General features: G+C 44.3%; 1 protein-coding gene across 1 annotated transcript; it reads right to left on the reverse strand.

Annotated features, from left to right (window-relative positions):
• Positions 1-26,433: 26,433 nt before the first annotated feature.
• On the reverse strand, positions 26,434-52,925 carry ISX (intestine specific homeobox). The gene is made up of 5 exons (XM_072851972.1): positions 52,754-52,925; positions 44,720-44,962; positions 32,032-32,183; positions 27,334-27,450; positions 26,434-26,670 (listed from the first exon to the last, which is right to left on the reverse strand). The coding sequence occupies exons 1-5, from the start codon at positions 52,923-52,925 to the stop codon at positions 26,434-26,436; spliced, it is 921 nt and encodes a 306-aa protein (XP_072708073.1).
• Positions 52,926-72,089: the final 19,164 nt, after the last annotated feature.

Genomic DNA, 72,089 nt, shown 5'->3' on the forward strand with positions numbered 1-72,089 from the left:
GCACCTGGCTGTCTGCCTCTCAGACTGTCCGTCTCTTGTGCTTTCCCTGCACACCCTGCTTGTTTGTCTGCGGCTGCAACACTGCAGTTTGCTCCAGGCGGCCGCCTTCGCTTCTCCTGCCCGGGGCTCCCATCTGTACCCTGCAAGGTTTTGACTCCCTGCCAAGTGACGGAGGGGGGAAAGAAAATTCCCGCTCGGACTTCAGCACTCTGATGACTCCCTAGACAAAGCCTGCTAGAAAACTTCACCTTTTCTTGATATTTCTAATTGGAAACAACCCACAAAAAATGAGCTAGAATAAAGAAACCAAAGGAAGTTTTGTCCCTCCAAAGTTCATCATATGAGAGACAGTGAGTGCATATAGAAGAAACAGGCATTGGGGACCTGATGATACCAATTTATCACAGTTGTTTTACAATGGTTATTTCTTTTTTTTCCCCATAAAGCCCTAGCCCTTTGAGTCTTGCTATTATAGCATAATCTCAGGGTTTGTTAAAAATGAAAAGAGAGCCTAGCCCTTCAGATGATGGAGGAAAGCTTGAGATTTTTAGCCCTACAGCCTCAGAAAAGAGAACAAAACCAGAAGAGGCTCATTTTAAATGATGCATTTAAACATTCCAGAGATTTTTCAGGGTCAGATTCATAATTTTCTTATTGCTTGAGGCTGGCAAAACTGGTATTTCCTTCTGTTACCAGCACAAAGCGTTGCTGGTTTCTGAGGGCCTTTTGGGGAGGTGACTAGGGGTTGGGTGTCTCAGATGTCCCCGCTGCAGCCCTGACATGGGCTCCTAGCGAGGGACGACGCAGTTCCCAGATGCAAACCACCGTTCATCCCTTCTATCTTATCTATCAGTCACTTCATGTGTGAGCACATACACATATTATCAAACATAAATACAAACCCCAGGCACACATTTTTATCCTTAAGTAATAAAATCTAATGGAAAAGTTTACAGTCATGGGTTATAAAGCAATAATAGTTGTAAAATCATTTAGCAGGGTTCAAATACAGGTGAAAGAAGAAGTTCAGAAGTTCAGCATCTAAATACGTTTCCTGGCAGTCTCCTATGACAAACGGCAAATTCCCCTATTGACATGGTACCAGTAACGAAAGCCCAGAACTGTTCTCAGCTGCTCCACTTGTATTTTCGAGTTCATGGCTTGTTCAGTTTTATTACTTTTTAAGCACACTTTCTACAGGTCAGGTTATTCAGAGGGGTAGTAGTGAGGACTGACTGAAAAGGTCACTGCAAATTTCTATATGGTGTCCCTCCAGCCCCGTGAAGAGGGAATCAGCTTTCTACTTGAAAGATAACATTCACAGTACATCACAGATGGAGACCACTGGCATTACCTGGAGGGAAATGGGTGGTGCAAGCAGGCCTGGGCACTATTTTTATTGGCACCTACTGCCCCTCCAAGTAGACTTAGATAACATTATCATTAAAATGCTTAGTGTATATTGCTTACATTGCAGTTTCTACCATTTCTAGCAAGTAGCACTTTCTAGCAACTACTGCTTACTACATGTAGCCATTCTAAGTTGGGCAACAGCTTTGCTAAATGTCTTCACCATGCCAAAGCATAAAATACCTGCTCTGTCCTTAAGAGATTGAGCCTGTCTTCTTGTACCTCTGTTGCTTATTGGTTTAAGAATGAAAGCAACTAAAATCTAGGCCTCAGAAATTGCATAATGCACATCAGGGGGCTGCCTCTAAACTCCAGGTCCCGCTTGCCATGTGGTGCCAGCCCAAAGCACTGAGACAGGAACCACACAGGAAACCCACAGCCGTTGTTAGCTCAGCTTCTGCTGCTGAATTACTTAACATCCCACCTGAACTTTGCCCTAATGATGGAGGCAGATAATAAGTTATGAGGTTGCTCACTGGATAAGAAGATAACTTTGCCCTATGCTTCATTTCGTAATTATTTTTTTAAAAAGAAATTATTAGAAGGTGTGAGACATACTAATAAACACTGTACTTTCTCTCAATAAAAAAGGACTCAATTTCTTCAGGGAGCATTTCTCAGCGGGCTAGCAGAAAGGAGATAGCTACGATATGAGCAACACAAGAACTTTAGCATTTCTTGGTCCTTGACACTTTTTAACTTAACTAACCTTGGCAATCTAAACTACATCCAGAGAATCAAGGCTGTGCTCCCAAACAAACCCCAGTTACTGGCATATCTGAAGAAATACTGCCACTTCCTCAAGACCGATGAAACACTCATGTTTTTCCTGAGGATTTAAGAGGTTCCCTGGCATAATAGTGTGCATAAAACTTATCTAAACGGCCTGTGCTGTTATTGAAACAGGCTGCCATTTTGTTGTTGTGATATTTCCACACCCCGGGACGCCTGCTGTGCCGAAGCAGGCAGCCAAACAGCTAATCCCCCAGCAAACATCCAACTAGTCCTTCTGCGCATACAAATGCATTATCGTTTCCCGTGTCGTCCTCCGCACTAACACGGCAGTGGGGAACGAGCTGGCCAGAGCAGCTTTCTGATGGGCTGTCGGGGGGGTTTAGAGGATACCGTGGCCAGGCAGTGGCTCAGAAAGGTGTTGAAACCTTTCACTGGTGAAAGTGAGGATGGCATCCCTGTTCTGCTTGGGAGAGGCTGGCAGCAGGTGAGGGGCTTCTCATGTGGCCAGGCTCTCCTTTTGGGGTTTGTTTGGAAAAACATCAGAGAAAGCTTTAGTTCTGGAGCCAGTTAACACATTGTTGGTTTTACTTTCTTTTGCCTGCTTTGGTCCCTCTGCCTTTCCTCTTTCTTTCTTATGCTCCGTGCTGTTTCTTTCTTCCTTTAGTCCTAACTCCTGGTGTGAGTTGTTTTTCCTCTGCCCAGCCCTTTCCTCAAGGACAGGTCACAGAAAGTGATCAGAGGGTCACTGGCTGGAGAAAAAGGGCATCTCTGTGGATTTCCCCCACACTGCACCCAACAGAGACCTCTTCTGAGAGTTTATGCAGTCTTGCCTTCAGAGAAAAGGTGCTAGACACAGAGTAAGCTTGCAAGTCCAGTTCTTTGGAAGGCAGGGAAAGTCAGCATTTCGGCTGCCTGGAGGGCCTTGGTCCCTCCCTCTGTGTGCCGTCCTCCTTTACATGCCAGTGCTCCTGGCTGCAGCACCTCCGAGCCTTGTTTGGAGAGGATCATCGGCTGAGGAATACACAGACCAAGAATGGCTGCCTGCCTGGGATGGGAGGTCGATGGGTTGGGCTTCTGGTGCAGCAGGGTAAATCTAGAGAGGATAGTTTCCTGGGAAAAGACCCCGAGCCCAGTTTTCAGGGGCGCAAGGAAACTGAACCATGCAGGTGCTGACAGAACTGTGCCCTTGCAGAGCAACAGAGAACCTGGACCTGCATTCATCAGGGATCTGATAAACTCCATAACTACTTGCTTCCTGGCTTTAATTATCTACCTGTGTTTTTGCCTTCTTTTTCTCATATATGCCTTTACTCTTCTTCAGTAAAACCTTCCAGCTGGCTGTAAGATTTCTCAGTGCAGTCATATGCCCTTAGACTGTACCCTGGGAGAAGAACACAAACAAAGCCATCCACAATTTGCACCTTCCCCCCGCCCCGGGATCTCCAGGTAGCCTCATTTCCCTGGGGGAACAGCTCCACTCTCTAAGCGCTACTGCATGAAGCAACTGGGACAAAACAGCTCCTGCAGCTTCATAAACAGCCAAGAAGCACCACCACATGCACGATGGCTCATGCACTCAGGGCAAATGTTTATAGAACAAATTTAGCACTGACTCAAGCAGATTAACAATTGGTTGCAGCATTTTATCCACATCCTCGTTGTCCCCCAGGACATCATGAGCCAGTGAGTTGAGCTGTTGACTGCACAAGAGATGAGACCTTATGAGGTCAGCAGTAGCTCCTATCACCATGGACGTCAGAACCCGTAGGTGGAGATCAGCAGCGCATGCCAGGGCTACTGACATCGTTGTAAGGGCTTGTGGGGGCTTTAATTCCTAGCCTGGCAGATGTTGGATACAGGGGGACAAGACAGTGGCAAGGAGAAAACAAGAAAATGTTATGGGTGGGAGAGCAGATATCTAATCCCCTCATCTGCAAGGCTCTTTGTGGTGGATTCCCAAGGAAGCAATTTGTGATGGGTCAGTTTAGCCTACAAAAATTAGCTCCCCCTGCAATCAGGAAAGACTCTATATGGGGTGGTTTAGAGCAACTAAAATGGAGCCCATGTCTTTGCAAGACCTGTTGAGAGAGCCTGAAATTCTATCTAAGATGTGAGGTTAAGTGCCAGCCACAGCACCTCCAGGGGTCCTGGAGTCTCGATACTTTAAAAATACGAGGTAGATGAATGCAAATAGCATCACACTTATAGCAAATACTAAGAATACACTATACAGTGCTGCTTCTTAGGCAATTGAAAAAATTACCCCTTTCTTCATTAAGGAAGACAAGAAAACTTTTCTTATTGTATAGACACAGAAGCAGAAGTTGGAAAAGTTGGTCAGCTGCTAACACTGTATTCTTTGGTCTGAAAAGGGGATGATAAGTGTGGTAATGTTTCTCACTCCTGAAATGGTATAGCAGTGGTTCCCATTGAGGCACTTGAGGGTTAAACCTTTTTATGGGCCACCTTATTTTTCCTTATTGAGCTCTATGCTCCATTTCAGCCCCTTCAACACTCTGACTGGTTTACGACCTCCCTCAAATAATGTCTTGGAACTCCAGAGCTGTTAGGAGCTGTCATATAATTGTAAATGAGTTAAGCTGGTTGGGAGCCTAATTACTGCTAAATGACTTGATTGTCTTGTACAGATAGCAGGAAGGTCTCTCTGCTCCCATCCCACGTGTACAGTGCAGGACTGGGGTCATGTAGCAGGTGGCTGACAAAAAGAAAAAATGCAAAGGCTGGTGGCCTGCCTGGTCAGTCAGATACCTGTTTCCAGGCTGTGGAGCTAACTGGCCTTCTTGAGCTTTTAATAGGTTGGTGCTGCTCAGCGGGTTTGGGAGGCGCTTGCCTTCAGGAGCAGGCCATGGATGCCAGGCACTCACTCTGGCTTGGCCACGCTCCCCAGACTCTATGGAAATCCACATTATTTGTATTTTACAACCTTTATTTTCTGATACCCTGGCACTGCCAAGGAGCTTTAAGCGCAGCTCCACACGGAGTGTGTGGCACGTGCAGTTCATTGCTAAATTGCACTTTCTAATTAGCACCTGCTCTGCTGGCTGGGCTGAGAGGGAGCTGGGATCCTCCTGAGCTGGTCCCAGGTAGTAAAGCCTGTGCAATGAGCAATTTGATGAAATGAGCTCCCTGTTCCCCATTTTCTCACCTAATGGGCAGAGCAGGGTAGTGCTGTCAGCTACAGGAGCAGACACCTCCTGGGGAAGCAGTGTGGCAACTAGCTGTCCAGCTCTATGCACTGACCTGTGTATCTATCCATTTCACTCTAGGGAAGTGGTACAAAATTGCAGAAGTGAAGCCAGGCTCTAAGGTAGGGTCACAGCTTGTAAGTGGTGCTGCTCAGGGAATGTAAAAGAAAGGACTTGTGGGGTGTATATCATGCATAATGCGGTTCCTGGCAGTGCTCAGGGTATGTGACTCTGCATCAAACTTCCCCAATGACTGCCAGTTCCCTATAAGTGTTCTGCTTCACCAGTTGTGATATTTAGGAACAGCATCTGTTGAGAGGTAGGATCACTCTGGGCCAGGCTGTGTTTGGCATGTGTTTCTTGGTATGTGAGGAGACACAGATGTATTGCATACAATTTCTGCTTCCACTGAGGGGCAAATACCAGAGCGAATGGCCTTTCAGATGGCAGGAAACTCAAGATGTGGGGCAACACATGCTAAAATATTTATTTTGCAAAGGAAAATTCCAACACTCAGAAGATCATGGTTTTGTTTTATTTCTCCATGGCATTTTTGACTGGCATGTGAGCATTGCCACTGTGGCAGGCAATGCAACCATTGCTTAGAGCAAGTGTTAAAGTTATTGGGTTTTTTAGTTGAATTTTGTCACAAGAGGGAAAAAAAAGTGATGTAAAAAGTAAGATAAAACTGTAGTCTATAATAGGGCAAATGGAGCAACGCTTAGATTAAACCATATTACTTGAAGCAGCATTGATTCTGGGTGGGAGAACTGCATGCAGTTGCAGAGCTCAGCAATAGGAAGGCAGCTGTGATGCCTTCGGTTAATGAACACATTCCTGCTGTCATCAGCCCAGGCACTGCCTTTACACCACCCAACTAATAAGGGAGAACAAGGTTGCTTTGAGTTTTTACTATAGTTCCTACCTAATGTGTTTCTTCCATCTGAGTTTGGCTTTGAGTGTCAGGTATTTTCCTAGCCTCAGAAGAAAACTCGGGTTTTGAAGCCATTCCTGCTTGGGGAAAAGAAGCCATTAGCCGAGTCCTGTGCGGGAGCTAGCATTCACACGGGGTGGTGGCATTCTGCTTATTGTGATGCTGCGAGATGTGGCAAGATAAATCATTTTAATCACAGAGCCAGCAGAGAATGTTGCTTTCTCCCCTCAGATTTCCAGATGACCCAGGTGTAACAATGAAAGAAATAATCCCTTGAAAGGACTTGTAGCTGCTTCAGCAGCAAGATTTAATACACCATTGGATGGAAATATATGGGAAACATCTGTCAATGTGTCGGCATTTTAAAACAAGGAGAGGAAAAAAAATAAAAAACAACCAACAAAGAAACCCCCAAGTGGACAAAATGGAGTCTGGCTGAGAAAGACCATCCAGAAAGAACATTGCTTTGCTTTTGCTCACATGTCTCAAGCCATAACCTTGCTGTGTTGTCCCCTTCTTCTGTGCTAACTCCTCAGTGCTCCCAGGATACTCTGCCTGAAATGTCAGAGGTCAGTTTACAGCAGGGCAATTCCAGGAGGTTTTGTAGGAAACCCTGAAAGCTCCCTGGTGGGTTTCAAGTACTTTGATTATTTTCCTAGGTGAAGCAGCTCTCTGTGGAGAAAAGCTGAGCTGAAGCAGTGCTGTGTAAGAAGGCACAGAGGGATGGGTGGTAGTCCATGGCCGATGTGCTGTGCATCTCTGGGGAGCCCAGGCGCTTGGCAAATGCTGTCCCCCATTTTCAAGGATCCTTGCCCACATAGTGGTGCCAGAGTGAGATCACCGGGAAGGGAATCCAGCATCCAAATTGTGTAAACCGCTTCCAACTTTGTTTAGGTGGTTGACTTTCTCGGTGAATGTAGACTGCCTTTCTGTAGGAAAGAGCTGGTGGGGGGGAACTCTTCCCAACATGCCCATCACTCCCTCTCTCAGCCTGGAGCTTGGCTCTCTGGTGAAAGGCTTCCTTGAACAAGGGGATGATGTGCCATGAAAGTGAATACAAACCTATTAAGAAGAAGTTAATAGACCAGAGCACAGCCAACTACTTCTCTTTGGAGTACATGCAGAGTAACTTGTAACCCTGTAATACCTATATACCAGCTTCTCATCTCTTGAGCACGGTGGTTGCTGGCGTTTCTGGAGAAACTTTCCTTTTCCTAAGCTTATCTAGATGGTTTCTTCTGAATCTTCACCCGTGAGCAGGATGCAGGTGACCAGCCTGGGGGCTGAGAAACAAGATCCTTTGGAGATCAGCCAAGGAAAAGGACTTTGGTTTCTGTTCAGAAGTTAGTGTGGTCTGGACACTACCAGAATGTTTTCTGCTTGTGTTGTATTTAGGCAGTGAAACTCATCATTGTCAACAGAGAAACTCTGTTGGCCTGCCTGGCCTTCCCAGAATTTTTTCAAGTCGATCTTTACTGGCACATAGATCTCAAAATTGACGGCCTGTGCAAGGAGAGATTTTATTCAGTTCAAATACAGGCAAGAGGGGAGTAAGAAAGGATGTATGTGTGACACAGGCATGCACAGGCAGTGTCCAGGGAGCCATCTGTGGGCTACCTCAGCCAAGGGGAGGATACCTTTGCTCAGGTGCAGCTCCTGGGCGAGTGTGCCTGAGTAGCTTGCAGGCTGAACCTGGCTGGTGTCTCGCCAGGTTATTGCTCTGCATTGGCCAAAACTAAGCATACCTTGACTGTCATGCCAGCTTACTGTGAGGTGACATTTAGCATGACCGGTGCCTGTGCTCCATGCTGCATAAAAATGTTGGCATGCAATTTGGCTGTTTTGGAGCTGGAGGAACAGGTCCTGTCCCTGGGAGATGTAAGCTATTTGATTTATTTAGCACCTCTGCTCCTGCTTTTAATTTTTTTACACTGGGAACTTGTAATGAGTTTAGTGAGTTAAAATCAGATTTTCAAGGGTGGCTCTTCACTGCCAGCAAAAGAGAAAAAAATTCATCAAGAGTTTCTTGTCTACTGCTAGAAAATACTTTCCATCACCCCTAGGGAACTGTGCCTCCTGGAGACTGTGAGTGATTCTGGAAGCAGCAGGCAGGCAAATCACTTATTTTATTAGCTATATTTTGCAGCCCAGTATGTTTGTACAGTAAATAATATTTTGCATAAAGTCAATGGCTGGTGCTGTGCTTTTTATCATGGACTGCTATTTTTTACAGCTGCTCTTTTAAGTGTCAGCACTGAGCATTTGTTGGTGTCATCATCTGCACTTTACATTGCTACGTGCGGCGATATAACTGTTCCAAAGCTTTGTACTGTGACAGGGGTGTCACAGTTATTTGGGAGAGATGGAACCACACTTTGAACATTTTTCACTCTTTGCATGGCCACATTTATGGCGTTTGTAAAATTCTGTACGATTTTATGGCGTTTGTAAAATAGCGTCATTTTATGGCAGTTGGGAAGTGCTGTGATTTCAATGAAAAATGGACTACACTGGTTTCAGTGGGAGAGTTTTCCAGTGCCACTGAGGAATAAAAAACACACCCCAACTTTCTGAGCATAGCAGAAAACTCTTTTGAGGACAGCAGCAATTAAAGTGTTTTCTGCCTTTGGCATGTAAGTGATTATTCTTTTTGTGGTAAACAGTATTTGCTGCTTTGCATGATATGTATGAGAAAAGAGTGCAGCAGGAAAACCTCTGTAGTTAAGAATTTTAATAAAGCAGAACTTCAAGGAAATTATATATTTATAGTCACACACATATGTATAGGAGTAATCATGTTCAAAGGCTGCCAGGTCCCTTATGCTGATAATGGTAAAATTTAGCTCTGTGCAAAGGGCCGGAGAAGGGGCTTTGGGGCTTGTCTCTGCTTAGTATCCTTCACATTAATTTGTCCCTGTTTGCAGGATGTTAATGCTCCTGTTTGTCAGAATTAAACAGAAGTGTCATTAAATACTGCAGTCATTTTTATTCTTTGCAGCTATGTAACCTTCAATAACTATGGACAACTCCCCCCACCTCACCTCCCCTTCTTGCAGGCTTCACTCTTAGCCATAATGGGAAAAAAATCCGGAGAGGGGCTGGAGGTGAGTTTTGTTAGAGCTGCTAATTAGCTGGTGCCATCACATCAGAATTACAATCCAATTCCTTGGAGGACTCCGGAGCCTCTTCTCCCCAGCTCTGAGACACATGCCAAATTTACCCTCAGAAAACAGGGGCAGATGATTAGTGCTGACACCCTCCAGCTCCCTCACTGAACAGTCTGGCACAGGGTAGTTGGTTTAAGGGCCTTGGCTGGAATTAAAGAGTTTCCTTTCAAGGTTTTTTTTTTTTTTTAATTATTATTTTATTATTATAAGATTCCCAGACTAATTCAACTGAATGTGAAATTTGATGAGGGAAATTTCCTCTCCAGAGCTTCTCATTTTGGAAGGAAGGGAAAAACAACAGCAGCTCTGCTGACTATAAAATTCAATTAGAGTTGAACTACCATTGATTGTTTTGATTTAATTTATGTTTATCTTTTAATTAAGCTATACTCATCTGATTTTTAACTTTTTAAAAAAGATTTTTTTGTCCTCTTTCTGTACATGTGATTCAGGAGCAGGTGTTCTGTGAGCCTGAATGAAAAGGTATAGTGCTGCATCCCTTATTTACCATGCCGGATGGTAAAGACAGCCTTCTAAGAAGATAAGTATTGTTAAGATATATATGTTACATTGAGGACAGTATCCAGACCATGCCTGATACAGGCATTGCAGAGCCATAGTTTTGTGGCCACATCTGGGCTGCCTGAATTAGGTAGTCTCCCTATAGACTCTACGGAGAGATTTGGGCACACTTGAAGTGCAAAAGCCTCTGCCACTTAAACATGGTACATAATCTGGCTCAGAGGTGGGAGCAGCCAGCGTCGCTGAGGGTATCTACCACCACCAGCACTGAGGGTGTGATCTTTGCCACTGCTGCAACTCCCAGGCAAAAAGCCACGGCTGGACCTCAGACCTATTGATTACAGCTTTCATTTACCAGGATGTGCGCCCTAAGTTTTCTTTGCCTGTAGGAAGATGGGATGCACAGCTCTGGTATGGGAGAAGAGGGTAATCCCTTTTCAGGCTGGGTCATGGTGCAGAAGGCAGGAATGCAGAAGCTGTGGGGCCAGAAGGAGAGCAAACATCGAAGAGCCCAGCCAGGGGCTAGTGGTTAGGGTAGTCTGCGGGGAGAAGCAGGACCAGGGTTTGTCTGCCTGATCAGCATCCTCCCCATGGAAAGTGAAAGCACAAGGTTAATTTAGTTTCTAGTAAATACTTATACTGAGGAAGAACAGTTATTTTGTAACAGTGTGATAAAACATTTCCTGGGCTAGTGCTGTGTGCTGCCACAGAGCCTACAAGAGCTGAGAAGACTTGGCTTCCCAGAAGAGGAGTATGGGAAAATAATGGAAGATTGGTGAGGAGGATTGTAAACACACTCAAGTGACTTGCAGCTGGGGTGTAGAAAAACACATATATCATACTAATCGTTGTTTAGTCTTGTGTGCTTGACAAGTAGAACATCTGTGTTTAGATAACATAGGCCTGTGATAGACTCAGAGGCATGCTATTGAACATGCTTGAGATTCCTGCCCTGCTATGGGAAAGATCAAAGCACAGTGGTAAACTATGCCTGCATGAATCCCTGATACACAGGCAAAAACAGCAGGTTCGGCGATCCTGTAGCAAGGACCAAGCTCCGTGGTGCCTGTGTTCCCACTTGTGTGCCTCTGCCTGGGTGCTGCTTTGGGGATCCCCCAGTTCGCGAGGTAACAAAAATAAATTTACTCTTTGAATTTCATCCATGGTTTTGTGGTTGTTCCTGTGTCCTGCCTGTGTCAGCTCACACATTTGACGTAGTTGGAGGGATCCAGGAACAGCCATGTCATCGTTGGCAAAAAAGTCGGGGACTGAGGAGGCCACGACGGTGACTCCCCATATGCCAGGATGGCCCAGTACTGAGCGCTGGACCCCTGTGGCCACTTTCCTGGTTACATTGGCTCCGCCGGAAGCATGGCCTGAAATAGATGAAGGGGCAGTGGTTACCCCCCAGAGAATTGAAATAGCTATGCACGGATTGTCATGGAAAGTGGCATCGGATTCTTCTCGCAAGTTAACAGGGAGATTGGGATGGTTATTAGTTACTGGCCTTAGAGCTCTTGACCGTGAAGTTGTTGCATTGCGGAGTAAAATGAGAGAAGTGGAAAAGGAATTCAGGACTTCACAAGATACAAAGATGATTGCACAAGAAGTTAATTACTACTCAAGCGGAGCGGTGCCATGGGCTGCACGATACTATAGAATGGTTGATAGTGCGTATTGCTAATAAACGGGGAGGGGGAGCGAGCGAGTGGCTGTGTGGTGCTTAGTTGCTGGCCAGGGTTAAACCACGACAGTCCTTTTTGGTGCCCAGTGTGGAGCATGGAGGGTTCAAGATAACGACAGATTTGACTGGAATGTGCTAGATCAAATTTAAAACTGTTATTGCTGTTTAGCTATTAATTGGAAGGCTTCTGTGCTTGCCATGGGGCTTGCTTGCCTTACCGTATGTTACAGTCTAGTGCTTGTTAGTGGCTGCTTTTTGCTTTCGCTGCTTGCTGTACTGCTGTACTGCTTATTATCTTACTCTGCTGTGCCTGGGAACATTTTGATAACAGCAATGGCTCACGCGTTGCTTACGGGATCCAATCCGTAAGACAGGGTAGCAGCAACAAGAAGTATCAAAATGCAGTTTTTGAGGGGAGCACCTGCCTCACTAAAACCCTTGATTATACCTGCATTGACAAATGCTACTGGTAATGTAGGCACCTTAGCAAATACCTTGAGGAAAATGTGGGCTGTAATTTCGGGACCATCTGGGTGGTGAATAAAGGAAAGCTGGCAAAACTGAAAGGAGTTACAGCATGGGTGACGAGGAAACAAATGTGGAATGATCTTGTACAAGCCGGTTGTCCCACGATCGGAAATAAATGGGATTACTACATCAGAAATGTTTCTCCGGTGGCAAAAGTTAGCGCCTACGCAAAAAAGCCGACCGCCCCGGCCCCAACACCAACTCTGCACCCACCCTCTCCTCCAGCCGAGCAGGCAGATCCTGCGCCTTCCCCTCTGCCCCAGCCTCCCGCTTGGAGAACCGCTGCTCCCGATGCAGCCCCGTCCCGGGCGCGGCGGCGGGGGCAGAGACAGCGGCGCGGCGCAGCACGGTACCGCCCCCTCCCGGGGGCCGGGGGGGCGGAGCCTCGGCGGGAGGAGGCGGGCTCAGGGCCGGTGGGGCGGGATCTCCTGGGCTTCAGCCCTGCCCACCTGCTCCTGCGGGGCAAGGGTGGGCTCCGCGGGCGGGCGCCATTTTGGGCCCTTGCAGGCCTTGGCGGGGCGGGAGCGCTCCAGGCCGCGCTTGACGTTGACGTTGCCAAGGTCGCGGCCAGGGCCCAGGAACCGGCTCAGCTCGATCTTGCTGTTAAACTTCTCCCCCGTGGGGCTCTGGTAGTAGGTGTCGGTGCAGCCACAGGTGGCCCTGAATTTTTGGAAAGCCTCCTGCCGCTTCCATCTGAGCCCCAGGGCGGGGCACTCCACCTAGTCCTCCGCCATGCTGTCCGGGGCAGGCAGCCATGTCGCTCCTGCTCATGGCACAGCAATGGCTGCCGCTGGCACGAGAGCACCGCTGCGAGGGGAGAGGCAGGGCAGGGCCACAACCTATTAGTGTAGACGTGAAGCTTCATATAATAACCGCTGAGAATGCTGTGTGGTTCTGTATCCCAACTTCTCTTGTTTTACATCCTTTGTTGATATATGATTCTCGAGTTCTTATATTTCAGGTATCTTTGACGAATACCTGTACCTTATCTAGAGGAGATAGATAGCATTGGAACAGTGTTATTTGTGTTGTGAACCCAACATCGAAGTGAAGTTCAATCTGAAAAAGCACAAGCCATAGGTCTCCAGTCTGTGTGGGCAGTTACCCCACATCAGGGCGTAATATTAGCTGAAGGAGCTGAAGCAACGGCGTATGTATTACTGGAAGGCAATGACACTCCTGGTTTCCTCCCCTATCACAGGTTGGCTTGTTGTGCTTTGTAGTCTTGTACTAGAAGCACAAGCCCTGGACACATTTCCGCAAGAGCAACATGTAAATACTAGGATTTGCTTGGCCTCTACTGTAACTAACTCATCTGCCTGTTGTGTTAAGAGAAGATTAACAGCTGCAGATCTTTTGATGACATGTTTCATTGGCGTGCCAGCCCCGGTAGCTGTATTACAGAATTATACTATGCTAAGTGATTTTGATATTAATGTTTCTCATTGCTATTTTTTCTGAGTAGGTAATGGCTGTACGCCAATGAACATAACAAAATCGATTGGTGGTGGACTGTTTCCTCCTTCGACACCATAAACGCTGCTTCAATTTTGAAGGCATGTGTTGCTTCAACATAACTGATGAATCAGCCAGCATAGAGGACGACATTCAACATCTCCAGGACTTAATGCATCAAATGAAACAATCTGCTGGTGGTGCCTGGCTGGCTGAATCGTTTAATACCCTGACAGGATGAATGGGATACCTGTAGAGATATGTTTATTACATTTTCTATATGTGTTTATTGTGTGCCTCTGTAAATTACTCTGCGCTACACTCCGCAAGCCCAAATGGACACTTCCAGCTTTGCCAGCCCTAGTGGAAGTGGTCTCTTGAGCAAGAGGGTGGAATGTGGGAAAATAATGGAAGATTGGTGAGGAGGATTGTAAACAAGCTCAAGTGATTTGCAGCTGGGGTGTAGAAAAACACATATCATACTAATTGTTGTTTAGTCTTGTGTGCTTGACAAGTAGAACATCTGTGTTTAGATAACATAGGCCTGTGATAGACTCAGAGGCATGCTATTGAACATGCTTGGGATTCCTGCCCTGCTATGGGAAAGATCAAAGGACAGTGGTAAACTATGCCTGCATGAATCCCTGATACACAGGCAAAAACAGCAGGTTCGGCGATCCTGTAGCAAGGACCAAGCTCCGCGGTGCCTGCGTTCCCACTTGTGTGCCTCTGTCTGGGTGCTGCTTTGGGGATCTCCTGGTTCGCAAGGTAATGAAAATAAATTTACTCTTTGAATTTCATCCACGGTTTTGTGGTTGTTCCTGTGTCCTGCCTGTGTTGGCTCACACAAGGAGGAACTAATTTTCATAGCTCCTTCAGCACTATCGTTCATTGTAACACGAGTACAAATTTAACTTTATTAAAGCAGCATTTCTACGGTAGCTCAGCTAAACACAGAAAATAGGAGATGCCACCATGTGCTGTTGTTTTCATAAGGACAGCAGCTTTAATATTGGAGAGCAATAAATTGCCTGGAATGATATTAAGTCCTGGAATGCTGTGCTAATGCTGGTCTGCACTGGAGTAACTCCCAGTGCAACATCAATGGGCCTCTGGCTGTAGTTTTGTTCAGTGAGTAGGTGCTGGAGGTTTTTTTTCCAGCATACACCAATCTCTGCTTCTGCCAAAGACGATGGATGTTCTCCTGTTTTCCTGTTGATAACAACAGGGACTGATCCAGACTTCCATGGCCAGACTCACCATCCTTCCTGGAGCCATCCCTAGCACCCAGATACAAAGAGCTGAACAGTGGATTTTTACAAGGTATAGATCAGAAGGCAGTGTTTGCCACATAGCACCCTACTTGCTTTGTGACTGGTCATTGGAAATTACTCGTTTTATGCGTAGTTTGTGGGTTTCAAGAGTCAGCAAAGGCTCATGACACCTAGGGACCATTTTGGATATTTGGGGGTTGAAAATGGATCAGCTTTTTGCATAAGACACCTTGCATCCACCTCAGACTTCAGTCAGTCCTCAGAGAGTCTGGGTGAAAATTGGGTGGACTGTGACTACCCAGCGAGGCAGGTGCTTGTGCAGGATGAGGAGATATTCTGATTTTTTGTTCTGAAATACATAGGGAGGAGGCTGTGACTGAGTGTTTTGCACAGAGGAGGAAAAGGATAGTCTCAGTCATGGAGAGTTTCTGGTGGCTGGGAGACACTACAACTGTCTCACTTCACACAGCTCTCACCACTTGACATCATAAGATGATGCCAAGGGCAGAGGCTGCTACGGAGAAATGACAGCATGTTGGGTTGTTGGCTTGAGCTGGATGAATGCATCAGGAATAACCTGATGCACACAACGCAACATGGAATAGCGCATGCTGAAAACATCCAGTGCTGATCATCTGGGCACTTTCTGGTACTGGGCTGGGTGTTCATTTGGGATTTGATCCAGTGTGGCTGTTCTTGTGTTCTTTTGCTCCCAGCTGCTATAAAAGAAGCAGTTTTATCAGTGGAATTTATCTTTTGGCCCAGTAGACTCTAAACAGTTTCATTCAAGAAGTGCACACATATATATACACCCACATTTAAAAACACACATACACTCATCAGATATAGCTATCTATATATTATGCTATTGCTGCCTTTTAGTAACGTATGATACAATTAGATAATAAAATACATCCTAGTCTGGTCAAGTTTTTTCCATCAGTCAACGAGAGTTTATAACTCTGCTCTGCATGGCACAAAGGATTCTTACCTTCCTCACCATTCACTCCTCTCCAGTCATGCTCCACACAACACCACAGGCAAAAGCTGAGTAAAGAAAAAGCTATCAAGGTAGCTAAATCGGGCACTGAAAAGGGTAGAAAACCCCAAGAGGGTGGAGTGAATCCTCAGCTCTACCCCCTTTTGTGCTTGCATTGTGTCAGAGTCCCTAATTAAATGATTGCACAATGCTTTTTTCCCTACGGGATCAGAATTCATTGAATGCACAGGATGGGAGGACTTACTGAAAAACAGGCCTTAGGTAGGACTTGGTTTACTCTCTTTATTATTAATTGTGAGCTTTCAGGCCTTAGCTGCTGCCTGCTCTGGTGTTAGAAGTATTCCCAGCCCACTGGGCTCTCTGCAGTGCTCCACCTTAGGGGTGTCCGAGCCCCCCAGACTCATGTCTTGCAAGAGTATGCAGTCCCTGTATTGCAGACAGGAACTGGGGCACAGGCAGGCCAAGGCTGGGAGCATTCCTGAGCTTGGCACGCCACTGTCAGATTTTGGGGATCTTATTTTTGCAGGCAGGCAGTGCCAAATAGTGCTGTTGCGTGATCCAGCCAAGCCAGGCAAGTGGAAAAGGAGCCTTGCATGAGTGAAACCTGCAGTTCAAGCCACTAGCTGAGCATCCCATAGGAACAAGTAGGGCCAAACCTGCCCCTCACCTCAGATCAGGTCTTTGTCCCTATGCAGTCCACTGCTACCCACCCATCCTGGCTCCATGAACCCACTGGCATCACCTCCAGTCGCACCCCCCTCGCTCTCCAGCAGAGTGTCCTTGCCCAGCCAGCCTCTTCTGCCTATGCCAGTCCTTGTCCTATTTTCCCTCTCTAGCCACAACCCCTCCCTGCCATCCCACCTTCCCTGGGGAATGTGCTCCTGCTATTAGGCTTGAGGAGATTGCTACACCATCCTGATCCTGCGATTGAGGTGGTGAGGCATTCAGAAAGCAGGGGAAAAGGTCTCTGGTGGCTATCACGAGAGTCTGGGCCCTGTGTTGTTCACAGCAAACCAAGAAGTGATCTTGTGGGGGAAGTTGTGCTGAGCCATCAGAATAAGCATTGCTAGGGAGCATTGATTCCACAAGGAATGTAATTGCTATAATCTAAAGGACACAGAATAAATCTGTGCAAACCGATTTCAGGCTCTGGCTCCAAGTGCTATTCTCAAAAGGGTACCAGAATTTTGTCCCCATGAGCAAAAGAGTGCACTTTCCCCAGCCTCAAGGAGTGAATTGCTTAGATTTAAGACATTGGCCTGAGGAAGACAGATAACACAGAAAAATGTTAAATTTTGAAAGTTAAAATTTGGTAAAATTCAAAGTGTTTGAGAGCAGGGGAATTGCACTGAGTAGTGCTGTAAAATGCCATCAGTAAAAGATTGCCCAAACACCTGCAATGCAGGCTGAGATTTAAGACCCCTTGGTGGGGACCTGCTTTTCCTTAACTATAAGAAGGATAACCCTGGGAATTACATGGTAGACCCTGAACACTGGACGCCTATCTACTCCTCCTCCACGAACGAAGGAGAAAGCCTCTCCTGAGTAGCTCCCTACACCAGCAACCATTTCATGGCAGTGAGGAGGTGCTTTGCACTGCCTGGTGCCCCTAAAAGAGTGCGCACCTGTTCCTGCCTGGGAAATCCTGGCAGCATTGTATGGGACAGCCCTAAGTTCAGAGCAGCAAAAAGAGATTAGCCGAGGGAATAAAGCAAAAGTAGCAGTAGCATTTGTTCTGTTAATGTGTGGGGGAGAAAAAAGAAAGTAGAGGAGGAATAGCAAGGCTTCAGAGAGTGGAAAATTAGTGACAGGCAAGGTTGATATTGCTGAGAGCCCTAAACATTTTCCTAGCTCCAGCAGACACAAACAAAGCAAAGGGTACTGTCCCAGAGTCAGGAATGTGCTTCCTACAGAGAAAGAAAGAAAAGTGTTAAATTGGCTTTTCCTATTGTTGAGGAGCAGATGAAATGGCTCTTTTCTGCTATTGGAAGCGTTCAAAACCATTAAAAGCTGACAAGGCCCAGGGTCTATAAGGCTGTAAATAGCAGCATCTATATTTAATTGAAGATGATGAAGGATTCAGGGAATTTCTGTCCTGTAAGCTCAACATCAGCCGTGTGACAAAGACAAGGAACGCAATGGCAAAGAATGTGACTATGAGAGTTTTGAAATGCAGAAAAAGGGGCAGCTGCTATGAATTCCTGGCTCACGGTTGCTGGCTGGTACTCTTTAATTCTTTAACAGGCTGCAGATCGTTCAGGTGGCCAACACGTACCGCTTGATATGCTGGTCCCAGAAAGGGTCACAGCACCAATGCAAGCTATCCCATGAGGGGACATCCTCTCCTTGAAATGCCTATGAAAATGGCTGCCGGAGTAATGAATCATTTGCTACTTGGAGACACAGGGGTTTTTTTCTTTGAGCGGATTAAAAAGAAATCTGATTGGGTTTCCTTTTAAAGCATTTAATCGAAATCCACCTTGTGGCTTTGACACCAGGTTCATTTTTGATCAAACTCTGGAGTCCTTTCAGAAGCTCCAGCTCTGAAGAGCTGTAATGAAAGGCATTTTCCCTTCCTGCCCTCTCCATTCTGCTGGTCTTCAGGAGGTCAGGAGGTGAGTTTTTATTGCTAGCCACTTGAAAATAAAATTAGTCTGTGCAGGTGTCTTTGGATAGACACTGTAAGTGATGGATTTCAGCAAAAGCAAGAACATGTCATGGAACTGGGGTAAAAACTGGCCCAGGAACAGAGCAGGTTTGCATGAAGACACAAGCAAGGAGGAAGTGCCGCAAGAGGCCTTCTTGGAAGAGACAAGCTCTCCTGGTTGGATAAAAGCCCACCTGAATTATTTCACTGACCATTATACTTTGAATTAAGCCCTTATTTCTACCCAGTCTTTTTGGTTCATCTCCCTCAGATGCACAGATGTGGGCTCATTTGGTCCCTGAGCTAGAAGCGATAGCATTTTCTCATAACACAAAAATACACTGAACTACCAAGGGCAAAAAGGGAGCAGAGCAAGAAAATAGGAGTAGGCACTTAGGCGAGACCTGTAGCCCAGGCTAAGGGGAGACATGAGGTAACAGAGGAAGGAGACTTTGCAGTCGCTTAGCAAAGTCAGATCAGAGCACAGAGCGGGCAAAGGACGGAGAGCTTGGTCAACAAGCATGAAGAATCAGATGTTTGGCTGCTTTAAATCACAGCTTTTTTTGACCCAGGGTCTAGTGTATACCTGTTTGGAATTGCAGAGCAGGCAGCACCCTCTCTGCACGCTCTCTTTCTGACTGTGATCAGACCATGTGGTAATCACAGGGAAAAAAAAAAAAGGAAAAAGAAACCTTTAATAGTAAACAACCCCTTCCAAACCCCAGCTGTCTTTTCTAGCCACCCCCACAAAACAACAGCAGCAACAATAACAGAAAAGCTTTCTAGAAGCCCCTGGGCTCTCTTACTGTGTTACAGTTAAAAGCCATCCGATCTGGAAACTCCAGTTAAGAGTAAAAAAATACCCCCAAAATGAGCTTTTGACCAGGAGAGCAATCGTTGCACACGTCTTCTCGCTCTGCCCACTGGTGTACATTTCAGTCTGATATGCAGCAAGTTTTCCATGTTAAATTGTCTAAGTAAGAGTCAAGTAGCCTCATCATCCATTTTTTATGTGGGGTCCTTTTTAAGCCCAGATTTCCTCCTGTACAGTCATGCCCTCTTCCCGTTCAGCAGCATAGGGCCCCTTCTCCCAGGTAGCTGATACATGGGCAAAGCTGGTCCCAACCCTGCCAACTTGCCACGCTCCCCATCCCCTTCTCCCTGATGCATATTTACCACCCCCTTTGGACTTTGTCCCGGTCTCCACCCTTTTGATTGGTGCTAATTTACGTCAGTTCTTGGACCTTGGTCATCATCTAATTGTTTTTAATCCAGTTGAGAATTTTGCCCTCAATATCTATGTCCCAGAGGGATTTCCAAGGAAAGATTAAGGACACCAGATAGCTAGGTGAGCTAAAGAACAAGGGCGGTCTGAGGGCTCAGAGGTGTCTGCAGTGCACAAACATCATTGGCAGGATCGTGTCTTCCTCGTGCCGAAGAGGACTAATTTCCCTGAAATTGCTGGCCTGGCTCACTGAGAAAAGTCAGTGTGAAAATGGAAATCGGGGCCATAAGCCAGGGGGAGAAATTGTTCAGGTTACAAGGGAGTTTATGGGGGATTAAAGGATGAAACTGTCATATGGAAAATGTAAGCAGAGTGTCATGGAGAGCTGTGAGACTGCAGAGGGGTCTTCCTGTAAGCCCTGTTGTTTGAGTCACTTGAAATCAGGTGAGGCAGAAACTCTAAGCATCTACCATAAATAATGGCCTTTCATTTTTGTCAGGGACTAGGACAAGACGGGGCTCTCCCATCACTCATTTCCAAGATGCTATTAGGCTAATGTGACCTGATCCAGTGGACTGCCAGCAACAGCCTTCCAGGATGTCCATCGACAGGGAATGTGTAGCTCCACGCTGTCAACTCTCATTGCCGCTCCCTTGGAGAAGTGATTCAGATCCGCTGGGGGAACAAAATGTTATCATGACCAGACTTGAGCCCGAGCTCTCTACCGGGCCCTTTGGATAGAGATGACAATCACACATTTTTGTTCGAGAATTGGGATGAGTCTGCTGAGAGGTAGTCAGGGTGTTTCTGGCTGGGACGAGTCTAGCACATATGCTGGGAGATGGACCAGTTCACTCCGAGGCAGCACAGCTGGAGCCATACACCAGCAGTGAGAAATCGGATTCCTTTTTTTCCCAGCCACCTGCTCAGGGAATACCACAGACTATTACTCTGAAGTTAGGATGAAACTATGACTGCATTTCTATATGCAGGTCTTGCTAGTGTGTGGACAGCTTCCTTGGATGACTTGTTCCTCTAGCAATCCTTTGGCAGGTTTAAGATACATTTATGCCCAAAGCAATCCTATATATCTGAAGGACTGTGGCGTTTAGGGTGTCCCAAAGCCTGGGTATGCACAAGCTGGCATTTTCTGGAAACATCAGAGTGTAAAACAATGCAAAAATAGCATCCTGGGGACTAGCACTGTCATGAAACAAGTGGACTTTCTTACTTCTTGCTTTGAAGATAGGTAGGGGGTGCAGAGGAAGGGAAGGTGCCACTATTAGATGATATGGGATGAAAACTGGAAGACTAGGAGGTGTTGGGGTTTAACAACCCACCCTGATACCTGTTGGAGGGACAACACAGCAGGGCATAAGCAATCTGGGAGGTTCCTGGAATGCATTGATGATAACTTCCTTCTCCAAGTGATAGAGGAGCCAACGAGGAGAGGTTCTATGCTGGGCCTTGTTCTCACCAACATGGAGGGGCTGGTGGGGAATGTGAAGCTCAAGGGCAGCCTTGGCTGCAGTGACCATGAAATGGTGGTGTTCAAGATTCTTAGGGCACTGAGAAGGGCGCAGAGCAAGCTCACTACACTGGACTTCAGGAGAGCAGACTTTGGCCTCTTCAGGGATCTGCTTGGTAGAGTACCATGGTATAAAGCCTGGAGGGAAGAGGGGCCCACGGAAGCTGGTTAATATTCAAGGATCACCTCCTGCAAGCTCAGGAGCGATGCATCCCAACAAAGACAAAGTCAGGCAAAAATGCCAGGAGGCCTGCATGGATGAACAGGTGCTCCTGGACAAACTCAAACACAAAAAGGAAGCCTACAGAAGGTTGAAGCAAGGACAGGCAGCCTGAGAGGAATACAGAGAAATTGTCCGAGCAGCCAGGGATTAGGTTAGGAAAACTAAAGCCCTGATAGAATTAAATCTGGCCAAGGATGTCAGGGGTGACAAGAAAAGCCTCTATAGGTATCTCAGTGATAAAAGAAAGACTAGGGAAAATGTGGGCCCTCTCCGGAAGGAAACGGGATACCTGGTTACCTGCGATATGGAGAAGGCTGAGGTACTCAATGACTTTTTGCCTCAGTCTTCACCGGGAAGTGCTTAAGCCACCCCCCCCAAGTCGCAGAAGGCAAAAGCAGGGACTGGGAGAAGGAAGAACCGCCACTGTAAGAGAAGATCAGGTTCAAGACCATCTAAGGAACCTGAAGGTGCACAAGTCCATGGGACCTGATGAGATGCATCCACAGGTCCTGAGGGAACTGGCGGATGAAGTTGCTAAGCCACTGTCCATCGTGTTTGAGATGTTGTGGCAGTCCAGTGAAGTTCCCACTGACTGGAAGAGGGGAAACATAACCCCCATTTTTAAAAAGGGAAAAAAGGAAGACCCAGGGAACTACAGGCCAGTCAATCTCACCCATGTGCCCGGCAAGATCATGGAGCATATCCTCCTGGAAAGGATCAGGAGGACCAGGAGAAGTCCAGCGTAGTGAGCTTGCTGTGCGCCCTCCTCGGTGCCCTAAGGATCTTGAACTCCACCATTTCATGGTCACTGCAGCCAAGGCTGCCCTTGAGCTTCACATTCCCCACCAGCCCCTCCTTGTTGGGGAGAACAAGGTCCAGCATAGCACCTCTCCTTATTGGCTTCTCTATCACTTGGAGAAGGATATTATTATCAAGGCATTCCAGGAACCTCCTAGATTGCTTATGCCCTGCTAAGGCACATGGAAAATTAGGAGGCGATTGGTGACAACCAACATGGCTTCAGTAAGAGCAAATCGTGCCTGACAAATTTGGTGGCCTTCTACAGCCTGGTTACAGCACCGGTGGATAAGGGAAGAGCAACTGACATCATCTACCTGGACTTGTGCAAAGTGTTTGACACTGTCCTGCACAACATCCTTGTCTCTAAATTGGAGCGACATGGATTTGATGGGTGGGCCACTTGGTGGATAAGGAATTGGCTGGATGGTCACATGCAAAGAGTTGCGGTCAATGGCTTGATGTCCAAGTGGAGACCAGTGACGAGTGGCGTTCCTCAGGGGTTGGTATTGGGACTGGTGCTGTTTAACATCTTTGTTGGCAACATGGACAGTGGGATTGAGTGCACCCTCAGCAAGTTTGCCGACAACACCAAGCTGTGTGGTGCGGTTGACATGCTAGAGGGAAGGGATGCCATCCAGAGTGACCTTGACAGCCTTGAGAGGTGGGCCCGTGTGAACCTTATGAAGTTCAACAAGACCAAGTGCAAGGTCCTGCACATGGGTCGGGGCAATCCCAAGCACAAATAGAGGCTGGGTGGAGAATGGATTGAGAGCAGCCCTGAGGAGAAGGACTTGCAGGTGTTGGTTGATGAGAAGCTCAACATGATCCGGCAATGTGCGCTTGCAGCCCAGAAAGCCAACCATATCCTGGGCTGCATCAAAAGAAGTGTGACCAGCAGGTCGAGGGAGGTGATTCTTCCCCTCTGCTCTGCTCTTGTGAGACCCCCACCTAGAGTACTGCATTCACCTCTGGGGCCCCCAACATAAGAAGGACATGGACCTGTTGGAGTGAGTCCAGAGGAGGGCCACGAAAATGATCAGAGGGCTGGAGCACCGCTCCTATGGAGACAGGCTGAGAGAGTTGGGGTTGTTCAGCTTGGAGAAGAGAAGGCTCCAGGGGGGACCTTATAGCAGCCTTCCAGTACCTGAAGGGAGCCTACAAGAAAGCTGGAGAGGGACTTTTTACAAGGGCATGTAGTGATAGAACAGGGGTTAATGGCTTTAAACTGAAAGAGGGTAGATTTAGATTAGATATAAGGAAGAAATTCTTCACTATGAGGGTGGTGAGGCACTGGAACAGGTTGCCCAGAGAAGCTGTGGATGCCCCATCTCTGGAAGTGTTCTAGGCCAGGTTGGATGGGGCTTTGAGCAACCTGAGCTAGTGGAAGGTGTCCCTGACCATGGCAGGGGAGTTGGAACTAGGTGATCTTTAAGGTCCATTCCAACCCAAACCATTCTATGATCCTGTGATTCTAAGATGCTATTGCCAGAAGCTGCCTCACTCCATGCTAATTTGTTTTGGCTGCACCTCAGAGTAAAATTATGAAATTGTGAAACCAAGGTAATAGTATTAAGTCTCTCTGGGATTTGACCAGCTGCATATGGATGGAGATGCAACACATACCCTGAAACCTCGATTTGCTGTTCAGTGGGAAATTCTGAAACTTCATCAATAAACAAGAAAGCCCAAGCAAAATTGTTCTACATCAAAACAAACCCTCCAAGTGTTGAACCTGCTAGTAAAAAAGGAATTCTAAGGCTTTGATTTTTCAAGATGAAGTTGAAGTTTGCTCAGCAGCTCTGCTTCTCACCTCTGCTCCAGAACAGGGCTTCTAGAGGACCTCAGAGGCATGAAGCAGAGCTTCCAGATTCTGGGCACGCGTCATGATGTGTAGGAACCCTGGCTGTGGGGTTATCAGACAGACATGTGGAGTGGACAGAAAGTAAACAATAACCTTGGAAAGCTGCTTGGTTTCTGTTAAAAGACTTGTGAAATTCAAACACTCCATATCCTCACCAAGAAAAATTGTCACGTTATGATCAACCCAGAACCTCCTCTATGCTACTGAATATTCCCCCAGGATAAGCTGTCCCAGCGCAGGTGCTGGCTTGCAGCCCTGGTCTGCTTGTGCAAAGAGTGATGCTCCCTTAGCTTTAGATGATTACAATGCCAGTGTCTATATTCAAGCTAATCATTGCATGGGACAATTCATACCCTGGAAACTGCACTAATGCATGGACTTCACCTAACCTAGAAACCTTAGTGTGATCACTTTTTCTTCTTTAAAGTGAGTCCAGGGTGCTTAATTCAGGTGTGTGTGGCTGCAATGCAGTCACCTAAAGTTGCATGAGGTGAACATGATAGCTAATTCCTGTTGATTTTAATCACTTAGGTGCTTAAACCCCTTTGTTGGAGCTGAAGTTTAGTCCTGTATCTGACTGGACTGTCCTTCAGATGACAAATAAGATGCCAGGGATGAAGAGGATATAGAGTAAAGATCCAAGCAGGTGTGGGAAAAAGGTCTTGTGTAAGACCTGTAGGAGGAAGGACACAATATATCTGACTTCTGCTGAATAGTTGTAGCCTGGACAAATGAAACCCATACAGGGTAGGATTTATCTTTTTCCCTGCAACAATCAGCTACTCCCTATCTTACAGGTCTCCCAGATCTGAAGTACACGGAAAGCTGGTACCAGCCAGACAACAAGAAAGCTATTGACTCACTGTGATCCACTATGTAACTAACAATTAGCAGCTAGAAGAAGGCTGAAGACCTGGCAGCTACTGTCTGGCCAGAGGGATTTCTTAAGTAAGCAACCTATTCAGAGTCATTAACCTACCTGCACTCCCATGTGCACAGGACAGCATCCCCACCATGCCTTTGGGTCAGGATTTGCTTTGCTTTTAGACTGTGTCACAAATGGCCACCCTTTCAAGTGATATGTCTGGGAGGGAGACTACATTTTAACGGCTTTGCTCAGTAGTGCAACTTCCCCTGTCAGTGTGCAATACATGCTGTGGCTGCAAGACAGAAAATGGTGCAACCCTTTAAACAGTGCTTTCCAACAGTGCTTCCTGTGAAAGTGGAGACATCAGTGGAAACAGGTTTGGACCCTGAACAAGCAGGGGAAAAAAAGCGCCATATATTGGAAGGAGATGAATATTATGTAAATAATAAGGCATACAGACATTTTGTAAGTGGGCAGGCTGATCTCATTATTGATCTACAACTAAACCAATCTGTGGGGTTATACCAACCTATTATGTCTAGCAGATTAAACTCAGTTAGGCTGTCTCTTTTCGTTATTGTTTCTGGTGGAGTTTTAGAGCTTTCTTAATTCAGGTCAAAAAATGAGAGGCTTCCTCATAAGCATTTTAATTAACCAGCTGAAGAATTCTCTTGCCCCCAGAGACTCATGGTACCAAATCCAGAGCTCAGCACTGCTACCCCTCTCAGACTGTCATATTTAAGCTCAAATTATGTTTGTGCCCTTTTATTCCAGTCAAAAACACAGACAGCAAATCAAACCCACCCCCCTCCCTCATTGACTACTTGGAAAAAAAGTATCTTGAAAGTTAGATTTTTGACCTAAACATGTTCTTTGCACCCCCCCCAGCGCAGGAGGACCAGAATGTATGAGGAAAGCGACCTAAACTTGCGGAGGAAAGCCCTTTTGGCTGGACCTTGGGGCTACACACACCTCATCGCAGGCATCTTGTCTGCCCCAAGCCATCAGCGCAATAGGGTCATCCAGTGTTGTCTCAGGGCTGAGTAAAACCCCAGTCCTTTTGCAGGGCTGCTCGGTGCACCATCCCCCCAGGGACAGGCTCTCAGTTGAGCAATTGGGTTTCTACAGAGTCGACAGGCTGCTCCTCAGGTGGACAGGGAGCTCCTTCCCGGTCCGTGGTGGCTCAAGCCCACATTCACTAGGCTGTGGCGACTCATGGTGGCACTTCTGCAGCAAGCTGACCTTGTGTCACAGGCCACCCATCATCCTGGCAAGCTTGTTCGAGGAGAGGAACTGCGTATCCCGAAAATGGTTGTGGGTGAGAAAAGCATGCCCCCAAAGTCCCCCACTCCCCCGTATCCTCCTCTATGTGGAGCTGGCGCAGATACTGCTCCTTTCCAACTTGTGGGGTAGCGGCGTGCCGTAAGGGGGGAGGATATTGAAGAGCAAGTATGGTTTTGGGAAGGGCAGCAGCTCCAAGTGGTGGGGGATGAAGGAGAGTGTGCTGGGCAGCCAGGCAGTTGTCAGCTGCTCTTGCGGTGGTGAGTAGTATCCCACAGCAGGAATGGTAGCAGTGAGCTTTCTTGGCATCAAGCTAGCAGCCTTTCAAGAATAAAAATGCAGTCTCAGGTGAATCAATACATACTTTTAGTTAGATACAATTTACAATCAACCTTATTTGTTTCCCTGGTGCTCAGTAATTAAGAAGAAAAGTTTAGAAGAATAGACTCCCTAAAACCCAGTGAGCAAGGCAAAATACCCTTTTTTCTAGCCATGGAAAAACTCCTGACAGGGAAAGAGCCTGTGTGCCAGCCTACATAATATTAACTGTCCTGGACTTAGCAAGGACATGGGTCAATGGCAAAAAGTGCTGGTCAGCCTAACAAGGCTGGACATTGTAAAGAGATACTGTCTATAAAGAAACATAGCTTTGTGGCTGCAAATGTCATATTTTTCTTCCTGTTCAGGAAATTTCTGATGGTAAAGATATTTTGATCCGAAGTATGATTTACAGGGAAGTGATTTAGAAGTAAAATGGGGAAGGATCATCCTGCAAGAGACACCTCATGGCATATTTACAAAACAGGTTTCATTTCATGAAGAAATGTGTTATTTGGCCATATTTGCTGGGATTTCTCTTCATCATATTGCTGTTTTTGTCTTTTACAGTCCTCCTTCTCTGGGATAGTCCCATGTGAAGAGGTGACCTGGGGAAGGATAGCTATCTCTTCCTCAGTAGCTTTATACATAGCCTCTGATACTCACTGTGATACCTGACTTGGGAGGAGGGATGAAATCAACTTCTGTCAGATGCTGAAGGCCACCAAAGTTGCCAAATTTTTCATGTTTCCTCCACTTCGCTCGCTGGTTCTGGAACCAGATCTGGATGCAGGCAAGAAAGTAAAGGCATAGAAATGAACAGGAGGTGCAGAAGGAACCGCTCACATCCAACTACTTTCCCTACTCTCTAAATGAGCATCAGAAAACATTGACCTCCAGCTCAGCAGAACCAGGGGCTGAACCTGAAGGTAAACACTGGGTTCGACACAGCACCTTTCAAACTTTGCATGGCGTGTGGGATCTCTGGACTATCATGATAGCCTCTTTTCTCTTGCAGCTCACAGAAAAGCTAGGATGTCCCTGTTCAAGGAAAGACAGTGTCACAGGGTGCAGCAGGTCTTCCAGGGCTCCCCTGGGAAAGCAGATCCTTTTGTGGTCAAAGTTTTGCAGTAGTCAAGGCACACAGCATTCTGTTTTTTCTAGGAGGTGTGATTTGTTGCATGACAGGGCTCTTTCACCCTGTTCCCAAGTGAGTAGACTGGGAAAAGACCCACCTAGATGTTTTGCTGGGCTGCAATAAAAATGTGTCACCAGTGGAGATGTAGTAACAGGGTTCTTCCTATATTTAGCTGGTAACATTTTGAAATTCACGTAAGGGACCTAAGCAAAAGACCCAAGGGGATACCACCTTCTAAATCACTCAGCAGGCTGAGTATGTTATCTGCCATCTCTTTTGCACTAGAAAACAGACAACTAATTTTCTCAAGGGAGTTTCTTTCATCTGTCAGCTGATTTGACCTGTCTGGCTTCTGGCTGAGGCACAGAAGTATTTATTGTGCAGCCACAGTAGTGCATCTTGTTGCATTGCTGTGAAAAGTTGAATCCCCCTTTCATTATAGTTTCTAGCTGGCTTAGGAACTTGCTGTTTGAATGTAAACATTTCTTTCTAGGCAAGTGATTCACATGAACACAAGGTGTTAGTGATCAAACCCAGATGCTGCTGGATGTAAATATGTACGTATTTTAAACCCAATAATGAGCAGCTCAATTATTTCTGCATGTCTTGGCCAGGAAGTAATGGGAATGTCAGGAGCCCTCTGTTATATTGCTGATAGTTAGCAGTATCTGAGGTTACTGAAAGGACAGTCCTGTTTATCTGGGTTTGCATGTTTTTGAGAACTGCTTAGTCTGTATGAACTGCTCCATTCCCTTTCTACCATGCAGGAGTTATACAGTGAAATAACACCATAAAAATGACTCCTCTTTAACACCAACAAAGTGATTGAGGGCAGAGGGGGGACTGAAGCCAAAATTCAACCTCTGAAGTGCTCCTTCCAAAGCCTGCACATGGGATAAACTCCTCACTTCAGGGATTTTTTTTTTAATGAAGGCAAAGCTGTGTTCACAGACTGACCTGCTCTTTTTTGCCCAACCAGCTCTCCAACACCCTTACCCCTAAAATGATTTCTTAATGCCCACCCTGAATTTCTTTTACTGGGATTTAACCTATTCCTCCATGCTCTGTCTACCACAGATATTGAGCTACTGGTATAATTTATTCTCTGCATGCTACTAACCTTCATTTTTCCAGTGTTCCTGAGCTATGGCACTGACCCAGAGCACAGTATTCCCATGTGTGTTCACGAAAGTCACACCAGTGCTAAAGCCAGGGACAAGTGCTTCCTTAATCCTGCCTGAGATTCACAAAATACTCATTTGGTCAGCAGGTTGTCCAAGGAAACAAGGACTAAAACAGAGTGCAGAGGGAGGGTGGTGTGCCCCGTGTTGTAGGAATGGCCTCCATTTGTTACTTCGTAAGATTGTCCCTTTGTTGTTCTCTTGCAGGCACATGACCAATGATCTGGAGCTTGCTGTACTAAATAATCAGCCTTTTAATTATTTTCCAGTCCCCTAATCTTCTTACCATTTCATAGCACTATCATTAAAGATTTTACTGATTAAGTAGTTCAAATTCACGTTTGTGTCAGTAAATGGTTCCTATGAGAGACCACCTTTGAAATGTCCTCATTTGCAATTGGACACCTGTTGCAGACCTAGCTTTTTGTCTGCTAGCACATGCCATTTGATCTGCTCTGTTTTCTTAATCCAAGCAGAGTGTAAGATCAAGTCAGGGTCCTTACAGTGACATGCCATCAATGTTATTACCTTTATCAACCAAACACATAGAATCACAGAATTGTAGAACCATAGAAACATACACTGGTTTGGGTTGGAAGGGACCTTTTAAAGATATCTAGTCCAACCCCCCTGCTGGGGGCAGGGACATCTTTCACTAGATCAGGTTGCTCAAAGACCTGTCCAACCTGACTTTGAACACTGCCAATGATGGGACATCCACAGCTTCTTTGGGCAACCTGTTCCAGTGTCTTGCCACCCTCATTGTAAATAATGTCTTCCTTATATCCAATATAAGTCTACCCTCTTTCAGTTTAAAACTGTCACTAATAATCTCATCATAAAAAGATGAGTTTGACAACATCTATTTTCCATAAACCAGTGTTGATAAGAATTAAATATATTACCCTTTCTTTAATTCTTCATTAACAGAGACTCATATTGGCTTTATCACTGTTTTGCCAAAAATCAATGTTTGGCTGACAGGCCAGTCATTATCTGGTTGTCCTGTTTATCCTTTAAATACTAACACAACATTAGATTTCTTCAAGGCCCCTGGAATGTCTCTTGTGCTCCAGGACTGATTAAATACCAACACTGATGACACAAACTGCTTCTCAAGCAGCTCTTTAAGAACTACTGGAGGTAAGTCACCTAGATGTCTGGATTTAAAAACATCTGTCTGTAGCAGCTGCTGTTCAACATTGTCCTTATGGAAAGTGTTTTATCATCATAGTGTGATACTACCACCTTACCTGACATATTTCCAAGGTTAGAGCAGAAATTATGACTGAACATCTTTGCCATTTCTGCATTATCCTTGACAGTCCCACTGTTTCTATAAAGTAACAGATCAATATAATTGTTCACTGTTTTTTTGTTTGTCCTTAATGGACTTTTATTGAGTTTCCCATGATCCTTAATTTTTCTAACCAAAGCTTTGGCCTGTATCCTTCTGCTTTGCTTATTCATTTTTTATTATTTCTTGTTTCTAATGTTTACTCATCCAGCATCTTTCATTTTGTGTTGCATGTACGCGTGCACACATGCAGGGATATAATTCTATCTATCCACTTAAACTGTTTCACAGCAATCATACCTTTGTTTCTTGATTGGAGGACACAAGCTTTTTCACAGTTATGAAATGTTTCACTTGGTTACCCAATGGTTGGTCACTTTTTTTTCCCCACTTAAATTATCTCTCTGAGGTGATTTGACTTATACTGCTTTTAGCTTTGTCAAAACTATTAATTCAAAGTACCAAAAGCATATACGAATTCTCTGCACTCTGTTTTGTTTATATGTGACAAATGTAAGCAATCAAAATTATAACAACTTGTACCTAAGTTACTGCTAATTTTTATTTCTGTGGCCAGTTTCCCTTTATCAGCCAAGACGAGGACAAATGCAGAATTTCCTGTATCGTGTGTAACAGTGTCTGAATTGGGAGTTTGCCATTTGCAATTCATACACGAGGGGCTTTTTGCTTCCTTTGTGTACATCTCAGGTTGATGTTTCCCATGATAGCTCTTTCTTATTTTTCCCCCTACAGGTTATAAATAATATTTTAAACAGAAGGTTGTCCTATTCTTTCATGTGATTTGCTGTTCTGTTGGGAACACTGAGTAGTAGCCCAGCTTGTGCTTTATACCTTTGGAAATGCATTGTGGGTGCACTGGTATCGCTAATGGGCATATTACGGCTATGCTGTTCCAATTCTCCCTGTCACCTAACTATGAAGTAATATCATCACGGTTAGTCAATAGTCCCAGGCATGTCATAGTCAATAAACTGCTCTGTGTTGAACTTTGTTAGAGTTGGATATGTGCATAGAAGTACACTGATGACTCTAGCATTATGGCAAGTACAGAAACCGCCTCGTGCAAAAATCATCACAACAATGCCTGGTAAACACCACCAAATTCCAATATGCAGTGGTATGTATATTTTAATGTAGCAGATTTCATATGCAGTAAACATTTGGGGTCAATTTTGAGCTCAGTCAGCAAGACTACATTACAGCTGGGGGGAACTGGATTACTTTCTGTGCACTGAAATTACAGCCAGGGCATTTATAGCCTGTGATATCAAAATACAGAATAGTAAGAAAGCGTTTTCATTTGGGCAGTTACTTTCACTTTTTTTGAGACCCTGTAGAAGATGGATATCGATGACAGTTTGTACTGTATCTACATTAGTCTATAAAAGGTTGATAAATGATTAATAAATACTTTCATAAATGGCCTCTCTGTCTCTACAGAGTCCAACAGGTTGCTCATAACCATCTGTAACTCCTATTTGCTATGCATTTAGTGTACTTAGAGCTCCTGTTAACCCTTTGATTAGTCCCATTTGGTTAGTCCCAGCTGGGTGACAAATACTTTTTTCCCTATTTGTAAAAGGAGAACAGTGATATTGGCCTCCTCTGTAAGGTAACAGAGAGGTCACGTATTTCATTAGCGTTTTCACCCAGGCATAAACTATTAAGAATGTACTCTGAATAAAGAATTGGTACAATGAGCATAGCCTTTTGGAGACACAATGTACCTGAACTCTGGCTTCTGGGAGGTTTATCTTTGCTGCCAGTTGATTGCGAATATGGACATCCGGGTAGTGAGTCACTTGGAAAATCTTCTCTAGTTCCTGGAGCTGCTCAGCGGTGAACGTTGTCCGGATTCTCCGTTTCCCTTTCCTCTCAACTGTGCAAACAGGGAAAGGTGTATTGCATTTTATAAGAAAAGGCCACAGGGCCACAAGAAGATTCAGACATCCAGCAACTTCTGTAAATTGCTATGCAGCTGTGATAGCACCTCCAACACCTTCTAGAGATCTGCTTACCATAGGTGACTGTCTCCTGACCCAGCAGTGAATGTGAATGAACTCCTTTATCATTCAAGGAGTGAGTCAAAAGTGCCCATTTGAAGTGCTAATTCCATTGATCCGCTGCATGTCAACAGCTACAAAACCCTATGGATTTTAACCATACTAGCCCTGCAATGGGTTTATCATCAAAGTCCTTTAGTGTTGGACCAACCTTTGACCCCTTTTTGCTCCTGTCTGTCATATGCACACATCTGTTGCTGATTTATAATCCCTTATTAACTATTTGTGAAGAAACCCTTAGTGTAAATGGAATGAAAGAGTAGATACTCCATTTTGTCTTGGTGCTGTTCTCATGCCTGTAATGAATCACCATCTTTCTTTCAGCTCATAAATTTTCCATCCCTATCTTTTCCTGTCATACTGGTCTTACTAAGCTTTCCTCAAGCTCTGAGGTATTATTTTATTCCATTGTCATTTTATCAATTTTGATGAATTTACTACTCCTGTATGCCAGCAAGATCAAAGAGTACCCAAAATACGTGAACACTGTGGAGGGAAGTCAACCATTCCAGACTGACTGACCTCTGCTCTCTTCCCATACTATTTCTTCAGCAGTATTTAGGGATAGCCAGCAGTTTCACTTCAGTGTGACAGTGGCATTAAAAATATTACCTTACAAAGAAAAGTCATGGTATTCTGACTGCACCGTTGTGGTGTGGGGACTTTCTAAACAAGCTTAACCTTAAGAACTACAAGGCCTTAAAACCCATGGAGCAGCATATGGGGAACTTTGGGTGCTCTGAATTCCTAAGAGGACTCTTAGACTGCTCCATTCCTTCATCTGCTGTGGTGTGACCACACTAAAGTCTTCCCTCAGCACTCCTACACTGTTTTGAAAATGGCCTCCTACACTAGCGTATTTTATTTAGATCATGAAGTCTATATGCCGCTTAGCGTAAGTTAGAGTAAGGTCTAGGTTGCTCTGCAATGATGCTGAAGGGCTGATGTCTTGCAGGGAGGAGGAGAAAGGAGCAGTGGAAGTGAGCTCTAAGGCAGCTGATCTGCAGAACGTGGAGTTCAGCCTCGTCCCAAGACTGGAATCCTCCTTGATGCACAGATGGAGTATCTTCCAACTGACATTGAACGACCAGTGCAAAAAACCATTGCCCAAGTGGTGTGAGTCACAGGGTTTTTTCTACTGAGCCTGGAAAACTGCAGCCTGATAGGAGCATAAAAATTCTAATATCACTAGTGACTATGATGAGCTTTCTACTCAATGACCTGAAGTAATTGACAATGACACCATGTTGCTTGAGAAAATGACCTTTTTGAATAACTGCTTTTGGTCTTCCATAGTCTGATGACAACTACCAATTCATACTATGTAACTAGATGCATACACTTCCTAATGGGAATAGTTAACCAGAAAAGATTAGCTTAATCCCTCAAAGAGAATTTGTACTTTTTTTCCCCCTTTTGTTCAACCATTAGCATAAACTTTTCCTTTTGGGGGTTAAAGCAGTGAAAAAGGTAACTAAATGCTTTGACCAACATAAATTGGGCTGTGTGCCAACCAGAAAATGACGTTTTTTCATTCTGTAATTGAAACTTTATTGTGACTCTGTTGACACAGAAAATAAGGAATAAAAAATTCTGTCCACTGACTTGGTAGGAAGGTGCCGAGGACACAATATCCGGGGACCAGTAAGTGAATATATTCCATTGTGAATATTTCATCTTTTCTAAACCTTTCGGGTACTTTGAAAGGAAACCAGTCATGCAAGAATAACTGAGCAGCATCATTTATCATAAACACTGTCAATACTCCCATATCTCAGAAACAACCTAATAAAGCTGATGTCCAACGTAGTTAAATCCATATCATTAGACTTTTCACTGGCCTTTCAAAGTACTACTCATTAGACTGCAGCGCTGGCTTCAGCCCCAAGGGAAAAATGTTATTTACATTGATTCTTGCTGGCACTACTGGGGCAGAGATCTGAAATGAGAAATATTTTTGTGCATTTTTGCTGAAGATAGCAATGGGCACTCTCTCCTAAGCAGCCCTGATTACAGAGTTGCATCTACTTGAACCTTCCCAAAAGATGGCTGTAAGGGGGATTTATTGCTATATGGATTAAAAGGGAAACATCAGTGCTGAGCATATGAATCTCAGCACACTATGTCCCCTGTAGCTATGATAGAGGTAACAGTTCATAATGGTGTCTCTTGTCTGGAAGATTTTCACCTCACACCTCTCTGTGGGGGCTGGCCTCCATATCCTCCTGGGAGATACTGCAGACAGGTAAGATTGAGTACCAAGGTGATACTTTGTCAAGCACATCATGTTCTGTCATACAGTAATGAATCTCCCTGCTATATTTTTATCATTACAACATATGGTATTTATATTTCTCTAGCACAGGGCAATTCATATAGCAGATCCCAACAACAAGTGAAGTTTGCCCTGACCTTGTCATGGTCTCAGAAATTTGAGGCCTCCCTGAGATGTCCTGTACATCTCCCTGAACACTGAGCTGAGCTCCTGCCTCTATCCAGGGTAGAAGACTGGCTCCACAAACCTGGGAGAAGCTGCAGTCTACCTCCAACATTGCCTGAGTAGAGCAAGAGATCCAAGCTCGAACTGTGACCACATCCCTTTCCTGTGGTCCCAATGGTACATAACATCTGGGATGCTGGCAGGGTTCTTGTCCTGCCAGGTTTTGTATGCCCAGGCAGTCTATGTACCTTCTAGCAGTCAGAAGGCCTTCAGGAGAAAGAGAACAAACCTGCTTACCTCCCGAAAGATTTCTGACTTAGCAGAAAAAGCCCCATGGGTTTTTTTTTTAAATATTTTAGATTAATGAACTGAAATATAATTTCATGACTATGCAAAGCAAGAAAGAAACTGTCTACATTTTAAAATCTAAAATGTCACATCAGATAAAAAAGTACATTTTAGTATTCCATCAGAATATGGCAAATAATGATTTAGCCCAGTATAAACCCTTCTGTCTCATGCATTAACTAGACTCTATAGAAACAGGATGACTGAAGTGGACCATGATGGGATTGAAATGAATGCCAAAGACCAGCTGGATCAGACATCATTGCAGTGGGCACCATGCAAACAGCAATCATTAGTTCTTGCCTGTAAGCACAGATGATGACAGCCATCACCTCCTCTTCATAATGTGGAATCAAAGCTAAGGCCAAGACTTTTAGTGCCCAACCCAGAGAACACTACCTGGGTTAGAAACAAATGGTTTACATTATTAGGCCATGCTAGCTGCAGGACTTCTCCATAGACAGTATGTTCATACACACCAGAGACAGAGATGATAATGTGGATATCTACCCTTGGCTACCAGCTTAACTAGTTGTGGGTGCTGGCAGGATGCTTGGTGCAGAGTCCATTGGATTAGTCAGCCTAGATTAGATAGACTCAAGAAATCAGCTGTTACAAGCCATGCAATACCATCTCTACAGGGCCAAGGTGTGGAACAAACTCAGTAGTCAGGATCATGAGTCTAGAAGGAGCTGCAAACTCCATCCTACAAAGAATATATGAGAATAAAGACAAAGACTGTGTACAGCTGGTGTACATTTGGGAAGAAACATTTAGTTGAGCTGGGACATCTTATGGTACCTGAAAGCCAGACCCATTGCCTTGAACCACACAGTATTTTAAATTGTGCTGGAGAGGGGATGGGGAATGGATCCACCAGATGATAATCTCTTACTGTACTCTGTCTAACTGGCAGCTAAGAAGTGTCGGGGATTAGAGAGCATGGCTTCAGAGAGAATAGGCTTGTGAGTTACTGGTGTCTCGTATCAGCTTCTGTGGTACAAAAATGACCTAGATAACTTGGTGACGGACAAAAGAAACTCCCTATCAGTTCAGTCTTACATCCTCAACTTTTTTCCTTCTTCAAAGGTGAATTGTTTTACAGACAAGACTCTTATGTAAGGGAAGGATCTACACAGTGTTCAGAAGTGTCAATCCTACTGAAACCAGGTTTTTCAAAGCTGAAACTCATCAGATTAAACCAAATACAACAACATGAGGTCAGCTGTGGGCCAGTAGAGACTGAAGGATGGGCTTTGATTTCAACTGGAAATGATATTAAATTGCTAACAAAATAGACTCCTGTGAACTAATCAAGGCTTTTGCCAGTAGGAAATCTAGAAGAGTGCATTTTTTTCTATAAGTAATCAGTCATTCTATTTTTTTTTTAAATACCTATGAAAAAATACAAAAAATCTAGGACTGTATGCTAACATTTTCCCTTGCAAGATGAAACTTTCTCTGACTGTAGCTTTGATGCTTCCCTTTGCCATGGGACCTTAGCTTAGAGATCCCATAGCAAACAACAGCATTCAGAATTACAGTCTAATAAAGAATGTGGGTGGAAGATATAAGACTAGAAAGTGTTGGAAGTGTAACATTGGCTTTACAAACGTGGCTCTAGAGTCTCTGGGGAAATAAGACTCTGTCTGAGTTTCCTGAGCTATTTTCTATGTAAAAGCTGGGGATATTCAAGTGTGCTTTTATGCTCTGTGAAAGTCATTTGCAGGTTAGCTGACTGCTGAAACCAAGCCTGAAATACCAGGCAGCTAAATATGTTAGCATTTGCAGATGCTTAGAGATACAGCTGTCTATACATTGCCTTACTGTTGACATTGGAAGGGCCAGATTCTCCACGCTGATAAAGCAAGTATAGCTCCTTTAAATTCACTAACAGGCTCCATTTGTCCTCTGCAGATCTGGCTTTATTACTAGGTCAGACTTGGAGCTAGTTAAAGCATTTGAACTTTGTAGAAATACAGATTCTTCTTGAAGGTGCACAGTGAAAGGATGACATCAATGGGTACAAGTTGCGGCAAGGAAAATTCTGATTACATAATAGGAAAAATGTTTTCACCATGAAGATAGTCTGACATGGGCCTGGAGAGGCTGAGAAGTCTCCATTCTTGGAGATATTCTAAAGTTGACTGGACAAAGACCTAAGCAACCTGATTTAAGCTGGCCCTGCTTAGAGTTGGGGTTGGACAAGATGGTCTCCAGAGGTCCCTCCTAACTTACTTTATTATGTGATCTCTGACCTCCAAATGCCCACATGGCCTGAAGCCCCCCCCATCATTCCTTTCCTAAAAAGCAAGGGAATTTAAGCTCAAGGAGTCTGATTTGCAATTGCTTATTTACACAGTTTTAGCGTAGCGTATTATGGCTTATTTCCACTGTCCAGTATAACACAGTTACAAGATAGTAGAGGTATGAGCAAATCAATACCAAAGACTATTGCTTGTGCCTGAGTTTGCTAAGTAAAAGATATGCAGCTGCAGCAATGCCATACTTGGGCAAATTCATTCTGGATTGTAGTCTGTAGTAGGCAAATAGCCTATGGTACACCTCACACTGCTGTCTCTGAGCTGCCCTGCGTACCTGAACCAGCTAGATAAATTCTGCCTCAGGGAGATCTCTGCAACTGCATCTCCTATTTGCACTTAGCTCATTAGCAGGCTAAGACTGTATCAAGCCTACTTGGTCTCATTACAAGGGTGCATACACTGGAGGGATAAGGAACTAAAAACCCAAGAGAAGGGCTAGGAGTCACTGCTGGCACATCTTTGCTTTGGAGTATGTAATCCAGGTAGATGAAAAGTGTGGGATCAGTTTATCTTGGTGCAGTTCTCTTTGTTGTTTCTGGACAGACACCCCCTCACAGTAAGCGATAACCAGATCCAAAGGTTTTGCTGCTTCTTTGACAAGAAGAGAGAAAGCAGTCACATAAGCAAGCAAGTGGCTTTAGCTACATATCCACAGAAATATATTTTTCTCTGTGTAACAAAGTTGACTGTATCATTTGTTTCTCAGAAAGAAACTCAGGAGCATTGAAAAAGAGCCTCATTATATCTGGTTAAGTTCTGTTTTTCCCTTTTAGCCTCTTTAAAAGAAGTTCCTCTCTCCTTTTTAATTCAACCAATTACAGATATGTGGGTCTCCCAGCCGGTTCCTTCCCGTGGCTTTTCTGAACATTATTCTCTTGTGGTGACATTCTGCGCATAGCAGCCAAGCCCACAGCAAAAACAATTGCAACTCTGTCAAAGGAGTCTCTGATGGCATCAGGACAAAACGTGCTTGTCTATGTACAGAGACGTGCCCGTGGCAGTCCCTCTCCTAGTTAAAGAGGTGGCTCACGGCTTTCAAAAGAGCTTGCGCTTCAATATTTAGGTGGGAGCATGGCAGTGTGGCTAATCTTTATTAAAGTAGTTTTCCAGCCTTTGTTAAGAAGGACTGGCATAGCCAGCGAGACTGATCCTAATTGGATAGGTACAATGTGCTCCTGATAGAGCCTCCTGCTAGCTAAACGCAGCATTTAGCATCCAGCTGCTGGCCGTTCAGGCATTGCAGAAGTTAGGACAGAGCAGCATGACTCGAACTTTTAAAGGCTTGACTTCCCTCCCTTCAGTCCAAAACTCCTTGATGGAGAGTTGCTTCCACCCTGGCACAGAGTACAGTGCCTAATGACCTGACAGCAAGGCTGAAATGCAGAGAGGTACAGACTTTAGGTGGTGTGAGCAGGAATGCTAAAAATACCAGGCCATAAACCTGTTTAAGCAAGCTGTATGGCAGCAGCCAGGGGAGTTTCTTAGTCTGCTTGTCAGAGGAGTTGGCAAGGAGTAGGCGGTACGTATGAAACTGTTCATGTGGACAGTTCGTTGCAGAGGATGGTGCTCACCATCAGCCTGAGCCCCTGGTGAATTTAACTCTTCCCATCTGCCAGCAAAGAGATGATGGTATTTATAAACACTGCTGCCCTGAGATGGTGTTGTGCGTAACTTTGGCACAGCCAGTGGTCAACAAAATATCTGGAGGGAGCATGCAGGCCATGGTTTGAGAGACCCCAACTGACATGGGTGTGTGTTAGTTTCCAACACCTGATATCAGTTCTGTACCCAGGCTAAAAGACCTGCACCTTCATGAACTCCTTGAGGTCAAAGTGGATTTGGGGTAGGTTTATGTGTAGTTTCCCCATTCAGCTAAATCTCAGGCTTGAAATGTACTTTCTCTGAATGTTCAGCTGTTGCCAAACTTCACCTTAAAGATGAGAGAGCAGTGACCAGGCTAATCCCATAATGGTTTTCACCACGGAAAACAGGTTCCCCACCGCTCTCCCCACATTCTCTGGTCAACCACCTTTGTCAGAAACAAGCTATTTGCCCATGCAGAAAGCTGAGCTTATTGCAGGTTACACAGACAGCCTGTTTTCAGCTTTATTCCTGCTCTTTGTGGTTATTTGTACCTGCAAACCTCTAGACATCAATGAGGCATGCTTGTTTACATCCCTGCCTCAGAGTCTGCTCTCCCTCCAAGAAAGCATAATTCCATTATTATTTTAGTGCGTAGTCTGTGCTGTTTCCCATTTCAGCATAAAGCACTTGCTAATACAGTAGGTAAAAGGCCTGCCCTCAATTTTAAAGAACAGTAATTAAAAGCACCAAATCCCAGGGATGTAATGAAAAGTTCTCAGACAATTTAGGAGAAGCCAATAAGTACTTGTAAGACCTTTGAAATAAACTTATCAAAATGTGCCGTCAACTTTACAAGTGGTCACATTACACAGATTTGATGTGCAGGAACAAATTAACCTCTGGGTCCTGTGTAATGTGCCCTTTGGATCCAAAATTCCCAGGAAAGAAGAGGCTGCTTGAGGAAAGCATTGAATGCTAACATTTACTTTAACTAAAACCCAAAAAACATGAAGAAACAACACAAACAGAATTTATGATAGTCCCCTAACTGCAGACAGCTTTGCGTTCTTCAGTGCATACTTGTATCAGTGAGACTTTTATATGAACGTAGTCTGCAGGGTGGGAGTAAAGGATTCAGGTTTCATGCCTTTCATTTAATATCCAAGGTGTGATTATAAACACTCAGTCTTCAAAGAGGGAGAAAAACAAAGAAGCAGCCTTCAACAATGCCTCAGGTAAACCCACCAAAGCAAGGTCAATGGTCTGTTGCATTTCTAAATGTATACAGGAATACTGCACTTCAGAGACACAGGGCTGCAGGGACTATTCACACTGACAAACAGAAGACTGGTAAGACAGCTAATGGCAGCAAAATTATATATATAGGCATTTATTTTTTCCTCCTGCTTTTCCTTTTCATTTAGAATTGCTGTCTTTTGTTCTGCAGGACAATGGGATGCTCGTGCCCTTTCTTGCAGTCCCATTGGCATATTCTGGGCAGACGATATTTATCTGGGATTGTGATTATACAGTGCTTCATTGTCTCTTGGGTGCTTTATAAATGCACTAAGATAAGTCAGCATATTGGGGAAAAGACTGTTCTGCAAGAGATAAACCATGCTGTTTCACAGGGGTACATGGATTTGACCATATTGTCCATAAATGAACAGTACAAATGAATTTATGGCTTCAGAGAAAACATAAACACTAAGCTAAAGATGCCTGCAACTGGCATCAATACAGAGGGGCCATGACTTATACTGGAAGTTCTCCTGGACTGAGATCATCTTTATATTTCCTGTTGTCTTTATGATAATTACCACCAGAATTTGTCAATATGCTTTGGGATCAAAGATGCTATCATAATAATAAAACTATTAGGTTAATAACAAGATCCTTGAGCTCCCAGTCAGCAATGTGCAAAGGATTTCTGCTATGGAAATATTTGGATGATGTTGACTCATTATGGCAGCCTCCTCTACACTGAATAATGAAGACATGAGCTGCAGGAAATAACATTGTCCCATTGTTCCCATGGCCTGAAACCCCCTGTTTCTGGTGGAATTAGGAGCCAGCTCTGTTTAGTGAAGTCTGATCTACCTTGTATTTGAATTATTGCCCAGAGAAGTAATCCTACAAGACTGGGCATCCGCCAGTGTCTTAAGGTGATGCTGCTGTCTGGCTTCTCCAGGGCACTGACTGCCCCCTTGCTGGAGCAGAGGACTGGAACCATTACCCATTTGCAATGCTGGGCACACTCATCCATTGCCTTTGGATGTAAATAGTTACAGTGCACACACACAAATGTATACAATCAGACCCAGCATGTGTAAAAGATATTGCAAAAGAATTGCCCATGAGGATCTGAACTAGTCTGAGATCTTGTACACGGCAGTCTCCAGCAGGAGCTGCCATAGGTCAGACAGGCATGGGGGCAATGCAATCCTCTCAGGCTCCAGTGCTTGGCTGTCTTGAACTGGTCAAGTCTCAAGGGTGTCACACAGAGCAGAGAGAAGGAATTAAAAGGAAAGTGGGAGCTCAGGATTTAACTTGGGCATTTACAGGCACATGTTGTTGTGATGCTGACCAACAGCCACAAGAGTTTTCCCTGCTTGTTCTTAAGTTTTGAAGACCCTGGCAGCGATGGTGGTGGCACATAGCAAAATCGCACCAATTAATCATTTCACAGAGAGCTGGCGCAAGCAGAGCCTGTACCCACAGCTCCAAAGTAAGGCCTCTCTCAGAATGGTCTCCTTTACAATGGGTTTTATCAGTGCTGCTTCCCAAGAACTAGGTTTTCTGAAAAAGTTCTGCTGAGCTTTTCGTGCAGAAGGCCACAGGGGAGAGCACCCACCATTCAAGAATGAAGGCTTCCAAATTCAGATGGGGGCTTAGCAAAACTAAATGCCACTGTCAGCACATCGCTAGCATATGAGAGCTTTTCTCTCTTTTTGCTTACAATGCAGCCTCTAAGTTCAAAGTGCAAGAGGCATTGCTTCCTATAAATGGTTCATGATAAGGGCATAAATCTATTTAGTTTAAATGACACTGCTTAGTCACAGAAGCCATTTTGTGGGAAAAGCAAATTTTTAGGAACACTGCAGTGTTACAGGGTTTCCTGGAAGTATGCTCCAAATTCACACTCAGGGTCACAGTCAGGGTGCTCTTACTATCTCAGACCACCTGCTCATGAAGGGCATACTGTCATAGCCTCCTCCTCATCTTTCTCCTCCTATCCAAAAAAGCACCAGAGAAACCCCAGCCCTCCCGCCTCCAAGCTGATTGTATAGCACGCTTGATTTCTTCTGCTCCCTGACAACTGTACAGATGTGTATGCTTAGTCAGAGCCTAGTGCACTTCCTCACAAATTATGCAGGTGTTTTATATAGATAGAGGCGGGCTGTGAGAAAGGGGTGAGGGAATGCCCAGCCAAGGACTTCTGGTGTCTTTCACATCAGAAAGCTCTCCCACCACTGAGGTTGGTGCCGTTCCCCTGGGCACTTGTAGGCATCCTTGGTGTGGGTGTCAGGGAGGTCCTGGGGACACCTCCATGGCATATGCTATGGGCATTTGGCACTGCGGGGGTGCCTTATTAGAGGACCCGTGACCGGCCTGTAGCTAACATGCCAAAAGCGTGTCTGAAGCACTACAGAGTTGATGATAAGCATGGAAACAGAAGTTCGTTTGCTATCAGCTTGAGCTGTAAGGATTACAGACTGCTCCCATGGATGGTGCCTGTCTACCTCTCCTGCAGGTGCTGCTGCCAGCCTCATCTGGGAAAGGTGACTCCAGCCACAACCAGAGGCAGGAGAGAAAGAGATGCTAGCTCTTCTCCTCCAATGTAAAGTGGAGGAAGGAGGCTGAAGCTTATGATGTTGGAAAGGATTTTAAACCCAAGCCTCCAGCTCTCGGCTAAGAATGACACAGTGCGTGAACAGGATCCGAAACATCATTGTTTGTGCACCGCAGGGAAAATGCCAGTCCAGTGCTTTAGGATCCTCCCCCCTCCTTCAGCCAGTTTCTATCAAAGGCTCAGCAACTGCGGGAACCAGTAGCCTAGAAAATGGCAGATCATTAAACCTCTGCTTGGTTTCAAAACCCCACTGCCACCAGGGAACAGAGGGATTTTTTTTTAAATGCCTTTAAAATATAAGTTGTCGTTGAAAGGGCCTGCTCAGCTCGGCTCAGTTTTGTGCAGATAATTACATGCTTCCCCCCCTGCTTAGCTGATAAGGCTGGTACCGACCACTGCGCTGGTCAATGAGGCTAAGTGCTGAGTTGGGACACCTGCATCCCTCCTCTGTCACCCTGGGAAAGCCACCTTCCAGCTCCAGTGTGATGCCCGTGGCTGGGGACTCCCTCCCGCATGAAATATACTCCTTTTTAGCACTCACAGGCAGCTCTGAGTACCAGATATATACTGCCCTGGCTCTTCTGCGAGGAGGCAATGTGATATTAACCAGCTGCCATCAGCTGCCTGCAGCTTACAGGGCAGAGGTAGGCAAAAATATCCAGTTATGTTGCAAGGCTTCTCTCTGCATCAAGACAGATACCGTCTCACGCAGGAGGAGGAGGTGACAGCAGCTTGTCACAGGACTCATGTATACCATAGCAGCAGCAGCAGGAACAGGCTTTTATTTCAAATGTATTTCACAGAAAGAAATGTTTCCTCTGCCAACTTGCAGAGTATGGGCTGAGGAAGATGTGTGGATCTCAGTGAAGCCAGCTGAGTAACCCTGCATCTGTGGTCACACGAGCCCATTAGGGGTCTTCAATGGACTTAATTGAAATTCCTTCTTTTTTTTCTTTCAGAAAGGAGTGAATAATAACAAGCTATGCAAGAAATGCCTTACTGCTGCTACTGAGAACCTGTTTTCTGGAGTGTAGTATGATCACCTGTATTAACCTTTCCCAAAACTCAAAGAACTTAAAGCAATTTTTGTCATGTGCTACTAATAAATTGCAGTTCATCTGTTAGGAACTTGTCTTCTTAGGTACCATACCTCCTGTTTAGCTTAAAGTCTCTGTGCAACATATTGGCAAAGTATATTTGTATTGCCCTTTGCTTTGGCTAAACGATAGACTGCTGTTTACCAGTGCTCACACCTAATGAAATTAGCAGACCTACCAACATGGCCAGGCTTGAAAATTGTGCCTGACACATCCTGCATGGCAGACCTATTGCACATCAACAGTTTGCCTGTGCGCATGCTAATGACCTCTTCATCACCTGTGCAGTGGGTCCAAGGTGTACAGAACACATCGAGCTGATTCATCATGTTCAGCAGCCTCACTCTCCGCATTGTGCAACGCCCATTTACCAGGAAACGAGCGTTGCATGACCCAGGGAGCAAGGCTGCTGAACATGGTAACTCCATAGATTGCCACCCCAAGTAGGAGGGCAATAAACACCCAAAGCAGTCCCTTTCACTAAAGGTGATAGGGTTAGCAGGCCTGAGCTAGATCTTTAGCTCAAAGGGTGGGTCTCCATGTTTTTGATGGCGAGACTGAACAACCGTTCCTGTGACTCGACCAGGAGCTTAGTGGTAGAAATATTTGTGATGTCTGTTGCTAGGTATTGCCATGTACATCATTGTGAGATAACAGCTGTAGTTTTGGGTACTCTGGGAGAAAGTTTGGATATAGAGGCACTCACCATGAAGTGGATGGTCTACTGGGAAATCACATAGCTGATCTTCCTCTTCCTCATGTTTTCTTTTGCCTTCCAGGTGTTCATGTTCTGTGTCCTCACCCAGGAGGGAAGCTGGGCTGTCAGTAGGTATCCTGCAGTGAGCTGCCTGCACTTTCTTTGCCTTGGCCATGGGTGTAGCACACATGGCAGGGAGAAGCATTTTGGCTGAAGGTAAGTCACAGTCTAACTGACTCCTGCTGCTGGAATCTGTGAAGAACACAGCATGAAACAGCTTTGAATAAAGCAACTGTCGTTCAGCGCACCTTCAAGTTTATGTGAAAAAAAGAAGCATGGGTGTGGTCTAGATACTTCAAACCTGATCATATTTTAAATGGCCTTAATCCTTCTGTGCTGTGCATCAATGCCAGGATGACCCCATGTTGCAGAGCCGTGATCCCCAAAATCTAGCCTGTTCTCTGCTTCCTTCCACCTTAAAACTTTCAATGGTCCTTGTTGGAGATTTTCAAAAAAGGACTGTAGAAGTAAGGAGACATAACCAAATGATCAAGAAAGCTCAGCTTCCCTATCAGTATCCAAATTGGTGGCTGCCTTTTCTGAAGAACTCAGAAGTACAGTAGGTGTGGAGCTGCTCTGAAAATCTGTCAGCAAGATCACCGTGGAATTTTCTGGATGCCAAATACTTTTTAAAATCTGATCCTTTCTTAAATGTCCCTGTAGGTACATCTACCCTATAGGAAGATGGGCAAGAGAATAGGCTGAAGGTCAGTATCTTCCCCGATTCAGGTCCATTTGTCCTTTCTTCTACATCTGGGCTGCCTGCCACTTAGATTTAGGCATTGGATAATTCTAAAGGCAGCCTTTGCCCAGGCTGTCAACATTTCTCATCTGCCTTTGTGACAGGTGACACTGGTGATATCTAGGAAGGTACTGACAGCCAGCTCGTCTTTACGAAATCACCTGCATGCTCTTGTTGACAGGACAAACATAGGAGAAGTGTATATTGGCCCATTTTCATGAAGTGCAGCCATAAGGTTAGCTTAGATTTGAGCATGGGTGTTATAAACAGTCTCAGTGGGAGCTAAAGGTAACCTCAGCAGTAACCAGTGGTGACATGTGCTAGGACACCTGACCCTGAGTGGTGATGAAATTGGTCACAGAAGCCATGATCTTTGTTCTGACATGGTGTTGCCTTATTACTAACACCATCATCTCTGTGTGTAGCAGGGACACTGCAAAGATTTTTCAGATTAGTTTTTTGCCCTCATGAATGTAGTATGAGTCCTCATTCTTCCTTATAAAGGTAAGTGGACCTTGCAAAGCCACGCACTGAAATATAACATGCTGGCAAGCCTCATGGTTCAAGGCAGTGGGCTGTCTGTGGCTGTTAGCATCCCAAGAGAGGTATACCAAATACTCCCATTCTCTTATGTGCTCTTTTCTACATTAAAGCCTCACCATAAGCCCCAATTCTGAGTGCTTTATGCGCTGCCTTTGGTAGATGCAATCAAGGCTCAGGCTTGACTCTTCAGAGACAAAATACCTGGGTCTGTGCTGCTTTAATGGCAAACCTAGAATGTGATCTAGTTTTCCTTCATGCCTGGAGTTCTTTGCTTGGAAAGGTGGAGTAAGAGGCAACACATAAGCATAATGAACCCATTGGGGAATTTAGGTTCCATGGTTAGCATGACCCTGAATTGAACATGACAGCACAGGTTTGTCTGCTATTACCACCAAAGAACATTAAAACCTTAATGCAATAATGGACTGCACTCCTGAGCAGTCGCCCACATCTAGGCTCTGGGATTTGCAGCACCTGTGGCTGTTCGCCTCCCCCCTCTCATATCTAAATAGCAGCGAGTGTGAACCCCAACAGGTTGTCCTGGAAGAAACTCCATTTTTAAATATATTTTTACTTCTGGTGCAGTATCTAGCATTGGCAAAGCATCTAACTTTTTAGACTTGTCAGAGTTTTCTTTTCTGACCAAATAACAAGTTCTATTTGTAACCAGCCTTGCAGCAAAGATAATTATAACCTCTGGAGACAAAGTGGCCAATTCTGCCCTCAGTAAAAGCCCACACAATAGGAATTTTACAGAGGGCTGACAGTGACATGAAGAAAATGCAGTTACCAGAGCTCTGGAAATTAGCCAAAGCCTCATGTCAATAAAGGACGGTTGTTCAATTGTTATCTTTTCAAATTATCACCCATCTTTGGGTAAGTGTCTAAACACAATTGCATGTGTCCAGCCATACTGACCTGAAAAACCTGGTATGAGATCCACCTCTGTGTTTGAGGCATATTGTGCAAAATGAGACTCATTTAATTCCTTTAGGATCAACTAGGTTTGAGTTTTCTGGTGAGAAAACAGGTGAGGTTTTGAACAGTATTTGTGGGATAAAGGAGAAGGATAGACCTGGGAATGGTGACTAGTATGGGGCTGGGGTTAAATGATTTGCTCAAGAGCTCAGAGGATATCAGTGTTGGCATAGGTTCTTAGCCCAGGATTTCTATCTCAATCCCCCATCCCTAAATTAAGGACTAGTTGCACTCCCTTGCTAGATGGGATGCTGTGAAGATGGATATGTTACAGAATTGATGGTGCTCATATCCTAGAGTAATGAAGAACATAAGGGTATCTAGCAAGGTGCTCTTATGGGCAGTGATTAAAGCTTTCTAAGAATGAGACTGGCATTTTCTAAATTACAGAAGACTTTTCACATGTCTTCATGCTTCATACACAACTTTCCTCTCCAGAATTTTTCTCTTAGATGCTCACATACCCCAGTGATGAGCACAACTTTTGTATGAGCATGGATAGAATAATTATAGGCTGAAGAAGAGAAAACAGGGAGGGAATGGAAGACTGTCCTAGGCAGATGGGAAAATACCAATGTCTGTGTGAACTGGTGAAAAGGAGTGGGAGGATCTGTTGTTTGAGACTAAAGAAGCAAATTAAAGTGGCATGAACTTTAAAGAGAGGCTGGAAAAATCAAGGAAGTTTTCTGGAGGGTAAGATTGAAGGTAGATGGTACTGAGTTTAAAGCACATATCTGAGAGTTAGGAGCCCCGAGGTCTAGCCCTGTTTGCATTGCAACCTTCTCTGGTGCTTGCTGTCCTGAACAAGCAAGGAGACTGTCTGAAGTGGTAGCTTGTTAGGCCAGCCAGTATTTTTTGGTGCATATTCATGTGACTCCAGCAGAGAGCTCTGAAAAATACCTATGAATTGGCACGGGGTAAAATTTCCTTCAGGGAATGCAGTTTTCTTTTCTTTTTTTTTTTTTTTTGCAGGGATGGCAATGACATTTCAGCCCGGCACAACATGACATATTTGTTCCTGTCATGCACAGAAATGACTTTGACTTGTGGCTCAAAATGGTCTTTTTGGCTTGACTTTCAATTGCATAGGAAAGGATGGGAAATTTCAGGCAAGATAATAAGATTTCTTTTTGGAAGCAGGAAGTTATTTCAGATGGCCTAAGTTCCATTTAAGCCTTTTTGTGTAATCACTGGAGAGAGACAGACCTGTTGTAGGCATAAGGCTTATGATTTTAGGGTCTTACTAAGGCTGTGAACAGGGAAGAGTCTGTCACTGAGAAGTACAAGCAGCTTTTTATTGTGCTGGTTTTGTCTTGGAGAAAAGGTATTTTCTCCAGAAAATACCTTTTTTTCTTCTTCTTTTTTTTTTTTGTAGGTGGATTGTTTTCCCTTGTAATAGGTGGGGTGAATTGGTGATATCAGCCAGGTGGTACTGTTCAGTTATATTCCTTCAGCTGTTTCCTCTTTTACAATAAAGCTGGGTGGAGTGTTGCTAAGGGTGAAGTAAACAATCACCATATTGACATTTGTGTCTGAAGCAGCAGTTGTATTCCTATTAATTTGCATATCCTTAACATAATGGGGCATAACACAGGCAGAATGACAAAATTACTGTCTCTGTTACTGCTTTTACTATTAATTTCCCAGGTGTAACATCCTCATCCCAAGCTCTCCTTGACTTGATAAAGGACCTCCTGTTGGTGGAACCTCACTGGCAGAAACCAGGGGAGGAATGAACAATTATTTCAGAGGTACTTTCAAGCACATTGAAATCACATTCCCAGGGATTTCAGAAGAAGGATTTCTTCTGAAACAGGCCTTCTAGTCTTCTCTGTTTAAAATGAAAGAGTTGGCACTAGGGAGGAGATCAACACTTGCTGGGTGTTTGTGTCCCTTGCAAAGGCCATGGTTACCCTTTCTAGGCACTGTGACAAAAAGAAGAGAGGGAAAGCATAGACTGAATACTAAAATGTCTTCTTGTTCACTATTCCTTTTTTAACTTGGTAAGAGTCTTTCAAAAAATTCAAAAATTTCAGTAGACTTCAGATCAACAGCTGCAGTTTCAGGTCATCTAGTAGTTGTGTTTGTGCAGTAAACTCACAAATGGCTAATACTGCAACTGGGAAATTGCACACTCCTGAGAAGACTGCACACTCCTTATTCTAAGTCCCTCTGGAATTACACTCACAAAAACCTCTGAATTTAGGAGTCAGGCCCAGAGCTTTTATCACACATGATGAAGTCCTGCCCCAGCTTTCCGTGAGAGGCTGGCACTGTATGTCACAGCATCTTTTTTTTCAAAGAATCATATAATAATTTAGGTTAGAAGCAACTTCTAGAAGCCATCTGGTCCAGCACCCCTGGGTTTTCTTGGGAAAGGACTCCAGGGTAAGGTTTGTCTATGTCCCTCATTTGTGACATTCTGCATCTTCTGGTCCTCTGGTCCCACCCATCTCCTCAGCTCTTAATGGCTAGATTTAGACTTCAGGACAAGTGTGATCTTGGTACCTAGACTGCCTAGATCAGCAAATGAGCTGGATGATAATTTATGGCCTGGGTATTTACCTTATGGTAGCCATCAGTATGTGTGTGGTGCCAGTTCTTGCTCTCACATGGATCATGGCTTGGCTCAGATACATACCATATGGGATGTGGGAAATGTTCTTAAAATCCATAGTAAGATATAACTCAGCCCTGACCTGTAGTACTTCCTTCTTTGCTGCTGCTGAGCTGTTCTGGGAAAGCAGCTGGATTTGTGTCCCATCCTGGAATTTCCAACAAGTTCCCTAGCTCATTTCAGTTCCCTGACCTTGGCCGGCACCGAGACAAATTAGATATGGCTGACTATTTACACAACTTAATGCCAGTGTTATATGGCATGAAGTTGAATGACTTTGATGAAATACAGCAATTGTCCCAAGATGTACAGCATAGGGTGTTGCACTTCTGAAATAAATAAACCTTATCTGCAAAAATTGGCAGTTCTGCTGGGAAAGCAAAGGGTAATAAGCTTAGGTATCTCTTTGGTGTTAGTAAGAAACCAACAGTGAAAAAGCTTCATTTTCATTCTCTTTTTTAAACATCCTTGATCAATTGCAAAAGCAATGCACAACAACATTTTGGAATATCTCTACATCTTTCCTGTTTTCCCAGCTCCACTGACAGTTAAGTGAATCTTCATGTGTATATACTATTTTCATTAGTTAACATTTTACATTGCCTTAAGTATATTAATCCAGCCTTACTTTCTAGCAGGGGAGAGAAGAGTCACTATATTCTCTTGCTATAGCTACAGTCTCTCTCTGTCTAGGTGATGAAGCGAAGTCAAAGGCAAGGACTGGCTGTTTTGCCTGCATTGCTTTCAAGGTGAAAAACTGACTGTATTCTCAGGTGGAGCAATTTGGGATGAGACAGTACTGGCAGTGCAGTAATGCAATCCTAGGAACCCACCACGTCCTGCATACAGATTTGTCAGACCTTGTGCTTGGAGTGGCATGCTTAGCCAAGACATGCAGTGAAACAGGGCTTCATCATATTGATCATGAAACAGACTATATAAAAAGGTCCCGTCTCTGCCACGCTTCTCTGTTCCCAGAGAAGAGTCTCATGTTGTTAAAATGCAGTTCTATGGTCCATGTTATGAACAGCACTGACTTCATTTTCAGTGGTGTTATCTGTCTCACTTTGGCTGCAGTGGCACAAAGTGACTGCCATGGGCCTTCTGGAAAGGACTTTCAGCTCACAAAAGCTCACTCCCACAGAGCTTACGCCAGCACTCTCCCCCCTTGGCAACCCGGCACCTGGGCTCCTTCGACACACGGGCCCCATTACGCTTGCACCAGCATCAGCTATGTCCTTGTCCACCCCTACAAACTACCAAGCTCTTGCTTGTTTCAGGACTGTATTTAAAACATGGCCTGGGTCTGCTGTTGTTCAGGTCTGATCTGCACGGGCAGCTTTAGGAAACCTCTAAATGCTGCAGTTGTCCAACAGTACAGTGGTGAAACAGCCAAGCAATACTAGCTGTGGCCTTCAGCAAGCTCATCTATCTTTGAAGCTGCCCTTTCTTTGAGCAGCAGGCTGGACTTCCAGATGACCTCGAGAGGTCCCATCCAACCACAATTATCCTATGGTTCTGTGGAAATTCAGCAGCACGCTATCCCTCTCCCCCATACACAGGTTTCTGTGGAAAGCTGCAGGTACTGGCACAAAGGCAGCAGTTGTATTGTCAGCCCTGATGCTTGGGGCTCCCACAGGTGTGAGATGTGTTGTGGGCTGGCTCTGCCCCATGGTCAGGAACCAAGCTCTGTACAGAGACAGTGACCTTACCCTGTGTCCGAGGTGAACAAGAAAGTGCAAATCTTGTGCAAAGCATGGCTGAGAGGCAGCACTAGTGGGACTGGGCTCGAGCCCAACTGGTGATTAATGTTACACTCGTGAGTGTGGTGCTCACTTCACTGTAGTTTCCTTTCCGATTTAGGTCTTGGTTGTTTTCCAGACCAGGTCAGTATCCAGTCTGGACATAAAAAGAGCTGAAACTATGCAAATAAGCAACGGTTACTTGGGCTGCCAGGTTTCTGGGAAAAGCCTCTCTCCCTTACTACTGGGTGGTTCATCCAGTGTCCTGGGAAATGGGGTCCTGATGCATGAAAAGATATCTCTGTGTTACAAAAAATAAAGTGTAGCATTAAGCTTTGTTGAAAGCCGTTAAGTGAGAGGTGAGTTAAAATTTTCTGTCAAAACTACAGGTCATTTTTCAGTTAAGTGGATGTGTTTGTATACATAAAACATCTCCTTTTCATGGAAGATGTAGATTAAAAAAGAAGAAGAAATACTAAATCCAGAAAATGTTGGCCATTGGTCTTTGTTTAAGGAAAAAAGAGACAATTTCTGTGGGGGTAAAAGTTCACTCAAGGCCAAAATAACTAACTGGGGAAACTGAAGTCAAAAAGGCTAATACACTTGCTGGTTTGCTAAGATTGAAGCTGTGCTAGTTTTCTACTAGCTGGTTTTATTTAGTTCATGAAAGGACCTAGTGTCCATGATGATAAGGATAAATGATTAAACACAAATGCTTTCTCTTTTCCTGTTCCAGCAATTGAGTTCTAACACTCCTTAGCTACCATTACCCTTACAGACCATTTCTCCTGCTTGAGGATGAGTGGTCAGATTTATCAGAAAATGGTACTGATATGAGATTTGGCTGTAATTCCAGACAACAGTCAGCTCTTGATATAAGTGAAACTCCAACAACTTCATTAAGTTGCAGCAGTTTTAGGCTAGCTTCCTGAGTTTGGATGCCTGTCCTTCCTTATGACAGGTGATCCTTTTTTTTTTTTTTAATAATGAGTATGGTTTTTTAAAGGGAAAGACACCAGGATGTTGTATTTGTTCACAATAAGCACCTCTCACTGTTACTGAAGAGAGCTACCTGTGATAACTGTTCAGGTTGCATATCCACCTCTCCAATGACACTGGGGCTTCATAATGTACAAAATCCCACCAAAGGCTGGCAGCAGAGCCCAGTCTACTGTGAGGTTGACAGCAAATTATTTTTTAAAGATTATTTCTGTATATATAATGAATTATTTGTACCTGATGAGGGAAATCCCAGATTCCTTCAACAGCTAAAGAATAAAAATTCTACATAATCAAACGGGATAGCTTTAGGGGTTAAAAAGAAAGGAGCGTTTTCATTAAGTGTTATAACTGGTACTTACCAAATACCAGTGGTGACCCTGCTTTTAGGGCTGGAGGTCTCTCAGCATAGTTACTTCTGTTCCTGGTTTCACTGCTTAGGGCGCTGCTGGCAGAAGGTTTCTTTAAGATTTCCTCAATGGAAAAGGGCAAGCTGGGCTTCCCCTGGCCGGCACACACCTGGGGGTCTGTCATCTTCCTGCCAAAGTGGCCACGGGGCAGAGAGTCCTCTCCTGCTCTTCTGGCTCTCGGTGCACCCTGAGAAGCATGCAGCTGGGAAGGTGCGCGTCTCTCCCCACCCATGCCCGGCTGACCTGCAGGAGTGCCGGGAGGAGAAACAAAGGTGACCCACGAGTGAGCACATGTGCCTGCTCCTCTCTGCTGATCAGCTTGTGACCAAGACCTGTGCTCCTGTGTCTGGGGAAGACAGCATTAGAAGTGGGGGTGAAAAGTCTTACCAACCCCACCCACTGCCGAACATCCCCCAGCTGGCGCAGGTTTATGGAGCTCTGAACAATCGCATGGCCATCCCAGGAGGAGGTGTGCTCCTTGCAGACCCGGGTGAAAAATGCCCTCGGAAGGGTTGCTTCTTGTTGGTAAATCCTGTTTGTGAGGCAGTTATCCTCCTTTTCTGTTTTCAGGCTGATACCTGTGACAAGCTCACTGGATTTGTACTGTTACGGAGTTAAGAAAATAATCGGCAGGACAAATACTTGTCCCTCGTGCCATTTACTAGCAAGAGAGACACCTTGTAAACTTCTCTCACATACAAGGAGGTGTCACACATGGAAACCTCCCTCACCAGCAATTCCCAGGTTATCCTTCAGCCATGCCCTCAGCCATCACCTTTGGTTCAGATTCTCTTTTCTTCTGCTTTGGAAACCCTTTGAACTTTCCAAACAGGTGCTTTTCAACATCATCTCATCTTATCAGTCACAAGAGAAAAAGTGATGCCCCTTGCAACATGCTTAGGAATAGGAATTAGTGCCCTCTACCACCCATCTGTACTTCTAAAGATAAAACATTAGTTTCTTTCTCTCCTGAGCTATGAGGCAAGCTAGCTTGATAATCACCGCCAGCTGCCTGTGCCTCCCAGTCAGGCATCCACTGCAGGGGGAGAAGATTTCCTGGATAATGCGGATGAATGCCAGTGATTCCTCTCCTGAGCCACTTCTATCTTCTCGTTAATTTTTATTTTGCGAAGAATGTGTGGTTAGACACACTCCCGTTCCTTCCCTCTCCCTGCCCCCACTGGCTTTTCTTGCCGCCTTCTGGGATTGCCCCTCACCTTTTAAATTGCTATGGTTGTGTCTCCCTCTCCTGCTGGTTCTCCTCTGCGCCTTCCTTATCGGGCTCTTATAATTGTATTGGCAGGCCCTGCCTTATTTGTCCAATGAACTGACAATTCTTGAGCTGATATCCCATCATATGACCTCTCCACAGAGCGAAGACCAAAATTACTGTGTAACCAGGGGGCAATAAACAACACCTGATAAGATGAAAGGCTTTCGGCTTTTTCCAGGTTCGAGATACTGGAAAAGCGGTGGGGGCGGTGGGGAAAAGAACAATGAAAGAGGTAAAAAATGGTGCAGCCAGTCGTGATGAAGAATATTTAATTATCTGATTTTATTAATCAAGCTTCTCCCCAGGCGACAGGGTACAGAAGAGAGTGTCTTTCACACTGATGAAATGCATGGGGCAGAGAGTGGGAAGTGCTTCTCTTTGTTCCCTTTGCATCCCTCTGCCCAGTGGCTCAATGGAGCCGTTTGTGTCAAGGAGGATCTCGCGCCTTCCTGGTTGTGTGATGAGGTGGCAGCTGTTGTGTGGGTGCAAAAGGTCTTGTGGTCCTCTCCATAATCAGAGGACACCTTGCCATTTCAACTGATGCACGCAGGGGGATGCTGCTCTGGCCAAGCCATCCTCTCCTTTGCTGCCGGTGCCTGTAATTCTGGCTGGACACACAAAGAGGGACTTCTTCCCGTTCTCTGCTTAGGCAGATTGAGAGAGTGGGTAATTTATGGGCTGAGAAGAGGTGAGTGTGTCATCTGTATGCAGAGGGAAGGGAAGGGAAGATGCTCTGAATCTACACCCTGGATGAAAACTGCCTATTTAATAACAGGGTTCCCCTTTTCCCTCATGTTTTCTGATTAAAAACCCATTAAAAAGAGCAAGGAGAAACCTGGTGCATTCTTTTACAAATGCATTACTTTCCCTACTCAGCTTGCCTAAGACACTAAAAAAAGTGGCCACTCTTCTTGCTTTTACTGGCTTCCTATAGAGCAATGGCTTCAAATCTTACTCACTTCCCAGATGTCATGAGTTGAATGTCCTTGATTGAGCCTCCAGTGTATTAATTTAGCATATATGACAGTGTCTGGACTCTCTGATGTTTACTGTGCTACCTTTTATCTGAAAGCTTTCAGGCATGGGGCAACCAGCTCTAGGGACCAGGAGCCTCTGTTTTTTAAGCCTCTCCTGCTGTCCATTTTTCCAAAGGCTCTATGTAGGTGCAGGAGTAAAGCCTGTAGATTTGTCTGCTTCAGTTGCTGAGTGAAGCCCAAGAAAAGACACATTTTTTCCTTTGCTGTGGAAAGCTTTGGCTTTGGTTTGTTATTAAAGCCTCTTTGTGTTCAAGGGGCTCATTTCTTTCTGCAGGGGGAGGAGGAGGAGGATTTCACGGGAAAGTCTGATAGGTCCCAGCACTCCTTATGAGAGGACTCATATCTTTGGAGGTCACTGGCTGGGTAAATTAGCCTAGAGACTCTCAGGGCAAAAAATACACCTCCTATCCCTCCTCTTTGCTCCAGCTCCATTTTTGCTGAGTTAAATACACACCGTTTTGAAAGAAAGAAACATAGCCTTCTGGCAGTTATGTCTCTGTGAATGCTCACACCAGCTCCCAAAGAAATCCATGTGCCTCTGTGTTAAAAATTTTCTGAAGAAAAGAGAGCTGAGACAGGCAGACTCCAAGTTTTCATCTCAGTGAAATACCTTTATTCAAGGATCATATTGACAACACGTACCAAGTGAAACCAGAGTATCTCCATATTCACAGAGTATATGCTGCCTGTCTCCACCACCACCGACTAGCTCTGGGTAGGCACCTGCTGAGACAATGCTGTTGTCCCATGTCACAAAATCAAACCGTGCATGTTTGTATAACTATTCTGTCTTAGTCTGTGACTTTAAACCTCCCTGCTGCTTGCAGGGACAAGTTGATTTTCTGTGTGTGTTTAAATGAGATGCGCACATGCAAATTTACAACTTGAAAGCTTCCTTGTGAAGGCTTTATTTTTGTTCTGTCTTATTGTATTGTTCTTTTTATTAAAACTGAAGGCAATGCCAACTGAGAAATATATTTTTGTTCTTCTGTATAGAAAAACACAACAAGCACTAAAGTAGGAAATTGGATGAATAAGTGACAGCTCTTGAAAAGGGATTAGAATGCAGCAGTGTAATGATGCATAAATCCCATGTTTTGCATACAAAAGTTTCATCAGAAAAAAATGCAATTTGATATCAAAATGTTTAAGCAATACCAAAAGACTTGAAAATTTTAATATTTTTAAGTACAAAAATGGAAAAATAGTGATAAATACTATTTCATTAACTAAAAAAATGAAATACTTTCTTTGGAATCACTGCTAGTTTGGAATTTCTTTGCTTTGTATTATGTTAAAATAAAGATGAGTGGCATAAAATAGAAGCTTGAAATGCAAATGAACATTTTGCAAATTAAAATAGTTCAGTTGACCCCCTTTTTCAAATGATTGAGTTGCTGAAATGTAACAAATTATTTATGTTCAAAACAAGAAATGATTTACTTCTAAATTACCAAAGAATGAAGAAGTTATTTTTCTGCCAAGTTCTAATATGATGGCTTTTGTAGGGTAGTTTGGTGATTTTTTTACATTTCTGCTTGACCTGGAAATGCAGATAACTCTCATTTGTTACAATTATTGTGTTACCTGTCTAATTTAGTCTATAAATTCCTTGAGGCAGGAAACACATCTTCCCCTGGGGTTGCTGAGCTCTCAAGGCAACTCTTTACACCAGAAGGCAGCTGTCTGGAACAAAATCATGCCGTGTTGATTTTCTCAACTGGCCCTGCCTGTGCCAGGCAAATGTAGAGGTCCACAAAGCTTATGAGGTTTTTAAAATACGGTGTGCTTTCAGAAAGTGAAAAATCCTGGATGTGTGGACTTGAAATCAACTCGGGATCAATACTTGGGAGTTTTTTGTCCTATATTGCCTGTCTTGAGGAAGAAGAAGAATTGTATTTATGCTGTCAGTCAGGAAGCATGACTGTTCCTGTCCCACTGGTCTCTTCCTCTGGATAAAGACGGTAACAGGACAATATTCCACCAGACGCCTCTGAAACATCTTTAAGCTCCCCCTTTTGTATGTGACTCAGAGTCAGAGCTGACAGTATTTATGCACAGCATGGGTACTGCAGCTCACAACACTTCATGTCCAAGGGCTTGTGCTCAGTCAGCTGTTCAGAGCAAGTCTATGAGCTCAGGCGGTCAGGGGCACTGGTTCATAGGTGCACCAGCAGTTGCCAGTGATGGTGCAGCTGCAAATTGCCCATATAATCTCTGGAGCCTCATGCCCTTGTAGGTTGTCTTCCATCCTTTACGCCTTACTGGACTCTGACAATTTCTCCAGTGACAGCTAGCTGCTCTAATCTTCTCAAAGTTCAACAGCTGGCAATGATCTAGCAGAAAGCCCTTGCAGCCTGCCTTCTGGAGTCCTTTTAACCTCAGATTTATTAGCCCTGTTGTCTCTGTAGATTCCTCAACAAGTTCATAAATTAGAAATATTAATAAAAGGGACACTGTAGGTTTAAACTGATAACATTTATTATGGGTTTTTTATGGCACAATTATTATCAATTGACATTTAAAATGGCATAATAATCCATCAAAGTGAAATGGACTCAGAAATATATTTCTCCCAGGCCAAAAATAATAACAACAGCAGCAGCAGGACTGCAAGAGGGGAAGCACACAAACAGTTTGAGTCCAGGTCACTGATTACATAGTTTGGAGGTGGTTTTTAGCAACTTCACCCTCTGTTTAATCCGTTCTTGTATTTCATAATGTTTTCTCCCCTGCCAGGCCCCTCAAGCCCTTTGTAGAGGTTTTTCTATCAAAAATCTTTAGTTAATCCATGATGGGGACCTTGGCTCTTTACTTCAAATGGAACAGGAGCTGTTATATGTGGAAAGGGCTGGAGAGATCAAAGGTTGTCCTTTTCATAGCAATTCAGGCCTCTGAGCAGCAATTGCTATGGAGAACTGTCCAGCGTGGCTATAAACTGGCTTTGAGCCATCTACTGTTTGGCTGACGGAAAATAAAGACGGAATGTGCTTAATGTAGCCCATCCTTGCAAACATGGGAAGAACAACAATTCTCTCCCCACCTACTGAAGAAGGCTACAGAGGCTACATGTACAGAAATAAAAAGAATTCTCCAGGAAAAAAAAAAGCTCCAGGAATCAATAACAGAGTAGAACAGAAAGTCCATGACCTCTAGCTCATTATTTCAAATTGGTTGTAGTTTTGTAGTGAATAAATGTCCATAGTGATGCATGAAAATGAACTTCCCATGTCCCAGAATGGTTCTTCATTACCCAGATGTGGAGAAGGCACTGAATCCTCCCATGAATCACTAGCGCTATGCTGGACTGCTGTTGTTTTGTAGCAGTATCTGCAATTAAAGAATTAGACCTTCACTGCATTTTCCTTTATAGAGATGCCCAGCAGAAGATAATCTTTTAAACAGTGCCATGGCAAGCTGTCTTGTTTGCCAATGGGGAGGAGACTGGCACTTCCAAATGGGCAATTCAAGCTATCCTCATGTAAATGCCTGAGAGAGGTGTTCCTAACCTCCCTCAGGAGCCACTTGTCTCTACATTTTCAAGAGAGAAAGCCTCAAGAAGTAGTTTAGATTAATTATCTGAAAGTTAGGTGCCTAGAGTATGGTACCCCCCCACCCCCGCCAACCTTCAAATTGACCATGCAACGGACAGATTGGGAGTGTGAGACTGACCTTTTTTGTCCTGTGTTCTTAACCATGTGTGCACTGGACTGTTTTGTTTTGGTAGACAGCTTTTTTCAATGTGTTCATATGAAACCAAGCACACACAAAGTGAGCCTAGCAGTAGGCAGAAAGTCAGTGAGGTTGAGCTGACCATCAGTGTCTCTGCTGTATGGGAAATGTTTATGCTATACTAATGGGGTGGAGCTGCCAGCTATTGTCTCATTCCTGAGAAGACTGGTCTAGAGTCACTCACCTCCTGGGTACAGTTTCATGGGAAGTAGCCTTGTGCTGGGAGTATTTTGAGATTTCAGGAGGTGTTCCTACACCAAATCAGAACAAAAAGACAAACTCTACAGGACTCAAAAAAAAGGGGGGGTTTTCTCAGTTCATTAGCCTCAGCTCAATAAAACCATTTCATTTTGATCATAATAAAATGTTCTGTCTTGCTGTTGAACTTCCAATTATTTTTTCACCATAATTAATTTATTTTTAAATAAAGAGGTAATCTCAGACATGGAAAAACAGCCTTTTAAAAACTATTGGAACAGCATGTTCCAAGAATTTGAAGGCTTTCATAATCTTTTTTTTAAAGAAATGTATAGTAAATCCAAACAACACCAGCCTGGTGGTGCTCTGTGTCTGCAGAGCAAATGCATGTGTTTGCTGCTGACCCAGTTTCCTGGTCTCCTAGATGCAACTGGAAAATCATCTGTTTGCCAAAAACATTTGGGAAAAGTTATATTATGTATGCTTTTCCTAAGGTTGCTGTCTGTCCTGATTAACAGGAGGCAAAGTTAACTACCTAGTCATATTATATTGTTAAACCCACTTTTTTCAAAGGCTTTTCCTCTATTTCCATAGCTATTTTTCTCAAATCCAGCAGTCCCGTCTGTGAGGTATCCTGGAAAGCAGTTATTGCCTAGATAATTTATGTGGGAATAAATAAATTCTATATTGCATGCATAACAGGGCTTTTATCTGTCTAGGATGGTCACAGATTTCAGTGTGTACAGATTTGCCAACCTTACCCTTCTCTAAAATTGCTTTGATTTTCACAAGAAAAAAGCATTAGTGTGTCATAAAGTTCCCAACTGGCTCTAACACCCTGCATGGATTTTAACCAGTCAACACCTTTCATGTGATAGGCTTTGCAAACAATATTGTGAAACAGTGCTTTAGTTACCAGCAATTAATTCAGTGTTCAGGCTAACAGAGACAGTATTAGGTGATCACTGCTTGAATCATTTCTGCCTCTCAAAGCCAAGCAGGAGAGGGCAGCGCGTCCTGTGGGACAGCACATCGGGGCTGCAACGGTCCAGGTGGGGAAGTGAAAATTGTCTTACATCCTTGTTTAAGTCCATCTTTAACATCCACTTTAAGTCGAGTCATCCCCATGGTGAAAAGATGTCACAGAATGCGAAGTGATACTCTTATCCACCTGATTTCCATGCAAAGATTCTCCTGCAGTTACTTGACACAGTAAACCCCATGATTTACAAGCCAAGAACAACCTTGATTTTTTGCATATATGGTCTTCTGCAGCTTTGCAGGGTGGGAAAGAATTACAGAAATTAGAATAGAACAGAATAGAATAGAATAGAATAGAATAGAATAGAATAGAATAGAATAGAATAGTTCAGTTGGAAGGGACCTACAATGATCATCTGGTCCAACTGCCTAACCACTTCAGGGCTGACCAAAAGTTAAAGCATGTTGTTAAGGGCATTGTCCAAATGCCTCTTAAACACTGACAGGCTTGGGACATCAACCGCCTGTCTAGGAAGCCTGTCCCAGTGTTTGATCACCCTCTCAGTGAAGAAATGCTTCCTAATGTCCAGCCTAAACCTCCCCTGGCGCAGCTTTAAACCATTTCCACGCATCCTATCACTGGATACCAGGGAGAAGACATCAGTACCTCCCCCTCCACTTCCCCCCTCAGGAAGCTGTAGAGAGCATACAATATCTATAAAGCAAGCCAGTAAATTAAAATCAGTTAAAGGCTGGTCACTAAAGCTCTTTTTTTCAGGTGACTTATTCTAGAAAGCACAAGACAAGCTGAGAGTTGTCCTGTCCTCTTGAAACTTCAGACTTCCCAGAACCTAGACATGCAGTTTTAAATAAATTAATAATGGGAAAAGTGACAATCATTCATGCTTTTTCCTGTTGAATACCCCAAACCTTACTTATCCCACAAAGTGTAGGGAGTGAACTGATCCTGATCCAGGCCCTGCTGGGCCAAACAGCCTCTTGCCTGATGAGACCTTAAGTATTATTTTAGGATGAGCTGGGAGCTGAGATGGTTTGTATAATCGAATTTCTTTGTAGGTCCTGAACGTGAATGGCAGGAGGGCATGAAGATGTGTCCTCAGAGCTATACAAAGGGAGTCCCAAGAGGAGAATAAACTCTTTGTTGACAGAGGAGTGAGAGCAGTAGACAAAAAATGTCTTGATAGCAGGAGAAGATACTGGGCAGGAGCAAGATACATGAGCAGAGCAGATTGAGAGATATTATCCTTGCAACCTGTGTTGTCAACATATCATCTTTGTCAGTGCTAAAATTCAGGTCAAACTCCATGAAGAGAGAGTAAAAGAGATTGCACTGTAGTGATTCATTAGTTCTGCTTACAAAACCTGGGGAAAATGTCACTTCCAAATTTAGACAATACATCAAAATTTCAACCTCTGCCAGGGACAGCCGTGTCAGGCTGGCCAGATGGCAGAATGGCAAAACAAGCAAACAGTCCACTGAGGCCCTGTAAAATCTTGGGAGAGCACAAGATATCTGTGTACAGACTAGAGAAGGAAAAATATCACCTGGAGGCACACAAAGGAGACGTTCAACCACTTACTGAGGAGATACAAGCCCCTCTCGCCTGGCAGTGCTCTCCCGTCCTGAGCCAGCCCTCTCCCAGGCTCCTTCCCTCCACTTTGGTAGCATTGCAACTTTCCCCGTCCTCTCCCTGGGGATCCTGAGAAAATGATGAAGTGCACAATATTCCTAGGCTTTCAGCATTTTGTTTTGTTTAATGGGCTCCACTGGGAGCTCCTATTAATCCACTCTAGAGAGAAGAGCTTTTTTGTTGTCGTTGCTGCTGCTGTTGTTGTTTGCCCCCTTCTGCCTGAGGCAGGTCATGAATTATGTGCCTGAGGTACTTCCTCACTCCTGGACTTCCCTGTGATGTCCCGTGGGGGCCCATTAAGAGCTTCCTTGCTGCATCCCTTCAGAGAAAGGCCAAGCACTGAAGTGGCAGAGGCAGGGGAAGAGAGGGGCTCTTGTGGCTCAGGGAATTACAGGATCTTTGGAGGGGAGCAGCGAGGCACCATTAGCGTTTGGATAAGGGCAGGACATCTCCAAAGCTACATGGGCATGTGGGGTTCTGCTGGGGAGCTGAGTTGCATACTGGAATAAATTGTCCGATTACAGGGCTAAAGTATGGTTTAGGTGTTTTTCCTTCTTAAGTTGCTCTCTGAGTCACGGTATTTCCACTCATGTAGCGGCATGAGAACTCAGACTTCAGGGAACTGGACACTTCTGACCTGCAGCTGACTGCAGGTCCTTCTGTGGTCTGGCCCACAAACTCCACACACTCTAGTCAAAGTTTAGCTCCAGCTGCTAAAGCTGCTTATGCCTTTGGGCAGAAAAGCCCTGGTTTGGTTCCCCAGGTGACACCTAACATAGCTGTTTTCATGCATTTCAAATACATTTCCTGCAAGAAGCCATCCCATGTTTTTATAACCACAGGCATTTTAAACATATTTCTGTATTTTCTGATATTCTGCTGCTACAGGCTATGAAAATTGTTTGGGCTATATAGTTGGGTTTTTTTTCTTTTTTTCCTTGCAGTTTGTAGTAGGAAAGCAACCATTCTGTAGTTGTGTGCCAGCCTGGCCTCTCTTCAAGTGCACTGTCTGGTTTTTATCCATAAAATCACATACCAGAAAGTCCGTTTAAAGAACATTATTAGCTGAGGCTGCAGAGTCAAGTACTGGAAAGCTAAGGCAATGCCAGACTTGAGATTGCTTCTGCTCATACATTAAGAGACAGATGCATTAGGACATACTAAAAGCTTTTGTAGATGGTCAGACTCCTGCAGAAGGTGGGAGGATCTGTCTCACAGGCAGGACTGATGAATTACCTGAAAAGTGACTCATTTGCATGAACTCTTTCTTCCTCAGCCATGGCCACCAAGCCCCTTCCCTCTGCTCATTTTGGTCCATTGTCCATGTCCTCCTGGCTGTGGCACATGCCACGGCACTCTGCTGCAGACAGGGGAAGAGGAGGAGGAGAAGGCAGATGAGGATTGCCTGGTTCAGACAACCTCTGAGAGGGATGAAAGGGCATTTTTCAGCCCAGAAGGGGAGAAAGGGTTTTGAGGCTCATACTTCTATTCAGGAGCTGCTAGGTAGATCACACCTCTCTGTGCTTTGCTCCTACCTCATTCAGCCTCCTTTGGTGATGAGCTGTCAGTCACTACTGGCGAGGCACTGAAAAAAGGCTACAAAGTAGTGCTATTTTCTGATCCAGTAAATGTTTCCATGGCCCACCCTGAAGAGAAAATGAAAATTTACCCCCTCACCTCAATAGAGTGCAGAGCAGCTGAGCTCTGCATTGCCAAAGCAAGGCACTGAGAAGTCCCCTTGCATAGGCAAAGAGAAATCTGGTCAAGGATGGGTGAGGGCTGTTAGGCGCAGCTGGTGCAGGGTCTCTCCCTCTCGTCCCACCCCTACCTACACTAGTGGTAATGTAACAGGGCAGTGAGTTTCCTTTCTGAGTGAATACTGAAGCTTATTTGCAGTTTAGGTTGCCAAAAATAAAACTAATCGGCTGAAATGTTCCATTTAGTTGTATTATTATGGGAGTAAGTTTTGAAAAATGAAAACATTTTCAGATTGTCAGTGCTCTTTTTATGAAATTCATGAAAACAGCATTTTTTAAAATGAAAAATCTTTTCTGTCTTCTTTATTTATTTAGGAAAAAAAACAAAAAGTCCTTGTAATTTCTCTTTAGCTTTAGGTACAGCCCTTCCCTCTGCTGGACGCTGACAGCAGATTCAAGCAGATTTTGCTCTATCCGTGACATGCAGGTTGCCATTTCCAGCTTTTCTTCATGGCCAGGAGGGCTAAAAGCATTTCTCAATAATGAAAACAGAGATGTTGTTGTCATCAAAGCAGAGCTGGAGCCCCAGGCACATGCCTGTGCATTAATCTATCCTGGGCATCATGTAGATTTGCTCCTCTGGCTCTGCAAAGGCAGGTACAGCCTTGTATGTGCTTCATCCACAGGAACTTCCCTGCAGACACCACACACAAATTGCCATCCCTATACTGTTGACATGACTAGGTGAATACACGACAGTCATGGTTAGCTTTGGTGGGGTTTTTTTGTAAATACTTTTCTAAATTTCGTTTGCATGCTAGTATGCTAATAGTAGAGGTGAGACAAGGTTAAGAGTCAGTTTATAATTACCCATCACTTCCTATTTTAAGTAATAGTTTTCTACTCCTTTGAGGAACTATGAAGAATATGGAGTGCAAACTCACATTATTTTTACATCTCCAAATCTGTCACCTTTAAATCAGTGCTCAGTTAACAATACATGGAATCTGTCACTTGACTAACAATAGTGACACAGGACGTACATCTAGATCCCATTTCATATTCTGGCATTGGTTATTTAGCAATTGTACTGAATAAACAAAACTATTCTGCTAAGGAATTTGAATGCTGCATTCAAGCATCCTCCTGCTTATACCTGAAGATCTATAGTTTCACTTAAACATTTAAAAAAAGTTGAAAAATTGTGTGTTCAGGGCCCAACTTGCCTCCCATAAAAGTCAAGTAAACAGTTCCTTTGACTGAAATGGTGGCTGGATCAAGCTTGCAGCATGTCTGTGTTTTTTCATTAATACTCAAGTGTTAGAACGACCAAATGCATCTGAAATATTAATTTTCTGAGACTGTATTTTGAACTCAAGAGTTCTGAAGATGCACATTTTGGACTTGGGTCTTATAGTTTATAATAGAAATATCACTTTCCAATAAAAATCCACCTCAGGCATAACAAGCTAAATGGCTAAATATTCAGTTGGCTCCACCTTAATACAACACAGCTACACAGCAGTAAAAAAATTGCACACACACACATAAACACAGAGTCATACATAGCCAAGGACTGTTTTCTCTTGATAATGCAAGGTAATAGCGATACAGATGGCATAACACAATTCAGAAAAAGCAGTAAGACAGCTGGCACTGAATGCATTTGAAATAGGAGAGAGAGCATACTGGGAGGATGCAATAGAGAAGAGGATGTGGTGAGAGAACATGTCAGTGCAGACATGTTCAAGCCAATGCCCAGCAGAGACAATGTTCCACTTGGGACTGTGCAGCACCATGCAGATGTCCTATTTGGATGTAGAAATAGTGTAGCTGTTCATGTGGAACATCCACAAGTGACTCTGCACAGTTAATATCCAGCCTGGATAATGGGCATACAGAGAATCAAGGAGAGCTGCGGCATAATCTTTTTATTTCCTTCACCCTCAAAAAATGACAGTCTCTGCCTTCCACAAAAATCTTTCCATTAAGAACTTTTCACCATGTGTAACTGAACTAATCAAATCCAAGATACTTCAGTCCGAAGAGAGTGCAAGGGTCCTTAGTCTGTGGACCTTGCCAGGCTCCACTTTTTTTGTAACAAAGATTAATCCAGCTTGCATATCTCTTCTATTTGCAGCTGGAGCAGGGAGAAAGATGGGCAAACAATGTCTTAAACCTCAAGTCCCAGCTGGTTGCTTAATCTGACTCGTGCCCGCCCAGTTTGTAGTTGCTCTTTAGTGCTAATGGTCAGCTTCTCCTCCCCCTTTTGTCTCCACAGTGAATTGTTGACAAATCTTCCTGGTGACCTTTTAGAAGACATAGAGAGTGTTTTAAAGACACAGAGAGAGAGAGGGGGAGAGAGAGAGAGAGAGTTTGCACAGGTTTGTGTCTGTGATGAGGAAGCTGTGATGAGTGCCACTTGAGAGCATTTTTATTTGCTTCCTGAGAGAGAAAGAGAGAAGGAGAATGACAACAAGCATTTGCTTAGTGACCTTCTGCGTGACAAAACATGACCAACAAATGATCTCTGTACTTTTTATGTCCATGCAGCCAAGATTCCTGCTTGGGTTGCTGGCTGAGTATCCCTGGACCACAGCTCAAGTACTGGACTTCAAGTGCACTTTCTGCATTGCTTGTGTAGATTTAGTTCATGGCTGAGAAAAACACTAGAGTTTGGCTCACATTAACACAGTGCAGTGGGAGCATTTGGAGGAACACAGAAAAGGAGTGAAGCCATTTGCAATTTGTGTGATGTACCTGATTCATGTGTTGGCTGGCCTGGAATTCTTATCAGGTGAGGTTTTGCTTTTTGGCTTACAATTACAACTGTTACAAAGCTTTCTGATTGAGGATAATTTAATGCCTGATTTGGCACCTGAAGATTCACCCAGGCCAAAGAGCACATGTACTAATTCAGAGGAAAAGGGAATGGCTCTGTGTCTTCACAGACCCTCCTTCACATCATGGCTGCAGTGGGTCCTGTGTATGCAGTCCAAACATGTAGTCTTCAGACCAATAGCCTACAGTCACAAATATAGGTTGGAAGCTGTGGGCTTGAAAATGTGCTCCACATTGTTGTGATTTTCTACTGATGTGGGGACTGTAGTCATATTATTCACTGAGCTTGCAGTCTGTGTTTGTTTAATTCTCCTAAATTTAGCTTCCACCTGGACTTCTCGAGGCACTACACTGAGTTTACAGATCACCTCTCCTTTAGCACCTAAGAACCTCCTTGTGCTAGGTGCTGTAAAAGTATAGAACAAGGAGACACTTCTGAGTGTAAGATGAGAGGTGCTGAATTAATGCCGTGATCTTATGAAAACAAAAATGTTACAAAAATTTTGTTATGTCTTCATGCTGCCCTTGGTGGAATGGGCTGCACTAAGATGAGCCAAACCATGGCTGTAGGTTGAGCATTTGCATCTGAACTTCCTGCTAGGTGCATCAGGGCATGTCAGCACCATGCGATGCAGAGATGTATGAGCTAGTTTCAAACATGCTGGTTCCTCCAGGTAGGATTGTGCTAACTTTGCTGTACTGAGATGCTGCTTCTAAGACCCACGGAACTATCTGGGTTAGCAGAGAGTCCCAAACAGGCTACTTAGTCCTGTTCCGGGGAGTGAGCCTGGTGAAGGAGTTACCTTTTACAGCACTGGCTTTTGCGTCAACGCACAGTGCTGCCCAGAGCAAGGGAGATGAACCCTCCATTTCCAGTGTCCTCTCACCGAAGAAGTGAAGAATTAACTAGAGCTAATTGTTTCTCAGCTTTTCTCAGTCTGCACTCTACAGCACAGATAGGTAGTCTGCCAGCAGTTAGCAGCATGCTAACAAAAGCACTGAGCTCTGAGTTACAGCAGGTAAGTTCCCAGATGAAAAGTACTACCCTGGCAGGGTCCTGGGCTCCCTGTTCATTAGCTATTCCTCTTCAAGAGCTTCAGTTTAATTTTCTTCTCCCACCTCCCTTTGGGAAGATGTAAACAGAACAGCAAACAGGATTTATTTTTTTCCTGTAAAAGCATTCATCTCCCACTGTTGCTGGGATGCACATAAATTCTAAAGTGCTGTGACAGTGCAATGGCTTGGGAAGGACTATAGCAGCGAGAGCAGCAGGGAATGACTGGCACTGCTAGCAGGGATTGGGGACTGTAGCACTGACAAACACCTCTCCAAAAGCTTCAAACTGCAAGCTCTGGAGTGCTTCCTGCACTGCCCTTGCAATCTTGGAGGTTTACCTCGCAGCCATCTCCCAGCCACAGGCCTGGCAGCCTCCCTGCCTCCCTCCTGCCGAGTAGTCCGTTTCCTGCTCTCTCCCTAAGTAGCGCCCAGACGCCGTGGGGGTGGTGCCCATGCCGACCCGACTGAGTCCCGCCGGGCAGCCATGCCTGCCGGCCGCCGCCAGAGGGAGCCGTGCGCACGGCCGGGCCGCTGCTCTGGCGATGGGCTCGTCCACGCAGCGCCGCGCCGACCAAGGGCACCTGGGGCTCGGCGGGCGCGGGGGGCTGCGCCCGCGCCAGGGGCTGGAGGAGCTTCTTCGGGGGGCCTGGGCGGGAAGCAAACTATAACTATGCTCTTTGGCTCCCCCCGCTGTGCTGGGACTAGGAGGCCTGGCTCTGGGAATGGACAAAGGGAGTTTTAGTATGGGAAGAAGGTGTGGGTAAACATGGGTCTCTAGAAGGAGCAGGGGAAAGCCACATGGCCTGGGTACCCCAGAGATATAGGACAGTTTGGGGACTGTCAGGGCACCCCGGTTCTTTAACAGCTTAGAAGGTAGGGGCAGTTTCACAGAAGAAGGGAGGTTGTTGGTGTGGTATGCCTCTAAATACTCTCTTTGGAAAGGAGGTGAATAGTGAATTGGCATAGCCAGCTGCTGACATCACATTATTTACAGCAGTCAAAGCTAAAACTGTTTGTGAAGGCTTGCAGAAGGAGCTTGAGAAACTGAGTGACTGGGTAATAAAATGGCAGATGAAATTCAGTGTCAATAAATGCAAAGTAATGTATATGGAGGAAAACAACCTTAACTATACGTTCACAGTGATGGACTCTAAATGAGTTATTACCACTCAGAAGACAGATTTGAGAATCATTGCATATAATTCTTCAAAAACATCAGCTAAAAGCTAGCAGTGGTCAAAAAGACAAAAGTGGAATATTAGGAATTATTAGGAAAGAAATAAAGAACATGATAAAAGACATACTTTTTGTTACCATGCAAACCTATGCTGTGCTGACATCTTGAATCCTATCTGCAGTTCTGGTATCCTGGCAGAAAAAAAAAAAGTATGCGGTAAGTGTGGAAAATATAGAACTAGAAACTTCATGAAGAAGAAGACAAGGTTCACTGGATGGGGGGGAACTATTTTTTAGACAGCAGGTTTAAAAGAAGTAGTGTAAGTATTCAATGGCACTGTGGAACTCATTGCCACAGGCAATTTTGAAAGCCCAAATGTAATGAAATGAAAACAACAACAACAATTAAATAAAGCTGTTGGCATTAGTCCAAACAAAGGCCATATTTTTTGAGTGATGTAGACACAACTACAAGCTCTGGAAATAACATAGTATCTAGCTGCTGGAAAGGCATATGGAGATGGGGATAATCATGCTACCCCAGCCTTGCTTCTAACATTCTTTTTTTTTATCTGTTGGGCTGCACAGACCTTTGCTTTTAACCAGCAAGGCCATACTTATATAATTATGCTAAAGATATAGAAATGTTTTGGTCCTAAGGAAAATCAGTGGCAGAATTCACTGATTTAAAGAACAGGGAAATCAGTTCTGCCTCTAGCTGGGTCATGTCTCACTGTGCGAGGTGTTGCATTGATTGAATCAAGACTGCTGGCACAGCATGAGCAGCTTATAACATGTAGCTTTGAGCTACCCAGAAAGTAGCAGTGACTATGAGTGGGCTTCATTTCAGCTAACTTTAGCTGGTGTTGAGAACTAGGTGCTTATTCTTTAGGCAACTGAGGTACTTCTTCCTGTCATAGTGTTTCCACGGTACCAGGTTTGCCAGAGGGAAACAAGAACAAAATACATATCATGTTCCTAGGAAAAAAAGCAACTAAAACATCGGGAGCGTAAGTCACCTTGCCTGCTTTTCAACACCTGAAATAGGAAATGAAGATGATGGTGTTTAGACACCTTGGGGTAAAGACATGAGCTGAGAACTTAATTTCCCTGAGGAAAATAAATGTGATAATGTTTGCCTTTGGGATATAACAGAGTACCCATACTTTTCAGGTGTCTCAGCAACAGAATCAGTGAACAAAACCCAGAAATGGTATTTGCATTAGAGGCATAAATTTTTCTGTTTGTTGCAGGATTATTGAATAGGGATCCCACTTTAGGTCATTAGTGAACTGCTGCTAGAAGTCAGAAGAGTTCTAACTACTTTGTCTAGCCAGGGTTTCATCCCCTTTTATCGGAGAAAGACCTTATGCCAGTGAGGACGCATCACTCCTCAGAACTTGGTCCTGACTACTGGCGCAAGTATGCTTTAGATTAATAGTAGGCAAAACCAAAGCAGAATGTTGCAGAAGGCAATACAAATGAAAGAATACTTTAAGCTGTATGTTTTAGGAAGGCAGGAAGGAGGGGACTAGGTTTGGGGGAATCTGTTCCAGGGATATAGATTATCTCTCTCTTTTTTTTTTTTTTTTTAATTGCTTATGTAGCAGCTGATCTCCAGTTCTTCCCCTTGCACTGAGTCTTTTTCTGTTTTCAGAAGAAAAGCTTAATGGATCAGAGACTTGAGCAGTAATGAAAACCTAGTACGTTTGTTCCAGAAATAATTAAAAAAATGGAAGACACCGTTTTACAGTCCTGAAAATGTCATGGTTTAGCAACATTCCTCTCATTCTCTCCAGATCTCAAGCCTTATTTACCTTGTTTTTTAAATGGTCAATCACTGAATTTTTTCTGTGGAAAAGAAAGATGTGTATACACTTATGTATGTGTTTATAGGCAGAGAGAAAAATAAAGGGCTAATAATCTTTTCAGAAGTGGGTACATAGGACCTGCCAGTCAGCTGGTTACTTTGGTATACACAATTAATTCATATTAATTATCATGTATTGCAGTGGTGCTTAGCAGCTGCCACTGAAATTGAAGCTCCCTTGTGCTGTATCTGTACAAACACTAAGGAAGAGTCCTAGCCTTGAAGCTATCAGTGCTTAACTAGACAAGAGAAGCCATGGCAGGAAAGAGGAGACATGTCCTCCCCCTTTAATTTCTCTGACTGTCCTCATAATTTGTAAAGGGACATCCACCTAAAGCATTGCTTGGTTAGAGACCTCTGACCAGGCTAGTGCCTTGAAATGTCCCAGGGCGGTACTGTGCAGAGACCCTAGAACAAGCCTTGTATCCAGAAAAGCCTCACAGATGAGGTGCTGTGCCTGTACTAGAGTCCCTCCTCTGACCCAGGTCAGTGTGGGAGAGCTGACAGGCTGGTACAACTTCCACCTCCACAGCAAGTCTGTGGAGCATTGGCAGAAGAGCCATCACTCATCTTGCCTTGAGTGACAAACACACCTAAAGTGGCTTAGCTGAGGGCACACAAAGGGGCAGCACTAGAATAAAGTTCAGACCTGCCTAAATCTTCCAAATGAAGAGCTCCTAGTCCAGCAAACCTTATCCACAAGTGCGGTCACATCTAATTCTGTACTCGTTACTATACTGTGCATGTCACATCGTCTCTGGGAAGAAATCGTATGTTTTTGCAGTGTATGTCAGTTTTGGCTACACCTACTGTTTCAATATAGTTTCTGGGTACCACCTTTTATTTGTTAAAAAAAAAAAAAAAGAGTTACCATTAGCTCTCACTGTTATTTCAATATGATGGTAATACGTACATTAAAAATGCATAGGTAGATTAGCTATTTAACATGCAGTTGGAGTTCTGGCACAGTCTAAGGGCATGAACTGTAGCCAAGAATATAGGGATTCTTAAAACTGTTTCCTGTGCTAAATCTCAGCATCAGCCTGCCCATAAGTAATGAGGAGAAGGATGATGTAAAATAATGGTATTGTTAAAATACTGTTACCTTTCCCTCCCCCACATTTTTTAAAGAACTATATTGCAAAAAATTCATAATGCACCTGGCCGTCTTTCTCATGTCAGTCTTTCTTCCTCATCCTGATGGAATCAGTGCTCTATATTACTCCTTAGATTCAAGAGATTATGGCAATCTTCTCTGTTTTTTCATTAGTTGAGCTGATTCTGTGCAAAAGCTGTTTAAGATTCATGAGTGATTTTGCCTCTGCAAAGAATAGGAATGCAGCTGAGGAAAAAAAAAAAAGGAGAGGTTTCCAATATTCTAGTCTGGCCATGGGATACTGATGAGAAATATGCACACAATTAACTTGAAATAAAATGCAACAATTTCTTCCTTCAAGACTGTCCCCACAAATTGAGATGTGCCTAGCTCACTGCATCCAAACCATTTGCATCCTACCTCTTGTCCAGACTGATGTTGCACAGACATACTCCTGCTTTACTGGGTCTCTACAGAGCCATAAGCTCCCAACATTTATCACAGATTTTCCCCAAACTGGGAACCTTGAGGTCTGTGGTTTCTGTGGCCAGATCCCATTGCTTCAGGCCAAAGTTTCTTGTTTTCTCACACCAGAAGGCTTGCAGACAGGGCAAATCAGATTCTGTTGGTTGTTGATCCTGAGAAGCTGGAGGGAGAGGAATCCTCTCTCTGCCCACAG

Source organism: Ciconia boyciana, chromosome 1 (genome assembly GCF_034638445.1).
Source record: "Ciconia boyciana chromosome 1, ASM3463844v1, whole genome shotgun sequence".
In the NCBI taxonomy this organism is placed as follows: domain Eukaryota; kingdom Metazoa; phylum Chordata; class Aves; order Ciconiiformes; family Ciconiidae; genus Ciconia; species Ciconia boyciana.

What these genes read in the sequence shown, in the direction of transcription:
- ISX (XM_072851972.1), bottom strand. Translation starts at nt 52,925, where the DNA reads ATGACAGACCCCCAGGTGTGTGCCGGCCAGGGGAAGCCCAGCTTGCCC. An exon ending in AGTAGACCATCCACTTCATG is followed by an intron (nt 32,184 to 44,719) that starts GTGAGTGCCTCT and finishes CTGTTTGCACAG; the next exon opens with TTGAGAGGAAAGGGAAACGG. An exon ending in CTCCCAAGTCAGGTATCACA is followed by an intron (nt 26,671 to 27,333) that starts GTGAGTATCAGA and finishes TATTCTTGAAAG; the next exon opens with GCTGCTAGCTTGATGCCAAG.